This window comes from Plecotus auritus (assembly GCF_963455305.1).
Source record: "Plecotus auritus genome assembly, chromosome: 2".
In the NCBI taxonomy this organism is placed as follows: Eukaryota; Metazoa; Chordata; class Mammalia; order Chiroptera; family Vespertilionidae; genus Plecotus; species Plecotus auritus.
The window spans coordinates 14,824,018-14,892,449 of NC_137771.1; the positions used below are offsets into that span (position 1 = coordinate 14,824,018).

General features: G+C 47.9%; 6 protein-coding genes across 9 annotated transcripts; 2 read left to right on the top strand and 4 right to left on the bottom strand.

Annotated features, from left to right (window-relative positions):
* The first annotated feature begins 545 nt into the window (after positions 1–545).
* Positions 546–6,681, top strand: PITHD1 (PITH domain containing 1). Its single transcript, XM_080655690.1, has 6 exons — positions 546–1,118; positions 1,726–1,769; positions 2,129–2,206; positions 4,125–4,229; positions 5,012–5,120; positions 5,711–6,681. The coding sequence occupies exons 1-6, from the start codon at positions 798–800 to the stop codon at positions 5,810–5,812; spliced, it is 759 nt and encodes a 252-aa protein (XP_080511816.1). The 5' UTR covers positions 546–797; the 3' UTR covers positions 5,813–6,681.
* Positions 6,682–9,159: 2,478 nt separating this feature from the next.
* LYPLA2 (lysophospholipase 2) lies at positions 9,160–13,546 on the top strand. Its single transcript, XM_080655692.1, has 10 exons — positions 9,160–9,303; positions 10,675–10,777; positions 11,034–11,065; positions 11,193–11,258; positions 11,736–11,783; positions 11,874–11,944; positions 12,087–12,160; positions 12,236–12,337; positions 12,439–12,612; positions 12,695–13,546. Exons 2-10 carry the CDS (start codon positions 10,700–10,702, stop codon positions 12,743–12,745), a joined length of 696 nt encoding a protein of 231 aa, XP_080511818.1. The 5' UTR covers positions 9,160–9,303; positions 10,675–10,699; the 3' UTR covers positions 12,746–13,546.
* Positions 13,547–13,586: 40 nt separating this feature from the next.
* GALE (UDP-galactose-4-epimerase) lies at positions 13,587–18,195 on the bottom strand. Of its 2 annotated transcripts, none has more exons than XM_080655371.1 (11): positions 17,712–18,195; positions 16,276–16,401; positions 16,026–16,141; positions 15,815–15,928; positions 15,391–15,567; positions 15,002–15,115; positions 14,842–14,908; positions 14,656–14,741; positions 14,468–14,545; positions 14,126–14,240; positions 13,587–13,980 (listed from the first exon to the last, which is right to left on the bottom strand). In XM_080655371.1, exons 2-11 carry the CDS (start codon positions 16,394–16,396, stop codon positions 13,922–13,924), a joined length of 1,047 nt encoding a protein of 348 aa, XP_080511497.1. In that variant the 5' UTR covers positions 16,397–16,401; positions 17,712–18,195; the 3' UTR covers positions 13,587–13,921. The 2 variants fall into 2 exon arrangements, with proteins under 2 accessions (XP_080511497.1, XP_080511498.1); XM_080655372.1 differs by having other exon boundaries at positions 17,408–17,733.
* Positions 18,196–18,727: 532 nt separating this feature from the next.
* Positions 18,728–32,049, bottom strand: HMGCL (3-hydroxy-3-methylglutaryl-CoA lyase). 2 transcript variants are annotated; one of them, XM_080655373.1, is made up of 9 exons: positions 31,913–32,049; positions 30,572–30,655; positions 28,860–28,967; positions 28,115–28,210; positions 26,553–26,701; positions 23,553–23,616; positions 22,031–22,219; positions 20,604–20,729; positions 18,728–19,391 (listed from the first exon to the last, which is right to left on the bottom strand). In XM_080655373.1, exons 1-9 carry the CDS (start codon positions 31,973–31,975, stop codon positions 19,290–19,292), a joined length of 981 nt encoding a protein of 326 aa, XP_080511499.1. In that variant the 5' UTR covers positions 31,976–32,049; the 3' UTR covers positions 18,728–19,289. The 2 variants fall into 2 exon arrangements, with proteins under 2 accessions (XP_080511499.1, XP_080511500.1); XM_080655374.1 differs by having other exon boundaries at positions 18,735–19,391; positions 31,414–32,000.
* A 2,394-nt stretch (positions 32,050–34,443) lies between these two features.
* FUCA1 (alpha-L-fucosidase 1) lies at positions 34,444–49,292 on the bottom strand. 2 transcript variants are annotated; one of them, XR_013959949.1, is made up of 9 exons: positions 48,856–49,287; positions 45,309–45,443; positions 42,520–42,657; positions 40,018–40,123; positions 38,968–39,168; positions 36,997–37,184; positions 35,836–35,935; positions 35,129–35,534; positions 34,444–34,944 (listed from the first exon to the last, which is right to left on the bottom strand). XR_013959949.1 is itself a non-coding variant. In XM_080656604.1 (8 exons), the coding sequence occupies exons 1-8, from the start codon at positions 49,227–49,229 to the stop codon at positions 35,394–35,396; spliced, it is 1,383 nt and encodes a 460-aa protein (XP_080512730.1). In that variant the 5' UTR covers positions 49,230–49,292; the 3' UTR covers positions 34,444–35,393. The 2 variants fall into 2 exon arrangements, 1 of the variants encoding a protein (XP_080512730.1); XM_080656604.1 differs by having other exon boundaries at positions 34,444–35,534; positions 48,856–49,292.
* A 5,553-nt stretch (positions 49,293–54,845) lies between these two features.
* On the bottom strand, positions 54,846–56,126 carry CNR2 (cannabinoid receptor 2; the record flags this gene model as incomplete). The annotated part of the gene is given in 3 exon segments (XM_080655560.1): positions 54,846–55,967; positions 55,971–56,042; positions 56,046–56,126. Coding segments are annotated over 3 exon segments (1,275 nt in total).
* Positions 56,127–68,432: the final 12,306 nt, after the last annotated feature.

Here is a 68,432-nt window from a genome sequence, read left to right on the forward strand (position 1 = left end):
TGAATTATCACACGGAGGGAACTTCAAGGTCTAGCTCTAGTCCAGTCCTCGCACTGCACTGCACTGCACTGCACTGCACTGCACTGCACAGGGGGTAAAGTGAGACCCTGAACCCAAGGCCACACAGCTGGTAAGTGGCAGTACTTGGATTTGAATGAAGATTTGGCTCAGCTATTGAATTCTTACCATGTGTCAGCCACCGTGCCGAGTTCTTTGAAGTGCGTTATTTCGTTTAATACTCACTGCGATCCTATGAAACAGATATTATCATTCCCACTTTACAGATGAGGAAACCAAGTCTCAGGATGGGGAAAACGACTTGTTCAGAGTGTCACACCGTCAGGAGCAGACTCAGGCCTTGTCCTCAGGTCCGGCCATCCATCAAGCCCATGCTCTCGACCGCCGAGCCCACTGTGAAGAAAGTGGTGGTGAGATGGGAGTGTAACGTCTAAGCGCCCAAACGTGCACCTGTGAGGCGGCGATAACGTCGTCTCCCTGCTCTCCCGGGCCTTATCACTGCGCACGCTCTCCTCCGCCAGCTCCCCGACACGTTGGCGGTAAAAGAAAAGCTCAGACTTTAGCCTAAGCGGGAGGAGGACTCGAAACCCAGGACCGCCATGTACTCGGAACGCCGGCTTCACGTCTCTGCCCTTCAGTTTCACGTCGGTGAAACGGGGCTAGCAATAGCATTCGTCTCCAGGATTTAAAAAAAAAAAAGGCAACAGGAATTCCCAGGCACCTGGAAGCGCTGGTCAAACGTCAATCCTCTCCGAGCCCGCCCCCTGCTCCCTGGACGCATGCGCCGCATAGGGGCGCCTTTTACGACGCGACGGCCGCGGTGCGCTTGGCGGCCGGTGCGGAGGAACGCGGTGCGAACGGCGGCGGCGGGGCTGAGAGGACGCGCGGGCTGCGGCGTCGCCATGTCGCACGGCCACAGTCACGGCGGAGGCGGCTGCAGCTGCGCCGCGGAGCGCGAGGAACCGCCGGAGCAGCGCGGCCTGGCCTACGGCCTGTACCTGCGCATCGACCTGGAGCGGCTGCAGTGCCTCAACGAGAGCCGCGAGGGCAGCGGCCGCGGCGTCTTCAAGCCGTGGGAGGAGCGGACCGACCGCTCCAAGGTGGGCCTTCCAGGGCCTGGGGCAGCCAGGCGGGGACGCGCCCGATTGCTAAGCGCTTTCCCGTGCCCATCTTTTGCTAGCCCTTCGGGAGCCGAACAGGATCGAGTCTCCCCATTTTGCAGATAGAGAAACTGAGGCCCAGAGAGGGAAAGGGGCACAGCCAACGTTCTGTTCCAGGGCTTCGGTGGGTAGTGAGGGAGGGTGGCCATGAGGTTTTTTCCCTGCCATATGACCACTAGTTCCAGTGGCTGCTGATTATATCACCTGGAGACCAATCTAGGGAGATGAAGCTTGTTACCCATTCTAGAGCATTTCCCATTGTGGGGTCACGGAGCCATTTGAAAGTCGTGGGCCGCATAGGCTCAGATCTTTGCGCACAATTTCGGGGGCTAGTCGGCCCTGGAAGTTCATTCATGGGCTCCCCATTAAGAACCCTTTGATTGGATGGTCTGTGGCTATCAACTTTTTAATACTAAGTGCTGAAAAACCAAAGGAGGTGAACTATTTTGCATTGCACGCTGGTTGTAGAACAGGGTTAGATACCTGAAATTGTAGGCTCTCAGCAAATATTTGTTGCTTTCTCCTCCCTCCTCCCCATCCCCTCCAGTTTGTTGAAAGTGATGCAGATGAAGAGCTTCTGTTTAATATTCCGTAAGTATCTCCTTGGTGCTTGCCTCAGGCTAAATACCCAGTTGCTTTATCAGGACTCATTCATTGGTTTTGTCAAGAACCATCTGTGTCTAGAAATGGGGTAAATGACCGTGGTGGGTTTGAGGAGGAAAAGCGTCATGGATTTCTTGGTGCAGACGAAGAAGATGTATTCGTTGAAAGATAACTGAAAAGTCAAGGTGAATTTCTTAGAGCTGCAAATGCCAGAGGCAGACAGGATCTTAGAAATGACCTAGTACAAGTTGACACTTGAACTGAAGCCCAGAAAGGGGAAGGGTCTTGCCTGGCGTCAGCCAAGATTGAAACCCAGGTTGACAACCATCTCTTTTGCGTTCTGGCAGATTTACAGGCAATGTCAAGCTCAAAGGCATCATTATAATGGGAGAGGATGATGACTCACACCCCTCTGAGATGAGACTGTAAGTGTTAAGGGCTTATGCCCCCAAGAAGCTGCTAGCTCTCTCTTTTCTCTGGTATTACTTTATTCCAGAATAATATAATTCTTTCTTTTATTGGCTAAAATATCTCCTCCCCCCCCTTGAAATAATGTTAGTCTTGTTCTGCATCAGAATATACTTATCTCTTCCTGAATTAACGACTTTTAGTTAAGCATCTTTTAAGACCAACAGCTTGTCTCTTTTTCAAAGTGCTTTCGTGGCACCACTTATTCAGAGAGATCCTATTAAACGCCAATTGTTGATGACTTAGCAGTTTTCTTAATGACCCAGCTGCAGATCTCAATGATTCTACTCATGCGGTTGGCTTCAAAATTTCCCCTTGCTATTTCATACAGTTATATATAATCTTTCCATGTGTTTCGCTGACATGGAATTACTCCCTTTGAGTTTGTGTGGCCTTTTGTTAGTAAAATTATATATACCTCTTGGAACACTGGATCTGTTGCCACCAGAGCTGGCAATTCCCCCTTCCTCCCATTTTTGTTTTGTGTTTTTGTATGTGTCCCCCCCTTTTCTTTAAATATGTTTTTATTGATTTTTAGAGAGAGAGAGAAACGTCAATGTGAGAACATAACATCGAGATAGGCCACACATCCCAACAGGGGATTGAACCCTGACAGAGAATCAAACCCTGACTGGGAATCCAGCTGGCTTCCTTTCAGTTCACAGGACAACACTCAACCAACTGAGCCACACCGGCCAGGGCTAGTGCTCCCTTTTTAACAACTTGCCTAAAAGAAGAGAAAATTGCTTTTGGAGTATTCAAGAATATCAGAAGAATTTTACAAAAAATTTCTTCTGGCCCAGCAGGTGTGGGTCAGTGGTTGAGCATTGACCCATGAACCACGGGTCAGGGCACTTGCCTGGGTTGCATGCTCGATCCCCAGTAGGGGGCAGCAGGAGGCAGCCTATCGATGTTTCTCTCTCATCGATATTTATATCTGTCTCCCTTCCTCTAAAAATCAATAAAAACATTTTTTAAAGAGAAATATATTTTTAAATAAAATTGATCAATATAAAACATATTTAAGAAATTAACACTATTTTTTAATGTTAGGAACATGAATTTGAAAGAAACTTCACATATTTAATCATTTTAGGAAAACAGTATGTTTGAGTTAATGCTTATGGATTGGATTGAGAAGACTAGACATTCATGTACTGTGGTTAGGAGTGGGCTCTGGAGTAAACGGCTTGGGTTCAAATCCTGTTTGTACCACTTGCTAGTGGCATGACTTTGGTACTTTTCTCTAAACTTCAATTTCCTCATATGTTAAATGGCAGTAGTAATAGTATAAATCTCATAAGATTGTGGAGAGAATTAAATGGTATAAAACATGTAGAGCTTAGAATGAGTCATTCATCGGTGTGTGTCATGCACCGTGACCAGGAATCGAACCTGCAACCTAGGTGTGTGCCAGGTTGGTGTGTGGGACAATGCTCCAATTAACTGAATCCTGTAGTGGAATTTGGACACAAAAAATGCTTGAGCAGTGGGTTGCCTGATCTTATCTCTTAACTGTTCAATATGTTTCTGCCAAAGTATTTCCCCTCATGAGTAAGCTGTTTTATTGAATCATCCTCGACATGGTCTGGATGTGCTGAGTCGCTTACTTTCTCCATGCTTTTGCTGCATGTGACCTAGTTTGAGCTATCTCTTTGTGTATGCTTCTCATGTGATCCTAACCTACTCAAAGATGCCATTGGCATATGTTGCAATTTTCAGCTCTTGTCGGATTAAGGTATTTGTGAAAAAATGCCATTTCCAAAATATGATCTCTTTTTGGTAGAACCGAAGGCAGTTGTCAGTAGTAAGTTTTGAAAAACTTAAAAATACGGTGATGCACATTGCTTTATTTTCCTTCCTTTCCTTTCTCAGGTATAAGAACATTCCACAGATGTCCTTTGATGACACGGACAGGGAGCCAGATCAGACCTTTAGTTTGAACCGGGATCTTACAGGAGAATTAGAATATGCTACAAAGTAAGCACTGGGCCTATCTTCCATTCTCTGTGGCTTCTTTTCTTTTTGAATTTTAAGGTTTATTTATTTTTAAAATTGAACTTATTAGAGCGACATTGGTTAATAAAATTATATAGGTTTCAGGTGTTCTGTGGCTTCTGAGGCCCAGCAGGCACTCCCTCATTTACAACGAGCCTATGTGCATGACTGCTTGCTGGGCTTGCAGTTTAGTTTTGGCCCATCTCCTGCTCGCTTAGCATCAGAAACAGGTTAAAACAGTGGAGGAGATTTGATCCTTGGCTTGGTCAATTTTTGGCAGAGATTCGATGCAAGCCACAGATTTGTTAACTTGTAAGCAGTTGGCAGATCTGAATGAGCTCCTAGGATGACCTTAGGAAAGATGTTTTCAGAATTCCTCTGTGCACAGTTGGCTTATAACAGGTTAAGTTACATGTGACCACCTTATTTCTTATTTCCTAAGGGGAGGTCAACGCTGAACTCGCATTATCATCTCTGCTTGGTCATACAGCATTTCTTAATCCTGCCCTTTGAGGACAGTGGCAGTGTTGGTTCACTTTTCTATCCCTATTGCCTTAGACAGGATCTGGCAAATTCGAGGTAAATGTTCACGGAATTAATTGCTTGTCCAAAGGAGAAGAATGAGACATAAGACCCCAAGAATGTTCTGACATTTGCCTAGGTTTTACCACAAGTTAGAGCTAGGATTGTTGTTTTTAACATTGTAGTGAGATGCTAATTGAACTCTAACCTATGTCTTCTCTCCCCACTCCTTCATCCTCTAGAATATCTCGTTTTTCAAGTGTCTATCATCTCTCAATTCATATTTCAAAAAACTTTGGGGCAGATACCACAAAGGTCTTGTATATTGGCCTGAGAGGAGAATGGACTGAGGTAAGATGGGACAGGAAACGTTACCCTCTCCAGTATGTGTATATACGTATATATATCTTCATGATGTGGTAGAGCTTTAAGAAAAGGAAAAAGAGCAAATTGAGACTTTGATTGCTCTCAGTCTGTTTATAGTTTTTGTTGGTTTCATCACTTAAACTGCCTTTGTCATTTGAGAGGCTATATAGATAGGTATTTTTAAGAGGGTTGAAATAATACAGTTGATATCAGTTCAGTTTTTCAGTTTAAAATTGTTTCAATATTATTTTTGTTCAACATTTTTAGTATATTATGTGCTGAAGCAAGCATTCATTCAACATTTCTGAGAGTCTTTCTTGTTCCAGGCAGCAGAGATAAGATGATAAAATAGAGAAGGTCCTTTTCTCAGGGTGCCTCCAATATAGTGGGGGAATGAATCTTCTTAGTTATGGGGTGAATTATTGATAGTGATCTTTGCAACCTTCTCAAGATAAAAAGTATCAGAACGGGGAAGAGATTAGATGATGACTTCTAGAAATGGACCTAAATAAGGACTACTGCACTGTGTGATCTGGAAAGTAGCCAGCTGACCTAGCATCTCAATTTTCTTGCAGTTTCGCCGACATGAGGTAACCATCTGCAATTATGAAGCATCGGCCAACCCAGCAGACCACAAGGTCCATCAGGTTACCCCACAGACACACTTCATTTCCTAGGGGCTGGCCAAGGCTCCCACAGAGGCTCTGTGTCAGTGAAGATGTATGACAGCCTATTGGGAAGGACAGAGAGATGGGGCTCCGGAGAGATGACTGCCACAGCCTCTGCCAAGCTTTGTCTTTGGGGCTTACTGCAGAAACCTGGCCTGTGGAAGACACCACACCACCGGGAGGGTTGTGTGGGTGCCAGGGGACAATCATGGTTCTCTAGGGCCCTGTAGAAATTGGGTCTTGGTTTGGTCAGTATCTGGCAGTCATGGATAATGCCTGCCTTTCCAGTCAGTGTGGCCATGGGATTTCAAGTGTCTTACTTTGTGGCAGGATTTTTGTGTGACTTTTTTTTTTTTAATGGCAACTATTCCTAGGTTGCAGTAAACTTTCTGAAGCCTCAGCATTGTGTTCGTATTAGCCATCAGGAAGGTCTCCAACTAGAAATACTTGTCCCTGCTTGCTCCTTCTCCCTGTCATCATTTAGCATTCTTGTCAAGTTGCTCAGCTTGGAGTTGTCTGTCACGCACTAGTGTGCCATGGTTATAGCTGGAAGAGCAGGACTCTCCTGATGATGCTTAATTAATAGCTTGAGGAGATGGTCTTCTTCCCTGCTGCCTAGGTCAGCAATCTGGGGAGAGCATGGGCATCTCATTTCTATGTTCGTGGGTGTCTGGCCCAGGTAAGGTTGGGCCTTAGGTAAGATTCCGCTCGGGACATCCTCAATGTTTATTAGCTTCTAGCTAGTGTTGTAAGGCAAGTGCCAGAATTTGGAGATCTCAGTTCTTGTCATGGCTTTTTATTCACTGTGACTAATAAGCTTCCTAATAAATCCTTGCCAAACTTCTTGTTTGTGTATTCTTTTGAGTTTTTTTTTTTTTTAATATATTTCTTTATTGATTTCAGAGAGGAAGGTAGAGGGAGAGAGAGAAACATCAATGATGAGAGAGAATCATTGATCGGCTGCCTCCTGCACGCCCCCTATTGGGGATCGAGCCCACAACCCGGGTATGTGCCCTTGGCCGGAATCGAACCTGGGACCTTTCAGTCCGCAGGCCAACGCTCTATCCACTGAGCCAAAGTGGCTAGGGCTTGAGTTCTTGGTAATACTGATGAAACTTTTACTTTACTGGGAACTGTATATAACTTTGAAGTTCGTTGTTTTGGACCAAGTAGATAAAAATGCTACAGTTATATCAAGACTAGATTAGTTTTTCCAGGAAAGGTCGAGCTTAATTTTGTACAGTAGACTAAAAACACTCCTGTACCCACCGACCCACTCAACATTTTGTAAAGAGGAAGATGAGGTTAACCTATATTCCATTTCTCATGAGAGAAAATTGTGTAAACAGCCTCTGGAGTTCAGAAGAAATGAGGGCGAGGAAAGTAAGTGAGCAGCACCTATAGTTCCAAGGTGGACCCAAGACTTTGGACTTAAATTTTGAAACTCAGGAGAGAATTGCAATTGGAGAGAATTGAAGTTATCTACAAAGAGGATTTCAAATGGTCAGTATTCTCTCACTTGCAGAATATAGAAACAATTGCTCATGGGAATTAGTATTGAATCTGATCCATTCCTCTAGGGCAGGGTTAGAGAACCTTTTTTCTGCCAAGGGCTATTTGTTTTTGTTTTGTTTTTTTGCCAAGGGCTATTTGGATATTGCCATCATTCATGGGCCATACAAAGTTATCAACTTAAAAATTAGCCTGCTATATTTGGTCAAACAATTAACTCGCCCCTAATGCCTTGGCAGGACCAGATTAAATGATTTCTCAGGCCTTATATGGCCCGCAGGCCAGACATTCCCCACCCCCGCTCTAGGGCTTTGGCCCACACTATTAGGATATACCCACTGTCTACCCAGGCTATCCTATGTAAAGCCTGCCACCACTAAACTTTGTCAAGCCTCAACATTTCTAAAATACCGCCTGAAACCAACCAGAAGCAAATGCAATTATTGATGAACTAAGGGTCCTACTCCTCAGTTGTATCATTTTGTAGATAAAGGACTGCTTTACTTTGGAGTAGGGAGAAACAACATGAGAAGTCTTAGGACAGAATAGCCCTTCATTAATCCACTAATTAAAGCACAATCACAGGCAGCCTCTGGGACTTGGCCTCTGAATTTGAGATTTCACTCTGAAGAATTTGCTCGAAGTGCCACAGTGTCTCAGGTGATTAGGAGTGCAGAAGGAATTGTTCATTCTTTCATAACATCCAGTAGGGATCTGTTGAGTGGGAGTAGCTGTGTAGTCTTCATCCACTCATCCCCTTTCTGGTCCTGGGTCCTTGGCTTGCTGTGGTCCTCTGGACCTGAAGCTTTCCTGTTACAGGGAATCCTGGTATTTAGGTTGTCTCTGTGACCTGTTGAGCACTGAAGACCAAACTGCCTCTTACCCTGGGAGAAAATGCTTGGTTGAGCTTCCAAGTTGACTGTTTTTTTTCAGTTCAAAGAAAAAAACAGTGTAGGTTTTGCTGAAAGAAGGAGTCCTAAGCTGCTGAGGGATGAGCACCAGTCATTTCTTGTTTACAGGTGGCCACATGTTCTCTCAGGGACATCCTTCAACTCAGTCTGCGTCCCCTTCCAGCTTTTCCGTGGACCCTGATCCCCATTTCCACTTCACCAGTGTGGCAAAGAGCAAAGGGTGACTCATTGGTACCCAAAGGAAGCCCTTTTTGTCCTTAATAACTGGAGCTCAATGATGGTGGTATTTTGTGCACTCTGCATGGCATTGCTTGCCCAGGGCAGAGCTAAGACGACACTGCCCCGGCCTGTCCAGCTGTCCTGCTGTGACCTGTGTTATTTTCCCACGGTCGTTTTTAGAGTCATTAAGGCCTCACACTGATTTTATGTTGTATTAAGCATTTCTCATTTGAGCCTACCAGCAAAGCTGTGAAGTAGGCGGGGTGGTTATTATCACCATTTTATAGCCCAGAACCCAGTGCAGAGTATAATCCTGAGATTGCTGTTTACTTCCGCTCCCTGGGCCTCAGTTTCCTCATTTTAAAAATAAGACTGGAGAACTAGAAGATCTCTCAGGATCTTTAAGGATTCCACCCATGATCCTGGGCCAGGGCAGGAAAGCTTGTGGTGGACAGCCAAGACCATCCCGAAGGGTGGACCGTGGGCGCGGGGCTGCGGGGAAACTTCCTGCTCTGGTGCGGAACGCCTCTCCTTCCGGACAGCTTTCCTCTGGGGGGCGCCTGGGTGGCGGCAGCAAAGGGTGCCTCGGATACACAGTCTGAATTCTTCAGGTGACTGCGGGCTGAGTTACGGGGAGTGGCCCCAGGTAACCTGCAGGGCAGCTCCAGTCTGGTGAAGGCCCGCCGCCCACTTCCGGGTTCCGTACCCCTGGCCAGGCTACTTCCGGTACCGCGATGGCCGGGTTCCCGGGACGCCAACGGAAGTTCCGGCGGGGGCGGTGGAGGGGGAAGAGTGTGTGTCTGTGCCGGAGAAAGAGGAGAACCGCCCGAGAGGTCTCCTAACCCCCAGGGAGTGAAGGTACCCGGTCCCGGACCAGCGGGCGGAGGAAGGGCGCTGGGGCGGGGGGGAGGGAGTCGAACCACACGGGGGTCCCAGTGAGTGGGGAGGAGGCGCCGCGGTTGTGAGATGGGGGTGGGGAGTAAGGTGCGGAGAGGCGCTGGCCAGGCTTGGGGACTTTGGGGATAAAGAGGCATAAGAAGTGGGATCCGAGTGTGATGAGAGGGACTTAAGGTCGGAAGTGGAAGATCCCATTGTGAGGCGGGGGCTCCCCACGGTCAACGGTAAAGCGACCCTTTGTGGGCAGGAGCGGGTCCTGGGTCAGGGTAGAAAATGTCCCTGTAGGGAGGGGGCGACCCTCGTTCAGAAAGGAAGTTCTCATTGTGGGGAGTGGGAAACCCTGCGTCGGAGTGGAAGTTTTTAGGGGAGGGAGGGAGACCCCAGGCCGGGGGTGGGGCACCATTCTGAGACGGGAGGACTCTGGGGTGAGAGGTGGAAGGGAACCCCATTTTAGGATGAAAGGTGTATTCCCTAGTGTGACGAGGTGAGGGATCCCACTGTGCAGAGGGCACTGAGTGGAGGGAGAGCTGGGCACCGCAGGGAAGGGCAGGCACTTGGGGGCAGGTAGCAGAAGCTTCTGGGGAGTTGGGGGGATGCTAAGGGTGATGAGGAACCAGCCTGACATTCTTTTGTGTGTCTGGGAGTCTCAGAGCGTGGTCAAGCTGGGGGACCCTTTTGGAGTCGGTGGCAGCAGCCCCATTCAGGGGAGTGTGGGGCACCAGTCAGAGATGGGTGGTGGGCTGGAGTCTGTGTGCCTTGGGGGACATGGGCAGCCCCCAGGGGCTCTGGAAATGGCTAAGCCAGAAACTGCTGTGAAGGCTGGGTGGGGGCTGGATGGGAGGGAGGTTGGAGAGAATATGGGGGGTCCTGGGGAGTAGGCGCTGGAAGCTTATTTCCCTGGCATCTCCCCGCTTTGTTTCCCGGTAGGGCTAGGAGTTGGGGAGGAAGGGACTCAGGGGCACTAGAGGAGGGGACGATTGGAGAGCCCTAAGAAGTCCGAGGACTGTTAGTGGGGGAAGGCTGCAGGGGAAATCCCTCCCCCCACAGCCCCCAAGCTCAGCCTGTGCCCATCTCTAGCAAGCTCAGGCTGTGTGGTGGCCAAAACCAGGGGCACTAGAGGGGGCACCTCTGCTTCTCATCCCTAGAATGGAGGCAAACTTCCTACCTGCTCTAGCCCCGGACTTCCCTGCCTTTCTTTGTGCTCAGGACAGAACTTTGGGTGCTGTGTGGGGCCGAAGGCCTGAGTGGGCCCTGGGTTTGAGGCTCTGCCCTGTGTCAGGAGTCTGTCCACTGCCTGAGCTTGCTCTTGACCGCTCCCCTGAATTTGCACAGGCCCCAGCCTGGAGCCCTGCAGTGTATGTGTGGTAACACCATGTCTGTGCCCCTGCTCACCGATGCTGCCACTGTGTCTGGAGCTGAGCGGGAAACGGCTGCGGTAAGGGTCCTTGCGCACCCACAGCAGCTCCCAGGCCAGCTGGGGAACTGGCTGGAGGGGGCGTGGGAAAAATGGAGGTGGCAGTGATGAGAAGGGAGAAGCTTGGAGGTGGGGGGCTGGATAATAACCTGTTTGGCTGCTACCTCGGTTCCCCCAAGGGGGAGGGGGAGGAGTGGCCAGAAGTTGGACAGTAAGGAATGATAGCAAGATGATGACTACCCTCTTCCCCATCTGTCCACCTCTGATCCTTTCCCAGGTTATTTTTTTACATGGACTTGGAGACACCGGGTGAGTGAGCTGGGGAGTGGGTGTGCCCAGGGGAGGTGGGGGCGGTCCAGTTGGCAGGGCCAGAGAGGCCTGTGCCTTCCCTTTCTCCGTCTCCACATCAGGGCCTTTTCTCCCCTCCCTCCTACAGGCACAGTTGGGCTGACGCCCTCTCCACCATCCGGCTCCCTCACGTCAAGTACATCTGTCCCCATGCGTGAGTGTCACCCTAGCAAGGGAGGGGCTGAGGGGGGAATCAGCTAGGGGGGTGGTCCTGTGGTCCTAGGTCTGTTCTCTCCTGCCCGCTGCATCCTGGGGCCTGGGCAGGAAGTGCCATTTTCAGCCTTTACTCCTGTGGAGCCCCCAGGAACGGAGTCCAGCCCCAGCCCTCAGCCCAAGGCCTCTTAGACCTGAGATCTCCTAGAACCAGGACCCCCTGCTCCCCTTCCCCAAGTACTCACCAGCTGAGCTGGAACCCCGGCAAGCTGAGCGCTGGGCTCTGCTTCTCCATCTCTACTGCTGATGCTTTAACCACAGCTTCCAGCCCCACGTGGTGGCAGGTTGCCTGGCAACACCTTAAACACAGGCCCTGCCTGCTGGGAGGGGCCCCGGGCTGCTCTGCCCTCTCCTGGGATCACTGCTATGGCTTCCGCATCCCTCTGGGGCATTTCGGCCCTCCTTGTGTTTTCCCCAGGCCTCGGATCCCCGTGACACTCAACATGAAGATGGTGATGCCCTCCTGGTGAGTTTGGAGACGGGCAGTGGGAGCTGAGGGAGTTGTAGGGGGCTGGCTGGGGTCTTCCTGTAGCTGCCAATGCCTCTGCTTTCCCAGGTTTGACCTGATGGGGCTGAGTCCAGATGCCCCTGAGGACGAGGCTGGCATCAAGAAGGCAGCAGAGAACAGTAAGGCCCAGCCCCTCAGCATGCTCACTCTCCCCCACCCACCCCACCCCTCCAGGAAAGCGTTGGGCAGTGCCTCTTTCTGGTTCTTTTCCTGGGGGCCCCTTCAGCAGCTTTCCTCACCCAGTCATGCCCCCTCCCCCAGTAAAGGCCTTGATTGAGCACGAGATGAAGAATGGGATCCCTGCCAATCGGATTGTCCTGGGAGGCTTTTCACAGGTGAGGGGAGAGGGAGGGTGGTGGGTAGTGGGTAGGTGAGTTGTGCCCTCATGACTTACTCTCTCCTTCCTTCAGGGTGGGGCCCTGTCCCTCTACACGGCCCTCACCTGCCCTCACCCTCTGGCTGGCATTGTGGCGTTGAGCTGTTGGCTGCCTCTGCACCGGGCCTTCCCCCAGGTGAGTGTCTCCATGACCCCTCTGCTGCCCTTTGCGTCTCCTGGTGGCATGGGAATTGTGCTGAAGCACTGGTTTTGCCCCGAGTCCTGTCTGGCCCACAGGCAGCCAATGGCAATGCCAAGGACCTGGCCATCCTTCAGTGCCATGGGGAGCTGGACCCCATGGTTCCCGTACGGTTTGGGGCCCTGACGGCCGAGAAGCTCCGGTCCGTTGTCACACCTGCCAGGGTCCAGTTCAAGACTTACCCAGGTGTCATGCACGGCTCCTGTCCTCAGGTCAGTGGTAACGGGCCGCTTCCTGCTCCTACCCCTCCTCCCTTCTTCCATCCGGAGCCTCTGACAGTCCCTCTCCCCCCAGGAGATGGCGGCTGTGAAGGAGTTCCTGGAGAAGCTGTTGCCTCCTGTCTAACCAGAGTGGCTGGCCCCCAGCGCAGCCCCCAGCTCACAGGGGACCCAGCACGTGTGGCACCATCTTGGATCTGAGCCGGTCGAGCCCCGTTCCCCACCCTCCCTGACCCATCCTCTTCCCACGGGCCTCTGAGGCAGGCGGGCCCCGGGCTAGCCAGGCCTTCCTTCCTGGCGTTAGCCACCTGGCTTCTGCAGCAGGGGTTGGGCTGCTTTCTCCCATTTTCCTGGAGCTGGGCCCCCTGGCAGTATTGGAGGGGCTGTAGGCAGCGGGAGAAGGGGCCCAGCCGCTGACCCACTCACTCAGGACCTCACTCACTAGCCCCGCTTTGGGCCCCCTCCTGTGACCTCAGGGTTTGGCCCAAGGGGCCCTCCCAGGCCCCATCTACCCCCTCCCAACTGATTTTGCCCAGATAATCGTGCGTCTCTCCTGCCTCCACTCCAGCTGCTTCTCAATCATGAATGTGTCCATGACCCCAAGCCCCTTGCTGCTGTGGGCTACTGGCCCAGGCAGAAATGGTGGTGAGGGGCAGAGTCCTTGGAGGGGGCCTTTCTTCAGCCCTTTCTGATTTGGGGGCTGGGCCCTGCCTCCCCATTACCTTCCTCCCCCACAGGCCTGGAGCCTGCAGGGCTGGACTGAGGCTCACGGTCTCCCCCAGCTGTGTCACCCCATGTTGTCCCCACTCTAGGGCCAGGGGAGGTAGGGAGAAGTTGTGTCTCGTCTTCTGTCTCCATGTGGTTTCAGGTGTTTTTCTTGTTGTGTCCTGGATTCCGATAAAATTAAAGAAATTGCTTCAACTCTCAGGCCTGTCTGATTCTATTCAAGTGACAGGAAGAGACCGTGTGTGAGAAAATGCTCCAGTGTAAGAAAACTTTATTTTAAATACTTTGGAGAGTGCCTTCACAGCAGTATAAATTAGTGCCTGGGAGTAGGGTGTTAGTCTCAGGACCCTGCCTCCCCCACTCGCTTTTGGTGATCCTGATGGGTTCCCAGCCCCTGGGGAAGAGAAGAGTTAGAGACCACTGACTCCTGATCACTGGAGCCCTTGGCCTCATGCCTGTGGGCTGGGCGGGCCTGGCTGGGGTTTGAGGTAGGGCAGGCTCTGAGGCCCCTGGGGCCTGCCAGATGCTGGAGAGCAGCAGTTGTGTCTCTTCCTTTTCTGTCCGTGGTAGGAGGGCCTCAGGCCTGTGCACCAAAGCCGGAAGGATTCTGCTTCTGCCAGCGCCATAGGTCTTCACCTGTGATAGGGCGAGGTGTATGGTTAGGGTCCACACTGGAATGCAGGGCCCCCACCACCTCGGGTAGCCCAGTATAGGCATTACCCAGGCCCAGTCAGCCCCTCCTAGCCCCAAGCTCGCTCCCACGGGGCGGGCTAGCACTCACACATCCTGTCTAGCCCTAAGGCTGCTGTCCAGCCCAGCTCCTGGAGGGCCAGGCTCGGGTTGGCATAACAGGCAGCCACGTCACCTTCCCGCCGTGCCACCACCTTGTACGGGATCTGCAAGACAGGGGACAGTTGTAGCTTGGCTGAGCTAGCCCTGGCCTCACCCAGCCAGCTGCTGACCTCAAGAAATGGAGGTGCGGGGTGCAGGGCAGGATCTCTCTCGAAGGCACATAGCGCTAAAGCAGGTGAGTAGATGTGGCAGTGCCCCTCGGGTAGGCTAGTGGGAGGGGCCAGGCCTACCGCTGAGAGTCAGGTGGGACGGGGCAGGGCAGGTGGTCTACCTTCCTCCCGGAGGCCTTCTCCATGGCCTGGACCATCTGCAGCACCGAATAGCCTGTGCCCGTTCCCAGGTTGTAGATCTGCCCAGGAGAGAATAGGTATGTGGAGGGGGCGGGACTAACCACCGCTCTTGTCCCCATTGCCCAGGACTCCACCTCTCTCCCCTCCCTCATGTCTTCTTTCTCCCTACCCGGCAGCCACACTGATCCTTCAGTTTCCTCAGGGCTGCGATGTGGCCCTTGGCCAGATCCACTACGTGGATATAGTCCCGGACGCCTGCAGAGGAGTTGGGTGGGTGGGAGGGTTCAGTACAGTCTATCCCACTTCAGTCTCCCTCTTGGCTCTCACTCCTGAATCCTCCTGATCCTGGGCTCACCTGTGCCATCCTCTGTGTCATAGTCGTTGCCAAAGACATTCAGTGCCTCCCGTCGCCCAATGGCCACCTGGGGTGGAGGTCAGGTCAGCTCTTCCGTCAACACCAGCTGCACCCCTCAACTCTAGGGGTTGAGGAAATGCTCCCTCCCCTTCTCCCTTACCTGGGAGACATAGGGCATGAGGTTGTTGGGGATGCCCTGGGGATCTTCACCAATGCAGCCCGAGGCGTGGGCGCCTGTGGGGTTGAAATATCGCAGCAGCACTGCATTCCAGGTCTGCGGGACACAGGTCAGATGATGGGGAGTGAGGGTACAGGCTGTGTCCCAGCTCAATGCAGAGGCCTTTGCCTCTGATGTCCCACTGTGCCTATTCTCAGCCCCTGGAAAGGAGCAGGGGGATCGGCCCTCCCCAGGTGCTGTGATCTTGCGCAGTCACTGCCGCTTCCGGAGCTCTAGCGTCCTCCTTGGTGGGCGTTGCTTAGAATCCCATCTGTAGGCTCACAGTAGGCTCATGGGGGCAGAGCCAGGGCTGGGTCAAGGGGATCCCTCACCTTGTCTGCCTGGCACAGGTCCCGGATCATTTCCTCGATGAAGAACTTGGACTTGCCGTAGGGGTTAGTACAGCCACCCGTGGGGTGGGCCTCGTCCAGGGGCAGGTACTGGGGGTTCCCATACACGGTAGCCGAGCTGCTGAATACCAGGTTCTTCACCCCGTGCGCTCTCATAATCTGGCCGTGGGGGGGAGGGGAGGTATCAATTATTCCCAGCCCCCTTACTCCTTCACAGGTGGGTGGGGCTGAGGTATGGGCACTCCCATGTACAGATGGGGAGACTGAGACAGAGAGGTAAAGAAAGACATGTGTCCAAGAGGGTACAGGTTTGGGCCCTGCCTGACTCTACCCCCCTTACCCACTGTTTGGCACTGCCCACCAGGCTAGGGGCCCTCCCAGTGTCTGTCCTTGCCCCGTGTCTCACCTCCAAAAGTTGGATGGTTCCTGTCAAGTTAACTCTGTAATAATCCAGAGGCTTCTGCACGGACTCACCCACGGCCTTGAGCCCCGCAAAGTGGATGACCGCCGTAAAGCTGTGCTGCAGGGACAAGCAGGGTCAGAGCTTGCTTTAAAAGGCCCGGCCCTCGGCAGTGCCCCCTGCCTAACTTCCAAGCCCCCCCCCCCCCCACACACACCTTTTTGAAGAGACGCTCCAGGGCTGCCTGGTCCAAGATGTCCATCTCCTCAAACTCCAAAGAGCGGCCTGTCAGCTCCTGAACCCGCCGCAGGCTCTCAGGCATGGACCCGCCTCCTGGTTGGGCACACAGAGGCCATCAAAATCAGAGATGGCATCCTGGAGACTAGCCAGACACACACCCCTTGGAGGTGGTACCCAGGGTTTTCCTTCCGTCCCCTCCAGAAGCCCAGCCCCCATCCCACACTTACCGCGGATGGCATTATGGAAGTTGTCAATGACCACAGGTGAGTAGCCCGCCTCCAGCAGCTCCAGCACCGTGTGGCTGCCGATGTAGCCAGCCCCGCCGGTTACCAGCACCTTTTCTGCCATTGCACCTGGACCAGAACACAGAGCCTCAGAGGTGGCTGAGGCTGGGCACTCAGCGCCTTCCAACTGGAGTCTGGCCTCAGAGGGAGGCAGTAGTGTGTCCTAGTTAATAGGGTGGCTCTGGTGTCTGCCCTGGTCCAAGTCTGGGTACCATCATGTTCTGGCCTTAGGCCTTGGAGATCACTTATGTGTAATCTGGCTCCTGGGCCCTCGCTGTACACAGCCCCTGACTTACTCCCTCAGGGGTCAGCTGGGAGGAAGCAGGAAATTACCAGGTGGTTTCAGGGTGGGGTCCTCTGCCAGGCTGGCTGAGCCCAGCTCTGGGGCTGCAGCACTGCTGTCCTAGCATTGGCCCCACCCCACCCCAGGCCAGCCAGGGCCAGCTAGATCACTGCGGTTTGGAGCTAAGGATTCCGCCCAACTCTAATCCTCACTGAGCTGGCCGGTGTAGACGTGGCCTTGGCATCCACTCCACTGCAAGGTGTGCACCCCGCCCTGAACAAACTCAGCACAGAGCGGATGGAGGGAGAAGGAAGCTCCAGACACTGAGGCCTTTCATTGGGGAGGCCTGGCCCGCAGCCGCCTCCTGCCAGGCTGCCTCCAATGCCTCCTGGGCTCATCCAGCTCCAATCAACTTGGCTGAGCGACCTCGCTGTACCAGGCGCACTTTTGCATTATTTTCCTGAATTCTCCCAGCATCCTGATGAGGCAGATGTTATCACTGGCACTTTACAGACAGGGATAGTAAACTCAGGGAGATGAAGTAATTTGCCTGCGGTGACACAGCTTGTGGTAGCTGAGCTAGAATCCAGATCTCCAGGCGCCCAAGCCAGCCCCTACCCCAAGCATTTAGCCCTTTACTCCACTGCTTCCCGCTGGACGCTGCCCCGGATGCCGAAACCTCCCCCACCCCCACTCCACCGAGGTCCATGCACTGTGCGGATCCCCAGAAAGTGGTCGCGGAGGGTGCCCTGGGAGGTAGACAGAAAGGTTGGTGAAGCGGTCAACCCGTACCGGCCGGCGGGGCGACTCAGCTCAGCTATCGCATCCTTGGTTTCCCCAGTCTGCATCAGGGATGGGAGGGGCGCTGGGTCTCCGGCAGGAATTTGGGTCCCGGCTAGGAGCCGGCCGCGCCAGGAGTCCCCAGGCTGGGAATGAATGACCCCTGGCCACCCCAGCCACGGCAGCGGGAGCTGGGCGCCACGGGAGCGAGCCCTGGCGGTACAGCCTGGCCCCCGAAACTCTCCCTCGCTCCCCGCGGACCACCGGCCCCTCGCGAGTCCGCCCATCTGGCCCCACACTCCCTTCCCGAACCTGCCTTGGACCGCGCGTCCCGCGCTGCCTCCAGCGGTGCCACCTCTCACCTCGGTCCCTTTAAGGGCCCACAGCCCACCTAGCCCCACCTCCTCCACGCCCTCAGCGAACGTGTCAATCGGAAAAACAAACTACGGGGCGCCGGTAGGACAAAGGAGCTGCGGTTGAAGGCGCTTGCGCCGCGCGCTCGCCTGGAGGCCAGCAGTGGGCGGCGCAGCCCGCGCGGGAGCGGCTGGTGGAGGGGAGGTGCGGCCGGACCCGGGGCCCGGGAGACGAGCGGCGGAGGTCCGCCCCGTGGTGGGCGCCCGGGTCCCGCGCCGGGCGCGAGCGCTCGTCCCGACCCCTGGAAGCAGGCGAGGGCAGCGCGCCGGGAGATGGGGCTAGTCGGGGGCGCCTGCGGATGAACCACGGCGGGAGCCACAGGCCGGAGCGGGGCCGACGAGCCCGTCTCCTGGCTCCCCCGCAGGTGCTCCAACCCTTTTGTATCTGCCAAGCCCTTTCTTCAGTTGTGTGAAGACACAACTGCGTAGAAAAAAAGCGAGAAGGGGCGGCGCTGATCGAAGGGAATGGTGCAAGTCTAGTTCGAAAACCACTAAACTGGAGGGACCTCTGAAACTGAAGTAGGGCTTACGCGCCGAAAGCGCTCAGCCTTCACACAAAATGTAGTCTCCCAGCTGTTTGGAATGGTTCCTCTGCACCTGCCTCCCACAGTGGGTTAAAAAGTGGTTGTTTCTGTTTAAGATAAAGGTAGGGCTAGGGAATGATGTGTATAAAGGCATGACATACTGAGTGATGAAACCTGAGCAAAGAAATAAATGCACAAGTGTTTCCCAAAACCTGGAATGCTCTGGGCCTGCCAAGGACGGCAGCCCAGACCCAGAGGAGCACCTGGCCACTGCTGCCTCGGGGAGCTTGTGCAACAGCCCTGGTCAGAGCCAAGAGTAAGCCCAAACCACCAATTTCTAGTCACTGCTTTTGAGGCTCAGGTGGAGAAATGGAGAAAAATCCAAAGATTAGTCTGCGTTTTCCTCTCCTTGTGAATAAAGATGTTTTATTCCTCTGCTCTCATATATACACACATCTGCAGAGTACTGGAATGGTTCCATGTCATTAAACCTTTAATTACATAGCTGTTTTCAAAAATCATGTTCAGAGTGGAGATTTTTTCAGAGGTGCTAAGTTGGCAGGTGGCCAATGCAGAAGCTCAGCCCTCATCCCTCCAGCAAATGCCCTCTGCCAGCTCAGGGAAAAACCGTCCATGCCTTTTGCCCTACAAAGTCAGAGAGCAATGGCGCCAAGGCCATGGCAGGGTTGCGCTGTGTACCCACCTGGCAGATGTCACCCAGAGGTAAGACTTGGGGATCAAACCAAGCCAGGGAATTGGATTCCCAAGTGCCCTCAACTCCTGGGTCCATGGTGAAGGGAGGCCTCTAGCCCCCAAAGCCTCTCAGTCATACTTAGGTGTCCTGGTGGTGCGGTGCCTGTTCCTGTTCATGTCATTCCCATTTCCGTGTGTCCATCAGTGAATCATCAGACGTGCCCCCATTCCCACAGTCCCTAGAGCTTCAGGTGGGCAAGAGGCTCACAGTTTACAAGTAGCCTGAGCCACTTTGGAGCTGGTTTTTCTGTTAAGGGCTTGACAGATAAAGGTCCCAGCTTCCAGGAGCTTCTGGAAGTTCACACCCTTTGAGAAACAAGTTGGAAGATGCAGTAAGTCATGACATGCCCTCAACACCCAGGGAAACATCAGATTGGACAGACAACTGTGATACTAAAAAAGTAAAGGTGGCCCTGGCCGGTGTGGCTTGGTTGGGTGGAGCATCCTCTGTACACCAAAAGGTGGTGGGTTTCATTCCCGGTCAGGGCGTATACCCGGGTTGCAGGTTCCATCCCCGGTTGGGGCGCGTGTGGGAGGCAACCGATCAATGTTTCTCACATTGGTGTTTCTCTCTCTCCCTTCCTCCCTAAAAAAAAAATTTTTTTAATGAAAAGAAAAAGTGAAGGTGAAGACAGGCTCTTGTTCCTCTGATGATGGACACCAGCAAGCTGCCTGAGGTCATGTCCTGGCATCGGCCCCCCCGCCCCTGACTCCCCTTGTATAGGACGCCTCAACCTGTCATGCCACCACCAGAATAGGAATCTCTGTCGTCAGTCTTCCATCTCCAGGGCCTGGCCCACAGTGGTCAAGAAGTACATACTGAAGCAATGTACTGTGAGGCAGAGAGAGTAAAAACACCTGCTGAAGGGGCCACTCCAGAAAACCTGTTCGTAGCAATAGCTCCTATTTACTGATGTGTACGATGTGCTCGGTTCTGGGCTAAGCATTCTACGTTTTCTTAGTTAATCTTCATTACGGCCCTACAGGATAGGTGCTATTATCATTCCCATTTCTTAGGCCCAGAGAGGTGAAGTAATTTGTCAGGTCACACAGCCTGTGTGAGAGGCAGGACAAGGTTTTAAATCCAGGTCCGTCTGATCCAAAGCACGGCTGCTGTGCTTCCAATCCACACTGGCTGCCCTTACTGACCCTGACAGAGCCCTGGGGGGCTGTCTAATTCTACTGCCTCATTCTACAGAGAACAAAACAAAGGTCTAGAGATAACTGACTCAGTTCAGGTCACACACCTGACCCCTTTGGGGGGCTCTTCCCTTACACCCTGGTGCCTCCTTAAACTGAACTGTCAAACTCACACTGAGAGCCTGGCCTTCTCCGGACCTGGATCACCCACACTCGGCTATCTCAAAAGTACACAATAATCCCCTGGCACCCTTCCCTTCTTAACTACTCCTCCTTGCCTCCTCCACTGACCCCCCAAAAAACAGTAACTAAACAAGCCCATCAGCTTCTGTCCTCTGGTTGGTTCAGGGCTGTGGCCACAGGGGCAGACAAGCTTACCGTGTGAATGCCCAAGCCCTCCAGCATGTAGACCAGGTCCTCGGTGGCCAAGTTTCCCGATGCCCCCTGTGCATAGGGACAGCCTCCAAGTCCTGCCACAGAAGAGTCCACGACACTCACTCCCATCTGGAAACAAAAGGATGGTGACACAGGGCTGTCACTGTGGGGGCCAAAGCCGACAATGCTGGTCCTTATAAACCTCCCAACTGCTGCTGCCTGCAATTCCATTGCAAGTTATTCATTCCTTTGGTTTATGATTCTGTTAAGGCGAAAATCCCACTGAAAGAGGGAGTTTCTCTTTTTAGCTCCGGGCCAGTGTGAGTCTTTTTGGTGTACACTGTTTCCTCTGCCAGGAACATCCCCACTCAGTCCTTCAATGGTTTCAAGTTCCGTCTTAACCCTTAAGGTCTCAGCCTACAAGTCACTTCCTCAGAGAGGCCCTTCCTGATCACGGACCTAAAGTCACCGCCTCCCACTGAAGGGATTTCGGATCCCTGTGGTTTACTGTGATTCACTTATGCACCCTCCCTCACAAGGCTGCTCTCTAACCCTAGGGGCCCAGGCCATTTCCCCAGGTCCGTCATTTCCTACTCTCTTAGATGACTGTTCCTTTTCTCCTCCTTAGGCTTCTAACAGACCTTAACAACCTTGACAACCACAACTCTGAGAAAATAGACCAGGAAGTAATAGAATCACCTGAGACATGAGCCTCTCCTAAAGACAACAGGGTGGAATGAGACGAATGCTACAGCAAGGTGGTCAGATACTGAGAACGTTCCTTCTAACGGGCAGCCAGGCCATGGGCTCCTCATACAGGACCAGCCCACAAGAAGCAAGCCTCAAGGGAAAGCCAATCTGAAGTTTCAGTCCAGTCTCGGGAAAGCAGCATTAAGGCTCTCCCTCTGACCTCTGCCTACCTCTCTACTGCCTGGCTCCTTGCCTGCTGCTCCCACAGAGGCTTCACACTCAAACCCACATGCCATCCAGGACCAGAGCACAGTAGTCCTCCCCGAACCCTCCCTCAGTCTTACAACGCAGTGCTGCCAAGCCACCTCTGCTCCCCTTGTTCAGCTGCTGAACTTCTTCAGGTCCTTCAAGCCTCACTTAGGCCTCTTCCGGCAAATCCTCTCTGACCTCCCAGCTGGGGTGGGGACCTTCCTCAGCCTGTGCTTCCTTCGAGCATTTGTCATAATGCATTAGGATTAGCCCCCAACTCCCGCACTGTCGCCCCTCACACACAGACATAAGAATTTCTGGCGCAGGGTCACATGTCTATGCCCATCATGGTGAGCCCAGGGCCTGTCACGCAGGTACCAGCATTCAGCACAGTGAAGGCTTGCTGAAAGCATAGATGAAACACAGCTGTCCTGCCGCCATGTCCTTTGAGAATGGACACATGCCTTTCTCCTGGGACATGCCTGGATTACCTGCAGGGCCATCAAGGTGTTGGCCAGGGCCTGGCCATAGGTGTCATGACAATGGACAGCCAGGGCAGCCACGGGCACCTCGTGCATGACAGCAGACAGCATATCCTTCATGATCCCAGGGGTGCCCACACCGATGGTGTCCCCCAGGGAGATCTCATAGCAGCCCATTGAGTACATCTTCTTGCTGACCTGGGAAAACAAACAGGCAGTTAAAGGACATCAGATTCCCCAAGCCAAGGGTCCCAAGCTCCGAAACGGGTCCTTGGCCTGTCCAGAACACCTCCATGTCTGAGCACTAAACCAACCGGTGACAGGCTCCTTACCACTTTGAGTGGAAGGATATTCCTCATTCTTCTCGTCAGGACACCGGGACGTCGGGGGCAGGCTCTGGGCTCCGACCCCTGTGCTTTCCCCCCACCCGGGTCTCAAACTCCAGTCCTTCCCTTACCATCTTCATACACTGTGGCAGACCCAGCCACTGGAATCAGTAAACTGACCCCTTTCTTGTAGTCTTATCCTTGGTGGGAAGATCTGTGAAATCATGGGTCAGAGGTGCCAGCTTTATATTTTTAACAGAAGCACATAACTATTTAAATGTTTAGAAGCCCGTTTATAAAGCCCTAAAATCACTGCAAAACCAGAGCAGTGTAAGCCCGGCCCAAGGAGATGCTTCCCTACACGGTGCTGCTGAGAAGGTGGAGGAAGGATGTGGCGGGCCAACACTCAACAATGGTCTGCGGCATAAAGGAAATGGTGAGAGGAGTGACAGCAGCCCGCAGCCTGTGGGGCCAGAGGGACAGCGGAAGGAGCGGCTCTGGAGTGATATGGCGCTGGATTAAAATCCCAGTTCTGTGGGATCTTGGCCAGGGGCTTAACTTTCCCAAGCTTCACTTTCTGCTTCTGAAAACAGTGTCAAGCCTTTGAAGGGCTATGGTGACAACAGGAGGCTGAGCCATGGAGCACAGCAGGCACTCTCAATCCCAGATGCCGCTGCTACCATCCCTCATTTTTGGGCGCTACATGGTTTTGGGGAAGAGCAAGCGGGCTTTGGAGGTAAACAAGATGGGGGTGAAGACCTGGTGGCACCACGGGCAACCTGCATGCAAGTTAGTTAGTCTCAACAATAATAGCGAGTTTGCAGGGTGGGTTAGAGGACTAAATACCATGAGCTCTTGTGTCGCTCACGCTCAAACTCAGTTTCCACACTGTGTCCTCGGGGCTGACTTGGTTGTTGCTCAGTGGATATGAAGTGGCCTCTCTGACCAAGACAAGGCACCGCAAGAACCCTGGGGCGGGGTGGGAGCGGGAAGGAGCCTCTCCAAAAGGGATTATCACCTCCATTATCACCTGTCCACTAACCAGACTGGAAACTCAATTGGAGGCATTTACTCCGCGGGGAGGGCAGGGGTGTTAATGAAGGAAGTCAGTGACCCATCAGGAAAGGGTGGCGAGAGGAACCTATGCACTCAGCGGCAGGCAAGGAGGCCAACCCCCACAACCCCCACCTGACACTCACACACACCTCAGCTACTTTGGCTGGGGAGATCTTCCCTTCATAGGGACATCCAAGCACACAGGAGACGTATCTGTGAAGACAGGGGGAATGGTGTCAATGCCCCTGGGTTCTTTAGTCAGCAGGGCTGAGGCAGGGGGCTGTCTGACACACATTCCTGGTTAGCCTGAAATCAAAACCTGAACCTGGCCCTGGCCGGTTTGGCTCAGTGGATAGAGCGTCAGCCTGAGGACTCAAGGGTCCCAGGTTCGATTCTGGTCAAGGGCATGTACCTTGGTTGCGGGCACATCCCCAGTGGGGGGTGTGCAGGAGGCAGCTGATCAATGTTTCTCTCTCATCGATGTTTCTAACTCTCTACCCCTCCTCCCTTCCTCTCTGTAAAAAATCAATAAAATATATTTTAAAAAAACACACAAAAAACCTGAACCTGGGCAGGAGGCCAAGCGCCTGGAAAGGCTAATTCAACGATGTGGAGCCAGAATGAAGGTCGTGCTGCTTAGTGCCGGGAGGGGGCGCAGTGGAGAGCCACCGCAGGGAAGGGAGGGGACTAACAGGCCTGTAGTTCAGGGGTGGCATAGGTTCTGGAGAGGCAGCCAGAGACCAGCAGGGAGAAGGAGCTGGAGAGGGCACTATGAGCAGGCATCTGAGCCGTACAGAGGTGGGGTAAAGCAGAGCATGGGCCAGAGTGGCTGGGGCCCATATGCACAGGAGGGGACCAGGGACCCATGAAACCAAAGGCAGTGATAGGAGCTGGGCTGGCCTGCTCTTGTGAGCTGCCAGACAATTCACTCACTCATTTATTCAACTGGTATTTACCGAGTTGCTCACTATGGGCCAGGCACTAGAGTAGCTCAGTGAGTAAGACTGACAAGGACCCCACCCTCACAGTGCTTATTTCAAATCCGGGAGATAGCTGATTAAAGGACAATCAAATGAGTCAATGAGATAATCTCAGAAAGTGACGTGCTATGAAGGAAAGGACAGGAAAGGCGCCAGGAACAAACAGAAGAGGTCAACAGTGGCTGGGTGACTCGGGAAGACCTCTGTGAAGACAGGACGCTGCAGCTGGGAGACGGGGACGGCCACAGGGAGAGCATTCCCGGCAGAGAGGACCCAGTGCAGATGCCCGAGTTGGGAGAGCAGGCGTGTTCAAGACACAGAACAAAGGAAGGAACAGCTGAGGCACGGAGAGCAAGAGGCAAAGAAGTAGGACATGGAGAGCTGGGCATGGGCTTCATTACAGGGTCATGTTAACTGCGGTAAGAAGTTTGGGTCTTGGATGGAGGCGGCTCCTGTTCCCACCCACACCATTGGGCCTGGGGCTCCACTAAAACCTTTTCGAGTCTAGAAAACTATGCTGCACATTCAGAGGCATAACAAATATTTCCTGGTTAAATAACTTCAGCCTCAAAGATCTCAGTATATTTTTCTTTTCTGTTTTTTAAAATTCTCACCAGAGGATACGTTTTTTACTGATTTGGGGGGAGAGAGAGAAAAACATCGATGTGAAAGAGAAACATTGATCAGTTGCCTCCCCTACACATCCTGATCCGGGATCGAACCCACGACCTGGGTATATGGCCTGACCGGAATTGAACCCATAATCTTTTGGTGTATGGGACGACACTTCAACCAACTGAGCCACTTGGCCAGGGCTCAGTATATTTTTCCATTTAAATTCTCCCCCTTACTTTCTAATCGTTGCTGAGCAGGGACAAGTTAAGAGAGATACTGAGAAAAGAGAACAGGCTTGGGTGCAGGCAGACCTGACAAGCCGCTGCTTCCCCATCCATCCATCTGCCCATTGGTTCCTGAGCACCTACTGTGTGCTGGGCCTTGTGCTGGGAGAGGGGGCACACCTGGACGGAGAGAAATGTGGGTTCGGGGTCTAGTGGAATGGGAGGCAGGAGACGATTTAACAAGTAACCAAGTGCGATGTTAGAGGATGTCTAAGGGACTATGGGAGCTCAGAGGAGGAGCACTAACTCCGGCTGGGGGACAGAGAAAGCTTCTTGGAGAAATTGGCATCCATGAGGGGTCCCGAAGGGTGAACAGGAGTTAGTCCTGACAATTAGGATACAGGAGGAAGAGAGTGCTGAGTCTATGGAAAGTGTGCGTAAAGGCCCAGAGGCAAGGAACAGGTGACAAATGGAAAGAAGTTCCAGCTGGGCTGGAAGGGAACAGTGAACAAGGAGGCTGCACGGAGAGCAGAGGCTGACTCACACAGGGTCTTGTGAGCCAAGTGGAAAAGTCTGGAGTTGGGGAGTCACTGTAAGGTATCTAACCAGGAAGTGATGTGGTCAGATGTGCTTTTTTTTTTAAATCGAGGATGTATTTTTATTGATTTTTAGAGAGAGGGGGAAAGAGGAGGGAAAGGAGGGGAGAGATGTGAGAAACACTGATCAGTTGCCTCCCATATTCACCCAACTGGCCATCGAACCCAGTGCATGGGACAATGCTCCAGCCAACTGAGCCACCCGACCAGGGCCACATGTACACTTCTGAAAGCACTCTGGCTGCCACTGGACAGCTGTGTGACCTTACAGCAGACTCTTCACCCTTCCTGAGCCTGTCTTGTCACCTGTAAGTGGGGCCAGTCCCCTCCTTGCTGGGTATGTGGCCTGACCAGTTGTGAAGTTACATATGACGATTCCTGGCACTGCTGCTATTAAAGATGTGTCTTGGAGACTTAAGAGGCCTAGGGGATTCTTTGGGAACGTGTGAAGAGTTGGTGGTGTAGCCAGGAGTAAACTGACCTCCACAAATCATGTCATGTCCTGTCCTAGAAGGTTTCCTCTGGTGAACTGACCCAAAGATCAGGTTTGGAAAAAGCGCTTGCTAGGATTTCTTCTGACCACATCTACTTGGGGAAGGATGTCACGTGTGGAGCTTAGGCTGTCTGCCCACAGGATGAGTTGTTGTGGGGGAGGGTCACTTTTGGTCAGAGGCTGGTACTGGCCAGAATGGTACTGAGGAAAAGACAGGCAGCACCGATGTGCTATGACTCACCCCCGCACAGGGATACCGGCTGCCTGAGCTGCCTTCAAGATTTGGTCAAACCGCTGCAAACTTTCATCTATGGAGCAGTTGATGTTCTTCTTGGTGAAAAGCTCAGAGGCAGCTCCGAAGATGCTCACTTCCTTGGCTCCAGCAGCCACCTGCCAACAGCCAGGGGAATTCCTTTTAGCATTTCCTCTTCAAGGAACCCCAGAGTGACAAAACCCTTGTCTTACCATGAATTTTATGATATATGAATGTTATGGATTGAATTTTGTCTCCCCAGAAAAGGTACATTGAAGTCCTAACCCCCAGTACCTCGACATGTGTTCTTATTTGGAAACAGGGTCATTGTAGAAATAATTTATTAAGATGAGGCCACATTGGTTCCTCTCTAATATGACTGGTGTCCTTATAAGACAGCGGCCATGTGAAGACAGAGAGACACGAGGGGAAGGCCAGTGAAGATGGAGGCAGAGATTGAAGCGATGTACCTACAAGCCAAGGATGTCAACGATTGCTGGCAGTCACCAGAGACTAGAAGAGAGCATGGAACAGATTCACCCCAGAGCCCCCAGAAGAAACCAACCCTGACACCTTGATTTCAGACTTCTAGCCTCCAGAACTGTGAGAGGATACATTTTCGTGGTTTTCAGCCACCTAGATTTTGGTATTTTGTTATGGCAAGCCTGGAGAATTAATACAGTGAATTATCCTACATAATAAAAGGCTAATATGCTAAATGCCCGGTCATCCGTTCAACCATTATCAAAGCGTAATATGCTAATGATACGCTAAGGCTGCTCAACCGCTCGCTATGATGTGCACTGATCACTGGGGGCAGATGCTCCAACTGGTAGGTTAGTTTGCTGCTGGGGTCCGACTGAGCGAGAAGGGCCGGACACACCCTGGAGCCCTCCTACGGTCCCTCCCCAGCTGGCCAGCCTCCCGCGTCGATCCCCGGCCCCAATCATGCACCCATGGGTCCCACCCCCCGCCGGGTGCATGAATTTCATACACCAGGCCTCTAGTATCTCAGTAAGAAAGAAACCTTGGCCTTCCCTCAGGGACCAACACTGTCCCTGCCATCACCACTCTGAAAGTCAGTCACTCCTAAAAGAAGCTTTTTGCCTCCATTTGGAATCAATATCTCCAATGATGTTCTCATCTGAAGTTATAAGAAAGTTGGCAGATTCTAGCAATTACTGTTGAAGCTCTGTGGAGCGCCTACTTTCCTTTCTCGAAAGAGAAAATGGGTAAGAGCAACAAAACTACCATTGATTAAGCACTTATCTTCTACCAGGCTCTTGCTAAGAAATTCGTGTGCATTTTCTCTTCTGAAATCTTCAGTGTTACCCTATCACGAAGCCTATTTTATAGGCGGGACCTGAGGCCTGTCAAGACCAGAGAACTGGGAGTGGCAAGGCCAGGACTGCCTCGGTCTGTCTGACTATGCTCATCACCACTGGAGACAGCCCTCAGACAGATGTCCCAGGATAGGGACTGAGGCCCAGGGACAAGGCGGGGACCAATGCCATCAATCTCATTTCAGGGGCCCCCACCAACAAGCTTACCGCCGCCTGATAGCCTTTGAAATTTGGGGTCAGGACTGGGTAGTTGATGCCAGGAAACTTCTGGATGCCCTTCAAGACTTCGATGTGGTCAGCCATCTGGAACCAAAGGAGACAAGGCAGAGTCATCACCAAGGGCAGGCAGAGAGCTCAGGTACACAAAAACCGTTTTAGCACAAGACCTCTGTTCTCCAGGCCCTTGGAGAATGAGTCCTTCTGCAGAGCTGAGTCTCCCCAAGGCTTTTATTATTTGTGTGACTGCTGATGGGCCAGGAGGCCCTGGGGTGTGGGCAATAGCCCCAATTCCTCCATATGGCCAATACTGTCAGCTTTACATAGCAGTGACCACAGTAACAACACTGCCAGCCATTACTGAGAACACACCCCAAGCTGGGTACAGGGCTCAGCTCCTCTGTGTTATCAAACTCAGCTGGAACAGGATCTTTCTTCCCCACAGACTGTCTCTGTGAAGCAGGCAGAATCCACAGGCCAGGCCTAGAAACTCTAGCTGTCCAGGGCCAGAAGAGGTCACCTTCAACCTGTAGAGGGGATGGCCTTAGCAAGGTCACCAAGCAATTCGGGGGCAGAGTCCAGACTGAATCCAAGCCTCCTGCCTCCCAGGTTACAGACCTCTGAAAGCCAGAGACCAGGAAACCTATGTTCCTGACTTCTCCTTCCTCTTCCAGGGCAAATGCAAACCTTTCCATCCCTCACATCTGTAAACCTCTCACTGAGGGCGGGGGCTCACCTGAGGAACCCACTTGGGAGATACAAAGCTGGTGGCTTCTATCACAGGGAGTCCCGCTTCAGAAAGCATGTCTATCATCCTGATTTTCACTGGAGTAGGGACGATATTCTGTAATGGAAAGACAAACACTAGAAGAGACAGCTCAGCAAAGTTGGGAAGCAAATGGCCTCAGAAAGCAGTGCCTGTTAGTTCAAAATGTTTGCTACAGCAAACACTTCACTATCTCCACTTTCAAAGAGTAATATGAATTCACATGTAATCCTCACCAATAGATAGGGTACAAAGTGTCTTCAAATTCTACAGATAGCATTTTGCAGTGGAGGCAGCTTATCATCTGAAAGGGAGTTAATATTTACATGGAAACCATATTTTTCTGCCATACAGGCTTTTTCTTAACTAAAAGTTTGTTAATTTATTACCCCATCCTAAACAACCTAAGAGCAATGTACCCTGGCCTGAAAGGCAGAAATGACTAACCTTCTGGTTCTTAGGAGATGGCCCCCCCAAGTATTACATCCTCTTTTTCCATCTCCCAAGTGGCACAGGATCTCATCCTCACATGGTCAGCCTACTGTTTTTCTCCCTCCCCCACTGTGTCTAGTTGCTAAGCAGCTTCTATAGATCCTTCTTTCCAAATCTAATACCATTGTTCCATTATCCCATGTATATTATGGCCTGGTCTCACTCCACCAGTTCATCCCACAGGAATCATCCTAGAACACTTTCCACTGTCTCACTCTACCACTCAAAAGCCTTCCGTGGCTCCCTAGTACCTACAGGACCAGGTAAAAAATCCTAAGGATTTCAAGTCCCTTCCTACCCTCCCCTACGATTTCTCTTGCACTGCTTTAATGTAATCTCTTCCACAGATAATTTTGCTTCATATTCTAGGGATTGTGCTAGGTGCTAGGTGGTGCTGCAATGAGCAGACAGACATGATTCTGCTCTCATGGAACTTATAGTTTTTGTTTTTAGCACGTGCACAACATTAAAATTAGGCTGGTCATACTTAAAAAAAAAAGCTTTCTTAATGCAAAAATAATTAATACATGATTGTTTCAAAAACACATGCCAAAAAAAGAAAAAAGAAAGAAAACCACCCTTAACACCTCCCAGATATGTAACTTTATAGAGCTGTGAAGTCCAGTATGTTAGATACTAGCCATACATGGTTATATAAATTTAAATGACATGAAAATAAAAATTCATGCTAGTCACATTTCAAGTGCTCAATAGCCACATGTGTTTGTCTAGTGGCTACCACATGGGACAGCTCAAGTCTGGAACATTTCTATCTTACGGGAAGTTCTACTGGACAGCACTACTCCAATTTTCTTCAGGTGGTAAGGAACATCCCCAAGGTTAAATCTTTGCATGTGGCCTTCATGACTTCCTTTGGATAAATCCTCCTACACGGAATTGCTGGATCTAAGGCATGCCCTCCCCTTCACACTACACACCCCCAGCACTCATCATCCACCCCACCTCCCTGGGCCTTGAAATGGACCTGGGCCTATCACACCTGTTGCATCACCATCGTAGATTGCTTAGCAGTCACAGGAGCCTGCCTGTTCTCCCCACCAAGCCCTAGGTTGGGCAGAGTGATCATGTCTTGCATAGATAGCTCTGTGAGTCCATCCCTGCTGCACCTACCCTACCACACAAACTCCCAACGCTCAAAAACAACTTTTGTGGTTGATTTCCAACTTTACCTTTTCATTTTGTAGTCCATCTCGGGGACCAACTTCCACAATTTTCACCCGCTTTGGGAACGTACTCACAGATGAAGTGCTGACCTTTGGTTTAAAAGAATAAACAAAAAGTAAAACAGTAACAGATTGTCACAATTCCCCAGGGCGTGCACACACACTCACACACACAAGAGGAAGAGGCGATGTGACCACCCTCCCCCCCGCAGTTGGGAAGGAATGAAAGCACTTGGGCTTTTCCCACGGGGACTAATGGGGCTTGCTGTGCAATATATTAGAGTGGTGTTTTGCCATACTTTTTTGGGTAAATTTGTGAAGTCATTATTTATTTATTAAAAAATATTTTAACTAGCTTTTAGAAAGAGACAGAGCGACATCGACTTGTTGCTCCAACTCGTTCATGCATTGATTGATTCCTGTATGTGCCTGGACCCGCTCAGACGCCTCTAACCAACTGAGCCACCCCACCAGGGCTTCGAACTCATCTATAATAATAAAAGCGTAATATGCTAATTAGACTGGACTTCCTTTCTACGACCTTCCAGACGAATCTGGGGCTGCAAGGGAAGCCGGTGTTGGCAGCCAGGGAAAGGAAGGCCTACTTTTGCTCAAATTTCGTGCATTGGGCCTCTAGTTATTGTAATACTTCAACAGATGTAAACACCTAACTTACACTCCTCTTCATTCCTTTCTCCCTGTGTGACTGACTGTGGATGTTGCATAATGAAACCAAATAAACACATGAAGTGTGGGGGAAAAATTCCCCAGTGGGGCAAATGTGAAGGAATGGATCCATCTTCACGAATACTGGGACCAGAAGCAACATTTCTCACCATTTAACTCACCTTTGGTCTGTCCTAGAATTAAGAGCAGAAGGAATATTTCACTTAGAAACAGGAATAAACAAGAGCCGGGCTCCCCGTGCAGGCCCATCCCCAACTTCCTGCGGTCCAGACATTCCCCACTGCTTAATAGGTGAGCACGGGGGCGACGGGCGGGCCGACCTTGCTTCTCCCACTCGGAGGACTATTGGTGACACTTCACTAAGCAAGACTTCGAGAGGTCCGCAGCGCAATTAGAGGGAGAAAGGTGCCAGGGTCACGGGAAAGAGCCCTGAACAGGGAATTAGGACACCGGGCAAGTCGCTCCCCCTCTGGGCCTCAGTTTCCCTCATGACCCGCAAGGGATTTGGGGTACATAGAGGGTGTTAAAACTTCAAGGTCCACCTGACTCTGGCCTGAGGAGCTCTCTGGCTTCACTTCTCAGAATAGCCGACAGGAACCACGCCCCCGACCCGAGCGTCACGGTGCAGTACGGCCGCCCGTCCCCGGGCGGGGCACTTACAGCCCTGACGGACGCCAAGCCCACCAGTCTCTGCCGCACGGACCCCCTCATTGTCGCCATCATGGCTCAGCTGACCCGGCGGAGTCCCGGCGGAGGCCCACGTGACCACCCACCTCCAGGTGGGCGTGGCCTAGCCTGTGGGGCGGGCCTCGGAGCGACGCAGTGACGCCCTACCCTGGCTCCGCCCCCAGCCCCTCCGCCTTTATTCCTCCTGGCCGGCTCTTCCTAACGGAAGGACCTAACCCGTTTGGGGTGTTTTTAAGCTCCGTTTCATTGCCAGGTGAAGAGAGACGATAGGACTGTAAAGATGAACAAAAATTAGCCAAACTTTCTGTCTTCATAGGTTTAGAGTCTGGAAAGTGTGGGAAGACAGATATTAATAATGTTGATGAAAGAATGGGCAGTCTATAGAAAACGCTTATCGTTTATTTGAGCCAAATTTTGAGGACATGTCAGGAAGCAAAATCTCAATGGATTAAGTAAATGCTCTAAAGAATGGCAGTTTTTGAACTTTATACATTAGAATCAAAGAAGGATCCCTAAGGAGGGTTATATGAAATTTATTGGTGGTAGATTACGAAGGCACAAGAAACAAAACAAAAAAAATAACAAAAAGAAGGCAGAAGGAAGCAGAACAGGAGGAAATCCCTAGGATTGGATTAAAGGCAAAACAGAGACACTTCCTTTACATCGGTGGGTACAGGATAGTTAATAATTAACATGCACAGTACACAGGGATGGTATGTGCTCTCCTGCTCTGTAGTCTTGTGATTTGGTGCCAGAAGTTGTGCCTCTGACATTTCAAAGTTACGTTATACTAGACACACAAAGACAATAAATATATAGGCTCAACATACAAACTGACCTTTGTCAAGTAAGCTACAGGCCTGTGATGCGACTAACCACCATGACCCACTTTAGTTAGGAATTTTTATGTTCAGACCATCCTGTATGGTTACTTGCAGTCACCAGTTTATAAGGCCTGCCATGCGCCTCCTCCCTCCCCGAGGTGTCAGGTTTAGTACATGGCCCTTTTTTTATTATATAATACTTGTATAATTACTTCCTTTCTTAATAAGATGAAGCTTTGCTATTTGCCACACACTGTTTGAGTTCTTTGCATGTATTAACTTGTCACTATCTTCAGAATTCAAATGCTGGTAGTTGACTAGAGAGAAGCATACTTTGCTTTCATACCTCTAGAATGAGTTAAACATCCAGGTAAAAAGATTACAAGAAGAACTTTCCAGCCCTAGCTGGTTTGGCTCAGCGGTTAGAGTGTTGGCCTGCGGACTAAGGGGTCCTGGGTTCCATTCCAGTCAAGGGCACATGCCCAGGTTGCTGGCTCCATCCCCAGTATGGGGTGTGCAGGAGGCAGCCAATTAATGATTCTCTCTCATCATTGATGTTTCCCCCTCCCTTCCTCTCTGAAATCAATTTTAAAAAAAAAAAGCTTTCCAGACAGAGAGCATAGCATATACAAAGACTCTGAGGCAAAGACATTGAATGCTTAGAGCGGTGTTTTTCAACATACATGTTATGGTCATAATATCTATGTAGTGGATATCAACTTAAAAAAAAAGTTGTGCATTGTATAAGTACTAAGTACTGCTTTGCAAAACTTTTGTTTGTTATTACATATGTCAAATAGGTTGCAATGTAAAATAAATTTCTTAATGTAGACAGTAATTAGAAGTGTTTGAAAATATGTTTTGGAAATATGAAAATAAGACCAGAATGATTGGAGAGCAGAGAGGGAGTAGGAAGGGGACTTCCTACTAAAATGAGAGAGATAAGCAGGCACCATACCACAAAGCTTTGGAGATTTATATCAGTAACAGCTATCCTGACCTGGCCGGATGACTCGGTGGTTGGATCATCTTCTTGTACACCAAAAGGTTGCAGGTTTGATTCCTGGTCAGGGCACATCCCTAGGTTTTGGGTTTGATTTCCACATACAGGAAGCAATAGATCAATGTTTCTCTCCATATGGATGTTTCTCTCTCCCTTCCTCTCAAAAACAAATTTTAAAAAATGCTCAGGTGAGGATTAAAAAAAAAAATAACAGCTATCCTAATAGCGATGCATTTGGAGGGTTTTAAGCAGGAGATATAATCACATTTGCATTTTGTAAATAGTCACTGTGGCTACTGAGTGAGTAGATCTCCAATGATGGGTGAGTGCACTACATGGCATTCTCAGGGGAGGCAGAGACGGCACTGTCCCTGCCTTCAAGGGGCTCAGATTTTAGGTAGGGAGAGAATAGAGATAAGTGTTCTGTATGATTCCGCAGCACTGACAATTTCCTTCATCATAACCGTTAAAGCACTACCCATAGAATTTGCAAACCTGTAGCTTGAAACCAAAAAATACTAGCATGGTATTAAAGTAAATGACTTTCAAGACTCATACACTGAAAACTACAAACCGCTCTCACACCCATGTTTCTCTCTCCCTCTCCCTTCCTTTCTAAAAATCATTTTCAAAAGAATGGTACCAGAAGTGAAGAAGAGAAAACCAAAGAAATTACATTTTTTAAAGAATATATCTTTATTGCTTTCAGAGAGGAAGGGAGAGGGGAAGAAAGATAGAAACATCAATGGTGAGAGAGGATCATTGATTGGCTGCCTTCTGCATGCCCCCACTGGGGATTGAGCTCGCAACCTGGGCATGTGCCCTTGACTGAAATCGAACCCAGGACCCTTCAGTCCACCGCTCTATCCGCTGAGCCATACCAGCTAGGGCAGAAATTATATTTTTTGTTCTGCACTAAAGAGGCATGACTGGTCCTTTTAAAACACAGAAACATAAAGCTATAAGTAGTCCATATAGAAACTGAGGGGAGAAAACGATAACGTGTTTTGGTAGAAATCATTTGACATTAAAATTTATTTATTTGATTGTATTTTAAAAAGCAGCACAGAATCACGTCCATTTTCTTCATAGTATCACTGTACAGACTGAATTTCAGAGCCCTTAGCTGGCTTTGGAAACTTCCGAAGAGCTATTGGTCTAGCATGCCTTTCTTTTCCCTCCAGGCTCTCCTGCTCTTTCAGGGGGTGCTGATGGCAGTGGATGCTAAATAAACAGCATGTGGTTGAGCTTGCCAAACTCTTTAAACCTTCTCCTATAGGCAAAAAGGTGAATTGGCTTATTCTTTATCCGAAGTAATTAAGCAAGCCGGTTATCAAACAGAGAATGGAGGGAAGATTCCACTGTAGACAATGTCCAAAGTTAGGGAAGAATGAACTCAGAGAGCTTTAACTGTTTAGTTCCTTCTTCTGCTGGTGAGAGATATGCCAGCAAGGTGGCTCAGATCTTTGATCCACTGACAGAGTAGTGCACTCAGTTCCTTTGATTAAAATATGTAGGAAAAGCCATCTCTGGGTAGAGAAGAGTAGGTTATTTCAATGATGGAACTGTAAGAAGAAAGTCAAAACTGAGCAGCAGGCAGTATTGCTTTCCTCTTGAGCTCCAATGATCACTCCACTCCCATCATCTTTATGGTCCAAGCAAACTCAACTGGAAGAGCAGAGGGTGGTACCTGGGGCAGATAAATGAGGAGACCTCCAGGTGGATTTGTGGACCACTTCAGATCTTTCTGGATTCCCAGCATCGTTACCTGAAGAAAGCAAAAGGCAATGGGAAAAACATTAATGCATTAATGAGTACAGAATACGGCCTGAACATGGTGGAAAACAACCAAGCTGGGCCCGGGAAGGGAAGATCGTCCAAAACAGCGGTCGCCAACCTTTCGGACCTCACGGACCAGTGAGTGGTCTGCGGACCACCGGCTGGCGACGGTTGGTCTAAAAGGAGAATAAATATGGGAGAAACCTGGGGAAGGAAGGAGGAAGTAGAGAAGACCTGCCGATTCCTTTAAAAAGGTTACATCTCTGCAAGGACTAACTGAGGCCCCTTACCTGTGTAGCAGAGGTAGTTTTGGGGGATTTAAGGCTTAAGACTCCATTTTCTGGCCAGTTCAGGAAAATGGCATAAACAGCTGATTCTTTTGAGGTATACCTGGGAAAAAAGAAACATCATTATCAAAGACACCTGGCTTGTTACCCTGACACCTAAGGTTATTACACGTAACCTTGGACATTCCCCTTCCTATGATCTACTAATCCCAAGGTCTGTGGGAAGAAAGCAGCCTCTTCCTGGTGATATCTTCTATTTTCATTCTCCATTGGGTTACAGGTTTTCTTGAAAAATTTTAAACTCTTATACCAGTTATTTCACACTGAGGCCTTCTGCCTTATCATTCAAATATTTTTTTCTTTTTTCTTTTTTTTCAACTCTAAATCCATGTGAAAACCAGAGGATATAACAAGGGCAAGATGTGCAATGAAGACAAATTTGTAATTCTGAGATTTCATGCTTAGAGAAGAGGATGAAAATCACTAGACGGAAGCTCATCTGAAACAGGGATGGCCATGTTTCCCCTGATCCAAGGACCTACGCTCTATAGTGTAACACTAGCAGATTTACGAACACATTGTATATGCCTGGCACTCTGCTGGGAGCTTTACATACATTATCGCATTTAATCCTCACAGTAGCTCTAGGAAGAATCATCGCCCCATTTTGCAATTGATCAAATAACTAGATTCACAGTTCCAAGCATGACTCATGACTTCCGCATTTACCAGCTCTGTGATCCTAGGCAAGTTATATTACTGCTCTGGGCCCTCTTTCTCACTTGTAATATCGAGAGAATAACAGTGTCTATCTGGTGGGCTTGTTGAGGGGATTAAATGGGTGGAAAGAATTTAGAATGGAGCCTTACACATTGTAGTTGCTACACAACTTTAGCTAGTACTATTTTTAATTAGACCAGGTAAAGTATCGAGTAAATGGATTAATGTTTTTTGATGCTTTTTGCACTAAACCTATCCCCACCCCAACTAGTCAAAGATACCCTGGTGGCTTAAGCCATAAACTGGGGTACAAATGAACAGCAAAGAACAGCTTGTGGGTTTCAAGACGCCGTCCAGTGCGGCTTCGAACCTTGTGGACCAAGGAGATGCCAGGTCAGGATGGGCACCGTCCCGCTGCCACACACAACCGAAGACAGGACTCACCATACAGATTCGTTCTTTTCCAGTTGTACCCTCCATGGTGCAGAGGCATAGATAGCCTCCCCACTGATGCTCAGCCACTTCCCAACAGCAAGCAGCCTTTCTTGGAAGACGGGAACAATCAGTCCATCTTTAGTTGGCCCAATGTTGAGCAGATAGTTTCCTCCCAAACTTACTGTCTGGACCAGTTCCTGGAAAGAGTGGAAACAATGAAACCCTACTTATGAATTCCAAGCCTGGCACAGTGCCTAGAACACACAGATATTAAGAGAAGAAAAAGAATCCAGGGCACCTCCGCTCCCTGCTTTGTGAGTGTCCTTTACCCTTTTGAAAATACTATATATTTTTGTCACTGTAAAAGCAAGACAGGATTCTATAAGAAAACGGAAAAACCCTGCTGCAAGATGGAGGAACATATTAACTTGAACTCCAGGGAGTGAACACGGGCACTGCCCCGGAGGCTGCCCTTCCACGGTGCCACAGGCAGTGGGAAGGGTCCTGTGTCGGAAGCACAGAGGACGAGCAGGAGCGGAGAACAAAGCGCTTGGCCATGAAGGGATCACATGGAGCCAGACAGAGAGAATATGGGGGTCAGAGGGAAGAGGTTCTGAGGGGGTGCTGTGGAGACTTTGGGGAGACTGAAGGGATCTGAAGAATTTCAGGACACTCCGTACATGATGGCCTATATAAATGTATATGCTGCCCTGTCGGGAAAACATGCTGTGAAGAGATATCATAGTCCTGCCTTACCCACCGTTTCGTGTTCCACGGTTTCAGTTACCCATGGTCAACCGCAGTCTGGACATATTAAACGGGAAAACTCCAGAAATAAACAATTCATAAGATTTAAGTTGCACTCCGTTCTGAGCACCTCACTCCATCTCATCCAGTAAGCATCGAGCCATCTCACATCATCACAAGAAGAGTACAATATAGTCAGATATTTGGGAAATCAAATTCTTTGGATATAACTTTCATTACAGGGTATTGTTCTATTTTCTCATTAGTTATTGTTAATCTCTTACTGTGCCTAATTTATAAATTAAACTTTATCATAGGTATGTATAGTATAGGAAAAACAGGGTTCGGTACTATCCTGGGTTTCAGGCATCCACTGGGGGTCTTAGAATATGCCCCCAAGAATAAAGCATTAGTCAAAACCGGTTTGGCTCAGTGGATAGAGCGTCAGCCTGCGGACTGAAGGGTCCCAGGTTCGATTCCGGTCAAGGGCATGTAACTTGGTTGCGGGCACATCCCCAGTGGGAGGTATGCAAGAGGCAACTGATCGATGTTTCTCTCTCATCGATGTTTCTGACTATCTACCCCTCTTCCTTCCTCTCTGTAAAAAAAAAATCAATAAAAATATATTAAAAAAAAAAGAATAAAGCATTAACCCATATAAAATTGATAAACATTTTAATGGTTAAGGACAACCCCAAATCTACTTAACTATCCCGTTATGGTTGCAAGAAATTGAAACAACCATATGTCCAGCTGAAGATAACCCTGGGAAGAACATGTCTGTACATAAAACTCTCTTCTGTAATTACAATGATTCCCTCAGGACAGACTGCTCTGAGTATGTCCAATAACCCAAAGGGCCTATCCACCTGCACGTTCATCCACAGTGCTGCCACCATCCTCGGTTAGAAGGCTGGTTTGAGAGGGCCGTTAAGAAATAACTAACACATGCCCCGCTGGCGTGGCTCAGTGGTTGAGTGTCAATCTATGAACTGGAAGGTCATGGTTCGAATTTTGGTCAGGGCACATGCCTGGGTTGTGGGCTTGATCCCCAGTAGGGGGTGTGCAGGAGGCAGCCAATAAGTGATTCTCTCTCATCACTGATGTTTCTATCCCTCTCTCCCTTCTTCTCTGAAAAGAAAGGAAGGAAGGAAGGAAGGAAGGAAGGAAGGGAGGGAGGGAGGGAGGGAGGGAGGGAGGGAGGAAGAAAGAGCTAACTCACAGGTGTCTTACCGAAATGATTTCCGATTCACTTGCCACGTCAGAGATTGACATGGTGCGACGGTAGCCCCAGGACCGCTTGTCTATGGAGGTGCACATCTCCCACTTGTGATTTGGCAAACTTGACGGCTGAAATTTATCTTCACAGTTGTAGTATCCTCCATGGTGACAGGAACAGTTAAAACCCCATCGGTCATTTACCACTACCTCATCCTAAAGGAGGAAAGAGCACTGGATCATCAAGGGTGAACCCCTCATCTTCCTTATATAACGCAGTGCGATAAATTAAGAATCTATCTGGAAGCCAAGAACAGACTTAGTCTAGAGCAGTTGTTCTCAACTGGGGCCATATTGCCCCAAGAGGATTTTGGCAAAGCCTAGAGACATTTTGGGTGGTCACAACTGGGCTGGTACTACTGCCATCTAGAGGCCAGGATGGTGGTAAACTTTTTACAATATAGAGGACAGCCTCATCGCTACAAAGAAATATTCAGCCCAGAAAGTCAACAGTGCAGAGGCTGAGAAGCCCTGGTCAAGCGATCTGTAACGTTAGAGCTGGAAGAGCCGTTTTAAAGATCATCTTGAAAAACATTTATGTGTTTCTCTCACATCAATCTCTCTCTGTCTTTCCCTCTCTCTCCCACTTTCTCTAAAAATCAATGGAAAAATATCCTCGGGTCAAGATTAAAAAAAGAAAAGAATTAAAGAAGAAAAATAAAGTTTATGCTTCAAGGAAGGGGGAAAATAATTAAAGGAGAAATCCTTTTTTAAAAATATATTTTTATTGATTTCAGAGAGGAAGGAAGAGGGAAAGGGAGACAGAAACATCAATGATGAGAGAGAATCATCGATCAGCTGCTTTAAAGGAGAAACCTTTAACATCCATTACGTCCCTGGGTCCCTAGCACCCTCCTGGAGATGTTGTTATTACTCCAGATCATCCATTACGTCCCTGGGTCCCTAGCACCCTCCTGGAGATGTTGTCATTACTCCAGATCCTCTCTCCTTACACTGTCTTGTATCACCACAGATAAATAGGACAGAAGTCATACAATCACACACCTTAACTGGGCTGTCACTGTACAGCCAAGAAAGAAAATCTGTAGAGTTCCAGTAAGTATCGGGACTTTCCCAGTCTCCATCAGACCAGATCAAGTCAGGTTTATACCTGAAAGACATGCAATGAGAACGAAGTTTATTAGCTGAATCCATTCACAAAAGTCTTACCAATCATTTTTTGCAACACATACTTATAAATCTTCTTTCACCTTTTTTTCTTTAAATCCTCACCCAGGGATATATTTTTATTGATTTCAGAGAGAGGAAGGGAGGAGATAGATAGATAGATAGATAGATAGAGAGAGAGAGAGAAACACTAGTTGGTTGTCTTTCAGATGCACCCCAATTGGGGATGAAATCCACAATCTGGGTATGTGCCCTGACTGGGAATTGAACCTGTAACTTTTTGGTGTACGGGACAACGCTCCAACCAACTGAGCCACACCAGCCAGGGCTCACCAATTTTGAAAGTGTCATAAAATTACCATAGTGCAGAGAATGTGGAAAACTAAAGAGACAAAAACAACCACACAAAATGCCTCTGTTATCATAACCATGTTTAATACACAGCATTTTGGTATATTTTCCCCTAATCTTTTTTTTTTAATGTCTTTTTAAAAAGTAGAGCTGTAATCAGTATTATACAATTTGGTCTCCTTCCAGCAACTAATTCCAACTAAAAGAATAGTACTTCAGAACTACAGGATTAAGGTTTCTGCTTTTAAGATGCAATAAGAGCCCTGGCTGGTGTTGCTAAGTGGTTAGAGTGTCAGCCCGTGCACCACACCATCACAGGTTTGATTCCCAATCAAGGGCATGTACCTAGGTTTGCAGGTTTCAATCCCCCCGGCCCAGTTGGGGTGCATAAAGGAGGCAACCGGTCTCACATCAATCTTCCTTCCTCCCTCCCTCCCTCCCTCTCTTCCTTCCTTCCTTACATTCACTCTAAAAATCAATAGGAAAAATACCCTCAGGTGAGGAATAACAACAACAACAACAAGATGTATTAAGAGCCTGAACTATTCTGCCCAATCCATTATTTTGGACAACTACCTAAAGCTTCGACCATAAAGGATTTATAGAACCCCCTGGCCACAGCTGCTCCTTTCACATATCATTACTCTGAGCCTTCTGAGGTGTGAGTGTGCGTATATACCTATAAGATAAGCATTATTAGTCCCACCTTAGAGAGCAGGAATCTGACGCTCAGCAGGGCAATTTGTTTTAGGTGAAAACGCTTGTAAGCAAACAAGAACTGGAACTCAAATGTAAATCTCCTATACTGTACTCCGTAGTTAGGACAGCAAATAGACTCCAGGAAAAAGACTGCCTGTGTAAGAGGCAAAATATAGCAGAATCTGTGTTTTACTGTGTACAAGAAACTGTACTAGGCATTTTATGTTCATTACCTCATTAGTTCTTACAATGATCCTACGGTGTATATTATCCCCATTTCTCAGATAAATAAACAGATCTAGAAAATTAAGCAGCTTGCTCCAGGCCACACAGCCAGTAGGAAAAAAGAACTGGATTTCAGATCCAGTTCTGGCTCTAAGCCTCTGCTGGTCTCTTACGACTGTACTATTTCCTTAGAGAAGTCATCTTGCCCTAGCTGGTTTGGTTCATTGGATAGAGTGTCTGCGGACTGAAGGGTCCTGGGTTTGATTTGGTCAAGGGCACATGCCCGGGTTGCAGGCTTGATCCCCAGTAGGGCATGCAGGAGGCAGCCGATCAATGATTCTCTCTCATCCCTGATGCTTCTATGTCTCTCCCTCTCCCACCCTCTCTGAAATCAATACAAATATTTTTTTAAAAAAAGTAACAAATAGAAGTCATCTGGATGCAAGGAGGGTCTGAGTCCCCACCCCCTAAGTCCCCCTAAATCCCCCTAAAATGCGTGTCCAGGCAGAGATAGCTGCCTCTCAAGCAATCAAGTGCAAGAAGGGCAAATAGGAATGAAACAAGATGAAGACAAATCCCAAAGTGAAAGTGGTCATTTGAAGAACAATAACATTTATTCTGTACAACACGGTGACAGGTACTGTTCACATATTCCTCTGAGCCCCATAAGAAGGCATCCTTAGCCTCACCTTATGGTGAGAATCTGAGGCTCAGAAGGGTGATCTGGTTAAGGCTTTGTAAGTAAGGAGAGCCAGGATTCAAAGGCAAATCTGCCAGATGCCAAGTCCCAGGCAGGTCTAGGGCCCATTAGACCCTGTTGCCTCTCCAAGGTCAGACAAAGAAAATGGCACGCAAGGAGGGAACTGAAGTTCTGACTTCCTACCATCTGGGGTCTGTGTGCTTCAATTTATAAAGGTAATATGACCACATTATGGGAGTTCTGAAGAGTAGGAGGAAAAATATACTTTGTCTCAATACAGCCACCACTTTTATTATTCTGATGTCCTCTAGATTTTTTTCATATTCCACCTTTTCTCCTTTCCCCCCAACTTCTCTGATTTCACTGAGAAAAGTAATAAGGCCAAAAACATTTCTGTGTTTTACCTGTTCACAAGTTCGTATAGCTCTGGCATTGTTTTCCCAAAGACAAAATACTGTGTTTTGAAGCCATTTTTCTTATCAAGTAGGTAGAGTGGATGGAACCATTCGAAGAGTGAGTGATACAGTCCGTAGCGTATGTTCCTTAAACAGAAAAACAGGCCAACAACTGTCATTAAGTAAAGAAAAAAAGTTTATTTAAAAACAATCAGTGGCAGCATTTTTATATCTCAGTGAAATGCACCCCTGAGGGTATGGGGGGTGGGGATCCAAAACCATTAACTTAAAAATGATCTCTTATCATTCACAACCAATTACAATGATTGGGTTTACTATGTTTTTGATAGTACACATAACTACTTTTTATACATACATAACTTGACATCAAATGTCATTTAAACCTCCTTTTAACTTTTTAAAAAATATATTTTTATTGATTTTAGAGAGGGAGAGGGAGAGACAGAAACATCAATGATGAGAGAGAATCATTGATTGGCTGCCTCCCACACTCCCCCCCGCACTGGGGATCAACCCGGGCATGTGCCCTTGACTGGAATCAAACCCAGAACCCTTCAGTCCACAGGCTGACACTCTATCCACTGAGCCAAATCAGCTAGGGCATCTTTTAACTTTTAAGTCAATTATCACAATAATAACATATAGTCCATTTAAAAAAATGTTTTATCTGTCCATCATAAGACTATGTATTGAAGAAATATTGGAAAGCCTTCCAACCCAGGTCCTTTTCCAGTGTCTGATGGACGGCAGGGACCAGGTTTCTCATCTTTGAGTCCCCCTTCATTGTCAACACAGATCTTTGCCGGCATTCAGGGAAGGTTTGGGTAAATGACAGATCAAGAGGGAACTGAAAAGGGCAGTTAAAGCAGCAAAAAGTTAAGGAGCCACTGGGTTGATTCTAACTAATGGGGGCTGGGGTGGGGAGAGATTGACCAAAGAACTTACATCCGTATATGCATGATCCATGGACACAGACAATAGTGTGGTGAAGGCCTGGCGCGGGGAGACGGGGGTATGGGTGGAGGTGGGTCAATGGTTTCTTGTTTTATTTTTCTAAGATTGACTAATAGTTTTTATTGATTTCAGAGAGAGGAAGGGAGAGGGAGCGATAGAAACATCAATGCTGAGAGAAAATTATTGATTGGCTGCTTCCTGCATGCCCCCTATTGGGGATTGAGCCGGCAACCCGGGCATGTGCCCTGACTTGGAATGGAACTGTGACCTCCTGGTTCATGGGTCAATGCTCAACCACTGAGCCACACCGGCTGGGCTTGACTAATAGTTTTTAACATATGCAAAGGGAAACACGGTTAAAGTGACCTATTTTCATACGCAAGAAAGCTTGTTTTGAGTTAAGATTGATGAGTGTTACAGAAACGCTATGATGCAAGTAAGAAGTAAGGTACATTGTAATGGCACAGGTAAGACAGAAAGAACTGAAGTTGTTTCATCTGACTCAGGAACTAAACAGATTCACAGAAGATAAAAATCAAGTATCCTGAAGTCTGAATCTAATCAACACCTCAGAGTTTTACAGCAGGACTGTTATCTAAGCACATCAGGGAAACTGAATCTCGAACAGGTGACAAGAGTCAGCACTCTTTCTTAAGGGGCCAGGTAGTATTTTAGGCTTTGCAGGCCTTGTGGTCTCTATCCTAACTCACAACACAGAAATGAATGGGCATAGCTATGTTCCAATCAAACTTCCTTGACACAAACAGGCAGCTGGCCCACCCCTTAAATAGCGTATCAAGTTTGCCAAATCACAACAGAGCTGAGAGTGGGCATGGCACAAATACCACTTTCCTCCTTACAGGCAAATGTACCCAGAACTGTGGGGTCCAAAACCAGAATACCTGAGTTCAAATCCCACCTCTGCCACTTCCTAGCTCAGGGGTGGGCAAACTTTTTGACTCAAGGGCCACAATGGGTTCTTAAACTGGACCGGAGGGCCGGAACAAAAGCATGGATGGAGTGTTTGTGTGAACTAATATAAATTCAAAGTAAAGGAGTGGAGGGGAGAGCAAGAGAACCCTCCGCTCTTTCGGCTCCGCAGGCCGGATAAAACAGCCGAACGGGCCGTAGTTTGTCCACGGCTGTCCTAGCTCGTTGATCTTGGGAAGCTACTTTAAAAAAAAAAAAAAAAATATATATATATATATATATATATATATATATATATATATATATATATCTATCTTTATTGTGGAAAGTATTACACCTCCACCCCCCAGGCCTTCACCACACTATTGTCTGTGTCCATGGATTATGCATATATGCATGTAAGTTCTTTGGTCAATCTCTCCCCACCCCCATTCCCCCATTAGTTAGAATCAACCCAGTGGCTCTAACTTTTTTGTTGCTTTAACTGCCCTTTTCAGTTCCCTCTTGATCTGTCATTTACCCAAACCTTCCCTGAATGCCGGCAAAGATCTGTGTTGACAATGAAGGGGGACTCAAAGATGAGAAACCTGGTCCCTGCCGTCCATCAGACACTAAAAAGGACCTGGGTTGGAAGCCTTTCCAGAAAGAATCCTTCTCAGAGTACAAATGGGCCATTGTGGTCTTTGCTAGGTATCCTTCACCCAATCAGACAGAGCCATGAATTTCTCATGGTGTCACCTTTGGTCACATAAAAACAGACAAGCATCAAACACTGCCAATTCAGGTACTCGCTAAATGCAAACTTTGAAAACACGTGAGAGTGTAGAAGGTATGGTACACTGGATGACTGTCAGATCAAAAGCAATGATGGACTAACTGCAGTACACACACACCTCTTCCGGATGGCTGTTCCCAACTCACCAACCAAATCACGATGGGGCCCCACATCCTTAGAATTCCAGTTCCAAGACACCGAACTTGGCCAGTTTGTGAAGCCTTCGTGATGCTTTGTTGTCAGGACTACATACCTGTGGACATCAAAACCATATGAGCAAAGAAAGGGGGCAGTGGTCCACGAGCATGACCTTACCCAGCATGACTGCGGCTCTGGAAATGGTAGAACTGGCTGTTTGAATGTGGAGTGAAGATATAGTGACCACCAACTGTACATGTGTCTCAAGACCAAAAAAACAAAGCAGGCAACTCCATAGAATATAACAATATTATTATAGGGTAATTAGTTACAGGGATGGAGGGTCAGGGTGGATAGACAACCCTGGTAGTTCTTTTTTTTAATATATTTTATTGATGTTTTACAGAGAGGAAGGGAGAGGGATAGAGAGTTAGAAACATTGATGAGAGAGAAACATCGATCAGCTGCCTCCTGCACACTCCACTCCCTACTGGGGATGTGCCTGCAACCAAGGTACATGCCCTTGACCGGAATCGAACCCGGGACCCTTGAGTCCGCAGGCTGACTATCTACCCACTGAGCCAAACCGTTAAGGCAACCCTGGTAGTTCTGTGCAGCTCATTCTCCACTGCTTTACAGTTATTACAGTGAATATTTTATAGTACAGCTGAACTACTAAGATTGACAAGACACAGGGTCTAAGAATGCATTATGAGCCAGGAACCCTACCTCCTAGTGGTCTTATGATGGGAAATTGCTTAGAACTGACACCGACACCTAGTTTGATATGTCTCTGCTGCTGTACCATTCTGCCCACTTACTGACAAGAATCTTTGTGATTACATTGCATAGGCTTACAGAACAGTAGTCATCTATATATATAAAAGCCGCCGAAACCGGTTTGGCTCAGTGGATGGAGCGTCGGCCTGCGGACTGAAGGGTCCCGGGTTCGATTCCGGTCAGGGGCATGTACCTTGGTTGCGGGCACATCCCCGGTGGGGGGTGTGCAGGAGGCGGCTGATCGATGTTTCTCTCTCATCGATGTTTCTAACTCTCTATCCCTCTCCCTTCTTCTCTGTAAAGAATCAATGGAATATGTTTTAAAAAAATAAATAAATAAATAAAATAAAATAAAAGCCTACACGACAACCGAACTATGACACACACTGACCACCAGGGGGCAGACGCTCAACACAGGAGCTGCCCCCTGGTGGACAGTGCACTCCCACAGCCAACCTCTCTCAGCTGGCTGGCCCCCACTGGCCCCGAATTAGTGCACCGGGCCTCTAGTTAACTATAAGACAGTGAATGCTGGCCAGGAACAGTTAGCTTGGTCTAAGTTAAAGCTTGAATAGAGAGAGTGGAGGGCTTACAAAGATGGAGTCGGTTTGTTCACATCAACATTAGACACTCGCCTACAGGAGACATACTTGTGAGTTGCTGCAGCCACAACTCCCCAGGGGTATTGCTCCAGGAATGGAAGCAAACTTGAGGAAACCACAGTCCTTAGTCTCCTGCTAAGGAGGAGGCCCAGAGGGAAAAGATGTGCACCTCAGCTCTCCTTCTTCAACCCTTCTAGGAATTAATGATTAGCTTTTCTTAAGCTTTGCTCTAAAGGAAGAAATCTCGACTATAAATAACATGACAGAAAAGTAAGCTATTTGTTTTACCAAGCCCACATGAACGGCCTCTGATTTATAGAGGTGACAAAAGTCCAAAAGAGCTGGGGAGAAAAGACAAGTGTTGAAATAACCACCAAATCACTCAACATTTCATTTGCTTTCATGATGGAAAAAAACGAGATAATTTAACCACTGGCTGGTGGGGGGAACTCCAAGACTTTAAGGGCCAGATAGTATTTCAGGCTTTGAGGGCAATAACCTTTTTAAAATGTGAAAATCAGCCCTAGCCGGTTTGGCTCAGTGGATAGAGCATTGGCATGCGGACTGAAGGGTCCCAGGTTTGATTCCGGCCAATGGCACATGCCTGGGTAGCAGGCTCGATCCCCAGTAGGGGGCGTGCAGGAGGCTGCTGATTGGTGATTCTCTCTCATCATTGATGTTTCTACCTCTTTATCCCTCTCTCTTCCTCTCTAAAATCAATAAAAATTTATAAGTAAAATAAAATGTAAAAATCATTCTCATCTCATGCTACTTACAAAAACAGGCAGAGGACCAATCCATCTGGCCACGGTAAACAGACCTTGGCGTCGTGAGATTTGGAGTCTAGGACATCAGTTCCCTTCCTCTATCTGGGCTAGTCACCTGGTCCATGACAAAGGGGTCTGGACAAAGGATGTTTCCCAGATTTTAATTAATTTTTTTCATTTTTAACTTATGGATCTCTATGGCTCCTAGAAGATAGAGAACACCTCCTCTGTTTATTCCAGCCTTATATTCCCGTACATTTAATGGCAAACACTAAATGTCAGTTTAATTTATTAGTATAAGATACTATTTTTTATTGATTTGAAAGAGAGAGAGAAACATCGATTTGTTGTTCCACCCATTCATGCATTCATTGGTAGGTTCTTGAATGTGCCCTGATCGGAAATCCACCCCCCCACCTTGGCATACCAAGACGACACTCTTACCAATGAGCTACCCGACCAGGGCAGCACAAGAGATCTTAAAGTCTGAGAGAAACTGAAACCTGGACGATGACTGAGGAGACAACGGTAGAAGACTGCTCTAAGCCAGGAGCCAGGAAACCTCCCTGTCTCCATTCTTAGTTTCCTCCAACCCACGTCACGCCCAGCAGTTAAACTAGTCCTGAGGGTAACCACTCCCTGACTTGACACCTGGCCAAAGGGTTACTTCTTCAGGACTGGCCCCAGCCTTCAACAACCCCCGGGTCCTTGCCTCTCTCTTCCCCATCCCAGCACGCTACACTTTCGGTTCTCTGCACCATCCACACGCAAGCTCCAACAGTTCTCAAGACAATTCAAACATTTCTTGAGCACTTTAATGTGCAAAGCATTGAGAAGAGCAGGTGAATGAGAATCTATACTGTTTCCCAAATACAATGCACACCAGAACTCCCCTCCCTTTCCCTCTCGGAGATATTAAAGGTGAACGGAACCAACACAATCCCTTTCCATAGCCCTGGACGGAGGCGGCAGGGAAGTGAAATTGCCTTGGTCAAGTTCACAGTTGAACTAGGACCAGACTCCATACCACTGGCTTAAAATCCTGGAGTCCCGATTTTCTTGTCAACCTGGAATGGACAATGAGATATCACGCAACTCCATCCATTGAGGCTTTCCCACCCACCACCTCCTTGAAACTTGTATTTTCTCCTAATTCCCAACCGGACGCACCTTCCCCTTATGATCCAGCATGCCACATTCAATTCTGCATCCTTCCGGGGACAAAACACATGACCTGGGGTATCCTAAGTCAGACAGATGGCTGTGTGACCCTGGGCGAGTCGCATAACCTCCCCCCGCTCGGTTCCCATCAGCCTAACCCCCGCTCATGGCTCCGACCGCGGGAGGAGGTGCGCCGCCCGCACCCGCGGCCACTCACTTGGCCCCGGAGGCCTGGAAGAGGTCGGCCCAGTCCTCCGGGTCGAAGAAGCGCGCCGTGAACAGCGGCCCGAAGTCGGCGTAGCTGAAGCCGGGCGGGTAGTTGTCGCTCATGAAGCGCCGGTACTGCGGCAACCCCTCGCCCTTCCAGTGCCACCAGAACCACTCGCTGCCCCAGGCCGGCACCGAGAACACGCCCCAGTGCACGAACACCCCGAATTTGGCCTTGTCGAACCAGTCCGGCAGGGGCCGGGAGTCCAGACTCGGCCAGTCCGGAGTGTAGCGGCGCTGAGCCCCGAGCGCCCACTCGACCGCTCCAAGAACCAGCAGCAGCAGCAGCAGCCGCAGGAGGGTTCCCACCGCCCACGACTTCATCTCGGGAGCCCACACTCCGACTCTCCGCCTCCGCCGCCACCATTCCCTCTCACCGCGCAGCTGCGGCGCGAGGCCCCGCCCACTCTAACTAATGATTGGTTCGGTAGGAAAAAGGGGCGGGTCAGCCCTGGCTGCTTTACTACCGAGTCTCTTCCCCTCTTAGTCCGCCAGCCCTGTTGCGCCCTCTAGCGCTTAAAAGGAGAAAGACGCAAGGAGGGGTTGACAGCGATCGGCTGGTAGTCTAATGAAAACTTCTGAAGACTTTATGGCGGGGTTCAGTCGTGGGATTGATTCAATCGTGGGGTTGTAGAAGGCCAGGTGTGTACAGAGAACTGGGGTGTAATGCATTTGGCCGTTGGGAGTCATAGCGGACTTTCTGAGCTGTAATACAGAAGAGCAAGCTGGAGGCGGGAACACCAGATGCAAGGGCATTGTTACCGTCCTGGTAGAAATAACAAAGTAGAATAATGCTGGTAGAAGCATTATGAAGAGGGAGAACAGTGGATGCTGAAAGGGGAAGAGCAGGTGTGACCGTTTTGCCTATCTAATACTTGCTTTGGGAATTCTGAAACCATTCAAAGAGCTTAACATCCAATTGGGAAAACAAGACCCATGGACATACAAGCACCACAAAGGAACTTTTTTAGAGCAGTAGGGTAAGAAAATTAAGAGCCCCAAGTCCTCTAGCATAGGAAATATAGTAAAAAATATTGTAATAACTATGTATGGTCCCAGGTGGGTACTAGAATTATCGGGTGGAATCACTTCATAGATGATATAACTGTCTAACCACTATACTATTCTCCTGAAACTAATATAAAATTATATTGAATGCCAACTGTAATTTAAAAATAAAATAAAAAGAGTCCCAGGCCCTAGGAGTACCTGTGTGAATGTTGTCTGGCAGGGAGGTCACCAAGTCCTCTACAACCTGCATATGCTGTGCATGCTCAGACAGGAGGTGAGGCCTTCAGGTGTGGGAAGTACAATGACCCTAAGTGGCACCGCCAGTCCCTACATATCAGTGAGAGAACTGCAGCAGGGAATTTGGGGATCGTCTACACAATCCCCTTTCCTACTCATTCCATTTGAGGGAGGAGAAAACGGAGACCCAGAGAGAGGATAGAAGTTGCTCAAGATGATGCAGCTAGTTGAGCTCAGAGGTGGGACCAGAACCCAGGTTTTCAGATGTGGAATTTGTGCCTCTCCACGTGCTGCTTCTCTCTTGCACCCCGGAAGGAGACAGCGCCTGTGTTGACAGAACCAAGCACTTCCTCATTCTAGGAGTTATAAGGAAATACAAAGGTAATTGCTGGATAAACAGCTATTCTAATCTGTGTTTCTTCCTCTGCAAGGTTAGGTTAAAATATTGTCCAAAAGAGTAAGCACAGCCGAAACCGGTTTGGCTCAGTGGATAGAGCGTCGGCCTGCGGACTAAAGGGTCCCGGGTTCGATTCCGGTCAAGGGCATGTACCTTGGTTGCGGGCACATCCCCAGTGCGGGGTGTGCAGGAGGCAGCTGATTGATGTTTCTCTGTCATTGATGTTTCTAGCTCTCTATCCCTCTCCCTTCCTCTCTGTAAAAAGTCAATAAAATATATTTAAAAAAAAAAAAAAGAGTAAGCACAGATACCTTAAAAAAACAAAACCAAGCCCATCTTCACACACTTTCTAATGATCAGAGAAATGGTCTTTGATGTTATAGAAGTCATCTTGGGGAAGAGGAAATGGGACATTGTGACTTTCTTTTCTCCTTAACCTTGTGAAAATTAATAAACAGAAACCTCTTTTAAAATGGAGTCAGGAGGCTAGAAGAGAGAACTCTCGCTCACATGCCACTCAATGCATACTATTAACCCCAATAGGACAGACATACCTTGCATCTACAATAGGAAGTGATAACTGCATTACTACCTAAGCACAAAAAGAAAAGATTCCTCTTTGCCTGTAACCGCTCAGCCAATGAGAGATTGCCATAACTCAGCCAATGAAAAACCTCCATACTTCAAACTTTTAGTTTCTTCCGATGGGCTCTTCATTTACAACAGCCCCTCCGCAGTCCATCAGAGAGTTCTCTGGATTTGAGCATGGTTTAGCGTTAGACCGCAGGTCCTGAATTGCAGTTCTTTATTGTTCCTGAATAAACCCATTTTGCTGGAGAAATATCAGACTGTTTATTTGTTAAAGGTCAACATCCTCATAACCAAAATGCAAATTTGCAGGAGCAGGTGAGAGACACTGTGATAGACCGGACAATATTAGAAGCTGGGAAACTGGGTTTCTTGCACTAGACACCACCTAATGGGGTCTCCTTGGGCAAGTCTCGTCCACAGTCTGGGCCCATTTCCTCCTCTAAACCATGGGGGCAGTTCTCAGTGATATCCACGGTGCCTTATCTCCTTGCTCTCCTCCTTCATAAACTCCAGATCTTTACTTAAAGCTGAAATAGGAGATTGTGAAAAGAGAGAGGTAGAAAGTCCAGAAGTGCATTTAATTCAATGACTTTTAAGCTCTATATTTATTACAGAAATATCTACTGAGTATCAATTTATGCAAGGCCCTTGGGCATTTTCTTCGCTAACACAAGGAAAGAAAGGCATGCCCCAACTTTAAGGAATCACAAATTTATCTTTAAAAAATTATGCCATTTCAACTGGGTTCAGCCCTAACTGGTTTGGCTCAGTGGATAGAGCGTCAGCCTGCGGACTGAAAGGTCCCAGGTTCGATTCTGGTCAAGGGCATGTACCTGGGTTGCGGGCACATCCCCAGTAGGAAGTGTGCAGAAGGCAGCTGATCGATGTTTCTCTCTCATCGATGTTTCTAACTCTCTATTTCTCTCCCTTCCTCTCTGTAAAAAAATCACTGGGTTCAATAGTGTCCCCCAGAACTTCCTATCTACCCAGAACCTGTGCGTGTTGCTTGACTTAGAAATAGAGTCTTTGTAGTTGTAACTTGTTAAATTTTGGTGAAATCATACTGGATTAAGAGTGTGCCTTAATCCAATGATTGCTGTCCTTAAAAGAAGACACCAAGAGACAGAGGGGTTGGGGAGGCTACATGAATATACAGGCAGGAATCGGAGTTATGTTGCCACAAACCAAGGAACACCAGAAGCTGCCAGAAGTCAGACGAGGCAAGAAAGAATCTTCTGCTTGAACCTCTGAAGGGAGCATGACCCTGTGAACACCTTGATTTTGGACTTCCAGCCTCCAGAATAAATTTCTGTTATTTTAAGGCACTTAATATGGGAAAATGTTATAGGAAACTAACACAGGGCATAAAAAGAAGTACACTGAGAAATAACGATGATTTAAGGTTGTGGCAATCTGTACTTCGAATGAAGCTGAGTTTGACTGAACTAGGTCAAGAGATTAGTGGTCAAGAGGGTAGGCTTAGGAGTCAAACAGAACTGGTTTGGAAACCCCAGCTCTGAGTACGGATTAGCGGTATGGCCTCAGGCAAGTGATTTTGCCTCTTAGAAGTTTCCTCATGTGTAAAATGAGGATACCAAATCCTCATCAGGTTATGGTGAAGACCAAATGTAATACCTCATTTAAAAGACTTAGCCCCCCAAAAAAAGAAAAAAAGAGAAAAGTACTTAACCCAGCCCTGGCCTGTGTTTCACAGTGGTTAGAGCACCAGCCTGTGCACCAAAGGGTCGAGGGTTCGATTCCCAGTCAAGGGCACGTACCTGGGTTGCAGGTTTGATGCCTGGCCCCAGTTGGGGCACGTGCAGGAGGCAACCTATTGATGTGTCTCTCTCACATAGATGTTTCTTTCTCTCTCCCTCCCTCCTTTCCACTCTCTCTAAAAAATCAAAGGAAAACCAATGGACAGAGACAGCAGGGGGGTGAGGGCATGTACAGGAGTGGGGTTGGGGGCAATGGGGGATATGGATACATATGTAATACCTTAATCAATAAAAAAAATCAAAGGTGAGGATTAACTAACTAACTAACTAACTAATAAACAAACAAACAAATAAATAAATTTTTTTAAAAAGTACTTAGCCCAGTGCCTGGCACATAGTAAAGACTCACTACAGGTCAGCTGGCACTTATAACCAGAGCACCTAGTAGGTCTACCCTACCTAAAGTTGCCTCAATTAATCCTTATCACATGACCCTGACAATCCTTGATTTCTTTTATTGTACCACCCATACTGGTCTTATTTATTTATTTATTTATTTATTTATTTACTCTCTCCCCACCAGAATGGAGAATGTAAGCCCCATTAGACAGGGGCAGAGTCTCATTTATGGCTGGACATCCAGCACCTAGCACAGACCCTGGTATGTATTATGAGATGGGTGAATGAGTGAATGAATAGTGGACACCTTGTCTTATAAATTATTCAATGAAGACATGTTTAATCACCTTCTTCCATTTTTTCTGTCTTTGATCCTAAAGACCTGCATTAGAATTCCTTGCAATCCTCCTGCCACCAACATTTCTCTTCCCTTCTATTTTAAGCCCCTCTGCTAGGAACCCAGACTGCCTGAGATGTAAAATAATGGTGTCCTGGGATCTTCAAAAGCTTGGGCTGTATTCTTGCTGGAGATAATGGACTGTGGGATGTCCACCCTGTGTCTAACATGTAGTAAAGAAATTTCCCCTTCCTACTACTTACTCTGTTTATTATTTGTCATAGGGGTATGGAGGAGATAAAAAGGCCTGAACTAAGAATGAGTGAGAACAATTTGGGGATTTATAAAATCTTTGTGACTAACTTCCTTTTTCTTGGAGTTGGATTAGACTGGGACACTGCCTGCTTCCAGTGGTGCCACCAAGTAGGACTTCACAGGGTCAATAAAATTCTCTGGGGGACTCTTCCACCTCCCCACTTGGTAGTCAGTTTTGTGGGACTCTTTCCTCTCCCCACGTGGGAGTCTGTACTTGTTCTTCAATAAATCTCCACCTATGCTATAAAAAAAAAATTCTCTGAAGATTCTGTGTCTCAAGTGACTCCAGTCTCCGTATTCCCCAGAGACCTAAGAGGTCACAGTGGCTGTGAGTGGGGATAATCAGGAGTCAAAGAGGACCATTGCCTTAATAACAAGATGCCCTCAACTGGAGGGCTGTCAGCTGTCTCTGAAAGAGGGGGATCCACACCCACAATCCTCATTGAATCATAGTTCTTGGTCTTTAGTGGGAAAGGGTAACCTAAAAAGGTCCTCAATGGGAAGGGGTGACTTAGAACCAAGAAGGCCCCAACAATTAAGCAGGAACAAGGGCTGGCCAAACAGCCACCCATACCCTGAGATCCCAGGAGAAGAATCTGTTCTTCTCACATTTCCTCTGAGCCCCGTGGTCTCTGGAGAATGCAGGCACTAAGCCATCTTGTTGAGGAGGTTTTCCTGACCTGACATGCGCTGAGCCTGTCCCAGACGTCTTGCCTCCTGCCCACGTTACCACTCCCAACAGGGGCCCAGCTGTGCAGATAAGCATGACCAGGCACTCTCCAGGGATGCCAACTCTCATCAGCAAAAAAGGGTAGCTGTCAAGGCCTCTGGGGCTGGTTCAAGTGAGATGAGAGGGTCAAGACTGCTCTCTCTCCTCCAGGAAGTGAAATGATTTCTGACTTGGCTTGTTCAAAACTCTGAAAGAGGCTGCATCCTCAGTCAGAGCAGTATACACCTCTGGAATCTGCCCATTGGGTGACTTTCCCATCAGCCTCTGTCTCAGTGACGGAGGACTTCTGGACCTCTTCTTTTCCTTCAGGCCCAAGGCCTCTCAGGTGCTTCTTCCAGCAGGCCAGGCAGTGGTGGGCAGAGGCACGGATCTCCCCACTCCGCAGGGCGTAGATGATGGGGTTGACCATGGAGTTGACAAGGCAGAGCAAGGAGCAAAAGGCAAAGACCTTCTTGACCTGGTCACTCAGAGGCGTGGCCAGGCTATAGACCATGAGGACTAGTGCCGGGAACCAGCATATGAATAGAACAGCCAGCACCACCCCCAGGGTCTTGGCCAACCTCACATCCAGCCTCATCCGGGTCATTCCTGGCACCTGCCCATCCTGGTGCTCAGCCAGGCTGGCTACATGCTGATGGGCCTTCCAGAGGACGTGCCCGTAGGTGTAGATGATGCCAGAGAAGAGGAAGGCGATGAACAGGAGCCAGCCCAGCAGATAGTTATTGGGGATCAGAGGGAAAAGCTCAGAGCAGGGACTGGGACAGCAAGTCCATCCCATGAGGGGCAGGTAGGAGACGAATGCTGAGAGGACCCACATGATGCCCAGGGTCACCAGTGCCTTCCTACAGGTGAGTATGGCTTTGTATGTAGGTGGGTAGCGCAGACAGAGGTAGCGGTCGATGGCAGTCAGCAGCAGGCTGCCTACAGAGGCTGTGAAGGTCATGGTCACACTGCCAATCTTCAGCAGAAAGACAGCTTTGGAATCCACGCCATGAAAGACGTGGAAATTTACAAAGTTGCAAGCAAAGACTACACTGGCCAGGAAGTCGGCTGCAGCCAGGCTGCTAATGAACAGGTATGAGGGCTTCCTGCGGAGCCGGCGGGAGGACAGGATCAGGTAGAGCACAGCCAGGTTCTCCAGGGCGCTTAGCAGGCCCAGGATGGTGCACAACACCGCAACAGCTACCTTTTGCTGAGTGCTCAGAATCATGTAATCCTTCATGGGGTTGAAATCCAAGCCATCCTTGGAGCCATTGGCTGCCGTCACCACCGAGCATCTCTCCATGGAGTGAGTCCTTTGGATTCTGCTGGGCTTGCCAAGAAGTCTTTACTGTAGAACACTGAGAAGAAGAAATGAGTCTCTTTCAGTCAGCACAGTAATGGCCTCACACAGACTCTGACTCTAGCCAAACCTCTTATCTGTGCAGATGGATATGTTGAAATAGAAATTTGTATTTTGTTCCTCTCTACTTTGCCTCTTCTCCATTCTAGTGGGGCACAGGTCTGTCCCAATTGCCTTAGGAGAGGTATGTGGAAATTCAAGAAGCAGAAGTGGCCTGCAGGCTTTTTGGCCTTTTGTTTTCAAAAAGACTAATCCTAAGACTTCCCTTTGAAAGTAAGGCAAACCTCCCATCCTCAAAAATCAAGAGGAGATCAAAACCAAGAAAAATGGAATCCAGAGTGATCAGGTGGGGTTTTTTTTTTTGCCTTAGTGTTTTGGGTTTGTTTGTTTGGGTTTTTTTTGGCAAGTTTTGGTAAGTAAGATGCTGACATTTAAATAACTATTTAGGAATGGGAGGCAAGACTATGGCTTCATACCAGTAGGTTGTCAGATGAAATACAGGAGTCCAGATAAATTTGAATGTCAGGCAATAAATCATTTTTTAGTATAAGTATATCCTAAATATTCAGAAAAAAACCCCACCCAAATATCATATGGGACATTATTGGATATTATTAGAAAGCAAACTCAAAATTTCTCTAGATGGATATGCTTTCTATCTAGGTCACACAAGATTCCCACATATAAAGGCCCATGGAATTTGAGCTCATAATGCAAAATTACAAAGTGCATAAGGAAACACGAATACAAGTTAGCAGAAATGTCAGACAGTAGAATCAGACTTCCAGGCACTTCATATAATTCCTGGGTATATGTTATAATTAATATTATTAAAAAACACAAAATCAAAAACATGAGTACATAATGAGTGACTGGGCAGATTTGAAAAAGAATCAAGCAGAATTTTGGAAGTGAAAAATAAAGCATTGAAAAAAGAAACTCTAGGTTAAAGAGTACAAATGACTCGTTGAACAGCATGGATCTAGAAGGTAGATCTGAAGAAATTTCTCAGAATGCAGCACAAGGAAATAAAGAGATGGGAAACATGAAAGAGAGCTTAAGAGACATGGAGGATTGAATGAAAAGGTTTAAATATATCTAGTCAAAGTTTCAAAAGGGAAGAATAGAATTGATAGTGGGCATTGGGGAGACAGTATTCAAAGATGATAGTAGAGAGTTGTCCAGAATTCTCCTGGACATGACTTCTCAGATTCAGCAATCACAGGGAACTCCAAACAGAATTTAAAAAACAAACTAATTCCACATTCACATATCTATATATATATAAAAGCCTAAGCAACTGTTCAACTGTTCGACTGGTAGCTATGACATGCACTGACCACCAGGGGGCAGGAGCTCAACACACAGGCATGGAAACATGGAACAGACTGATGAAACTCAGAGGGAAAGGGAGAAGGGCGAGGGCAGGAAGAGATTAACCGAAAATCTTATATGCATGTGCACCGGTGGGGTCCCTTGGCCTGGCCTGTGGGGATCTGGCTGAAACCAGCAGTCTGACATCCCCCAAGGGGTTCCGGATTGTCAGAGGGTGCAGGCCAGGCTGAGGGACCCCACCAGTGCATGAATCCATGCACCAGGCCTCTAGTATCATAATAAAACTCCAGAACATCAAAGACAAAGAGAAAAAATTAAAAGCAACAAGAAAGAAAAGATATGACTCCTGCAAAGGAATCATAATTCAATTTAAAAGCAGATCCCCCAAGGGCAACTATAGTATCCAGAAGATAAAGGGAAAGAAGCTAAACTATCACTCAAAATAAAGAAATACAAATAGAATTGTCCACTAACAGACCTTTGCTGAAGGAACATCTAAAGGATATACCATCAGAAGAAAGAAATTCTTCATAGAGAGAAGAACATAAAGGCAAGAAGTTGCAAGTAAGTTGATAAATGTATAAGTAAATTAAAAATGTCTGTATAAAGCCATAGTAATAATAATAATGACTGATTTGGAGGGTATAAAACAAAGTGGAAGTAAAATTGTGAATGACAATAACACAAGACAAGAGAGATGAGTAGAGTGGAAACTTTATTTAGGAAATGAATCAAGGCATTGATCTAATTTAGGCTTTTCAAAATCAGGCATTATCTCTTGTCTGGTTTACTGCAATATTAACTGGGCTCCCTGCTTTTACCAAGACCCATCTTTAGTCTAATTTCAACACAACATCCCAAGCGATCCTTTAAAAATATGTCAGATCAGCTGAAACCGGTTTGGCTCAGTGGAAAGAGCATCGGCCTGCGGACTGAAGGGTCCCGGGTTCGATTCCGGTCAAGGGCATGTACCTTGGTTGCGGGCACATCCCCAGTGGGGGGTGTGCAGGAGGCAGCTGATCGATGTTTCTCTCTCATCGATGTTTCTAGCTCTCTATCCCTCTCCCTTCCTCTCTGTAAAATATCAATAAAATATATTTAAAAAAAAAAATGTCAGATCATCCCACTGCCCCAACCCTGCATAGGTCCCATTCCATTCCGTGTAAAATCCAGACTACTTACAATGGCTTTTTATGTGTTCTGGACTCATTTCCTCTCTGACCTTCCTACTACCATGCTTCCCTTGGTCCACCAGCTTTAGCCACACTGGCTTCCTGATGGGTCCAGCCTCCTACCACAGAGCTTCGCACTGGCTGTCCCTCTGCCTGAACACTTTCCCTGGACATATGCTTGGCTCAATCTTCCACCTTCTTCAAGTTTTGGCTCAAATTTTATCTTTTCTATCTACCCTACCACACCATTTAATACTGTAATTCATCTACCCTACCACGCTCCTGCTCTTCTGGTCCCCCTCACTCTACTCTCTGTCCCTCTCTCTCCCTCTCTCTCTTTTTTGCATACCACTTATCAACTTCTAACATATAATTTACTCTACATAACTTACCTATTTATTATGTTTTATTGCTCATTGTCTGTTCCACTAGACTTTAAGTTCCATAAAAAAATCTGACTATTTTGTTCACTGATATACGGATAGTATCTGGCACACAACAGCTACTCCATAACTACTTGTGAAATTGAATTAAAGTGAAATTGAATTGTGAGTGATTTTAGCATTCTTTTCTCAGAAGTTGACAGATTAAGCAGACGATATACTAATTAATAGGATGTGTAAGATTTGAACATGTAGTCAACAAGCTTGATCTAATAGTCATATGTGGAACTCAGCACCCAATAATTGGAGGATACACATTGTTTCCAAGCAAATGTGAACATTTACTAAATGTTTAAGATAACCTTATTTACCCAAGGCTTAGGTGAAGAGTAAATTTCAACAATTTTAAAATAATCTGTAACATATGAACTATGTTCCCTGACCACAGTACAATTTACTTAAAAATCAAGAACTTACAAAATATAACTAACACTTTAAACAATAAAGAATTTAAATTAAAAACACAAACAAAAAAAGTAACTATCAAATTTCCTGGGTGTGAAACTTTAAAAACACACTTCTGAATAACTTCTGGGTCAGAAAGATCATGAAGGAAATTAGAAAATACTTAGAATTGTAACATATTAAAATTTGTGGAATGCATCTGCGTGGTACTGAGAAGAAAATTTATAGCATCACATGCTCATATTAGGAAAGAAAAGAAGACTAAATATGCAACTCATAAAATTAGAAAATGAACAGCAGCATAAATGCAAAAAAAAAAAAAGAAAAAGAAAAAGCAGCCCTGGTCGGTTGCTCAGTGGTTAGAGCGTTGGCCCAAGGACCAGAGGGTCTTGGGTTCGATTCCCAGTGAAGGGCACGTACCTTGGTTGCAGGTTCGATTCCCAGCCCCAGTTGGGGTGAGTTTGGGAGACAACTGGTCAATGTGAAGTCCATGTTTCTTTCTCTTTCTCTCCCCCTCCTCCCTCCCTTCCATTCTCTAAAGATCAATGGAAAACACACACACACACACACACACACACACACACACACACACACACACAAGCAGGAGACAAATAATACGAGCAGAAATTAATGACATGGGAAAACAATGAAGAACAGAAAATATGACAGAGACCGAAGCTCGCTATTTTATATTTTTATTGATTTTTAGAGAAAAAGAGGGAGAGAGAGAGAAAGCTTTGTTGTTCCACTTTTTTATGCATTCATTGGTTGATTCTTATATGTGCCCTGATTCAGGGACTGAACCCACAACCTTGGCGTATCGACCCCGGTTCTTTTGCGGAGCTCTCAGGCTCCAAGAAACAGATTGAAAACCTCCGATTTAATCCAACTCCATCACTTTACCATCGAGGAAACAGTCCAAGGATGGGGATGTCATCGGCCAAAGGCCATCCAGTGAATTAGCGGCAGAGCTGGAACTAGACTCCACACCCCAAGTCACAAGACAGAACTCCTGTGCTGTGAGCACAAAGACACCCTACCTAGACCCGCTGCAAGGGGCTTCCCCTGAGACAGGCCCTTTGCTGAATGCTGCCTGGATCGCTCCTGAGCTGAGCCAGGAAATGGTGCCAGCTGAGTTCTCAGCCCCGGTCACGACTGAGTGGCAGAGTGCAAGCCTTTCTCAGCTCCCACCTCTTCACCCTGACACTTCTGGAAGCTTCCTCCTGCACCCCTGCCCCAACTCTCTTCTCATACTAGTATTTCCCTTAGAAAACAGTCCCATCCAGCATCAGAGAAAGGCTTACCCCATGCAGAGTCCAGCCTAGAAGAGGGGTGCCTGGGGAGAGGGCGTCCACATTTGTGCCTCACCCAGGCCTGGCATGGCCCCCCAACCTGTGATTATTGTCCAAATTAGGTCAGGGCACAAAATCCAGACATTTGGATGGAAGTCCTAAAAAGACAACCACAGAATGCGCAGACCAGCAGGAAACCAGCACTTGCCTGGCTTCCCTCTGGCAGACAAATCCCTCTGCATCAGAGCCTCTGGCTTCTAGATGGGCCTTCCTCCGGGCAAAGCCTTCTGGGTGTTTGCTGCGCTGCACAGTGGCTCTCTTCCACCTTTGCCATGGCTTGTCATGTGACTCTGGGCAAGTCCCTTCAACTTGCTGGGTCCCTTTTCTCCTTTGTGAAATGACAATGACAATTCCTGTCCCGTTCCCTTTGGGAAAACCAAATGGACTGCTGATCTCCCCCAGGCTAGGCCTTTTTTAAACACACACACACACACACACACACACACACACACACACACACACACACATTTCTTTATTGATTTCAGAGAGGAAGGGAGAAAGAGAGATAGAAACATCAATGATGAGAGAGGATCATTGATTGGCTGCCTCCTGCACGCCCCCTACGGGGGATCAAGCCTGCAACCCAGACATGTGCCCTTGGCCAGAATTGAACCTGGGACCCTTCAGTCTGCAGGCTAATGCTCTATCCACTGAGCCAAGCTGGCTAGGGCTCTCCCTAGGCCCATGGTAGGCAAACTGCGGCTCGCGAGCCACATGTGGATCTTTGGCCCCTTGAGTGTGGCTTTTTAACAAAATACCACGGCCTGGGCGAGTCTATTTTGAAGAAGTGGCGTTAGAAGAAGTTTAAGTTTAAAACATTTGGCTCTCAAAAGAAATTTCAATTGTTGTACTGTTTTTTTTTGTTGTTGTTGTTTTTTTTTAAATATATCCTATTGATATCTTACAGAGAGGAAGGGAGAGGGATAGAGAGCCAGAAACATGGATGAGAGAGAAACATCCATCAGCTGCCTCCTGCACACCTCCCACTGGGGATGTGCCCGCAACCAAGGCACACGCCCTTGACCGGAATCGAACCCGGGACCCTTCAGTCCGCAGGCCGACGCTCTATCCACTGAGCCAAATCGGTTTCGGCTCAATTGTTGTCCTGTTGATATTTGGCTCTGTTGACTAATGAGTTTGCAGACCACTGCCCTAGGCCTTTTTAACTCGGTTCATGGGTGAGCTGCAATGGGAGAGCATCCTTTCATAGTGTATTTTTAAAAATATATATTTTATTGATTTTCTTACAGAGAGGAAGGAAGAGAGATAGAGAGTTTGAAACATCGATGAGAGAGAAACATCAATCAGCAGCCTCCTGCACACCCCCTCCTGAGGATGTGCCCGCAACCAAGTCACATGCCCTTGCCCGGAATCAAACCTGGGACCCTTGAGTCCGCAGGCCGACGCTCTATCTACTGAGCCAAACCAGTTAGGGCCATAGTGTATGTTTTATTTCTGTGCATTTGTTAGGGTTCTTTTTGTTTTGTTTTGTTTTGTTAATCCTCACCTGAGGATATTTTTTCCATTGCTTTTCAGAAAGAGTGGAAGGGAGGGAGGAGAGAGACAGAGAGAGAAATATCGTCGTGAGAGAGACATATAGTAAAAGAGACACATCGCCTGGCTGCCTCCTGCATGTGCCCCAACCAGGATGAGGAGCGAACCCGAAACCCAGGAATGCACCCTTGACTGGAATCGTACTTGCGACCCTTCTGTGCATGGGCCGATGCTCTTACCACTGAGCAACACCGGCCAGGGCAAGTTTTCGTATTTTTTATCCGTGAGTCACTGCAGCTCCAAATACGAAGAGCCACTGGGGCATGCAAAAACATTTTGTGACCCTGACACCATAAAAATGTAAGATTCAAAGAAACCAACCAACCAACCAACCAACCAACCAACCAACCAACCAACAAGTGCTTTCCCCCCCTAAGAAAGATGCCTTTCCCCAGAGAGGGTGTCCACGCTGCTGTGGGTGTGCAGGGCTTGCCTCCCGGGGCCCTGGCTCAGGCTCAGCGCCTGGGAAGGGAACTTCGAGGGCTGTGGGAACCGCTCAGGAAAAGGTGCTCCCGGGGGTTTTTCTGACCCGAAGTGAAAGTGTGAAGTAAAACAATGCCACACTCACAGGTGGCCGCACCATTACTATCAGGTTTAAAGCTGAAGGCACGGGGACAACATGTGAGGTGAGAAGGAACATGACTTCCCCCTGTGGCTACTACACTTGTCATAGGAAGCTGAGGTTGGAGGCCCAGAGCCGTGGTGTTTATCTGCCTGGGGAAGTGGAGGCCTGTTTTTCAGTCCCTATTCTGCTACTGAGTGATGTTGGGCAGGTCCCTTCTCCTTTCTGGGTCTTTCTTTTCTCACCTTTAAAGCAGGTGGTTGATGGAGTGATTTTTTTTTTTTTTTTTGGCATGTTGGATCCCAGTGGTACAGGCTTTGCAACCAGACCTCCCTGGATTCAAATCAGGTCTGGACCTGATGGGCAATGTGACATGGGGCAAGTTACTTCACCTCTCTGAGCATCTGTTTCATTCATCTGTAAACTTGGAGAAATGCTACCCATATCCCATTGTTGTGCAGATGAAGTGACAGACGTTTACGAAATTCATGGCAATGTGGCTGGCATACAGTACATGTCTATGAAAGGCAGGAAATCCTCAATAGTTAGCTTATAGGATTCTTTATAGGATTCTGTGCCTAAGTCTGGCCTTTGACTGAGAGCTCAGCAGAGAGAAAGATCTCCCCTCATCCTCAGCTGACACTTTACCACCGCGAAGTGTCCGAGCCAACAACACACTTTTAAAAACCTGTTTGACCTGCATGAACAATTAATTCATCAGTAATAGAGCAAGGTGACCCTCTTGACCTACTTCCTAGGCTGCTCTTGGTACTATGTCCAGCCCTGGGAACTTCATTCTACGTTTCTTTTCCTAGGCCCCCTCGGTGCTTGATAGCACTTGGTTGCAGTTGCAAGGAAGTTTTCTGGAGTTTGGCGTTGTAGGCTATGCTCCTTTCCCAAATCTCACCTATTTTTTCAAGGCCTATATGAAAAGCCATCTCCTCCAGGAAGCATTCTCTGGTTTCTTCTTATCATTCCACGTAGATGAGTCATTGAGCCTGCATGGATCACTGTTTACCTTCTATTATTTGTGTCCATGTCTCATCTAGCTTCTGGACTGTGAGTTTCTCATTTTGAGAGTAGAATCCGGGCCAGGGAGTGGACACATCTTTGTATTCTTCTGCCCTTCATACCCAGAACAGCCCACAGTGGATTTTTGGTGGAGATCTTTTCATGAGGGGCCCAAGCTAAGCAAAGCAGCCCTTATGGAAATGCAACTCAGCCCAGAAAAGTGATGCACTTACTAGTAGATACCCCCCAAGCCACCATCCCTCATTCCCAAGTCCATGGCAGACATCACTCATCCGTCCTGGTCCTCATTCACCCTGAGCCTCACCACGACCTTCTCACCATCGTGCTCCTGACCCAGGCACCCAGACTTGTGGGAAAAGATGGGAACCACAAGCAGCAGGACTAAAGCAGAAAGTGAACTTGAAGGTTGGCACTGTCCAGGCTCTTTGACCTTGTTAACAAACCACAGGATAGTGCTTCTGACATGGAGTCATCGGAGAGGTGGGACAGCACGTGGGAGAAGGAACTTAAAATCTCTCTGGTGATACAAATCGCAGGAGAAGTTTATTGATGCCAGGCAGACTATGAGGAGAGATGCAAAGGGCTGCAAAGGGTTTTTGGTTTTTTTTTCCAAACCGCTTTCTTTAATACACTCCTCCTGGGATTTCCAGCACTTGAGCACAGGGCCTGGCGCAAGTAGGCACTTAAATATTTTTAAATTGACTTATTGAATGAATGAATGAACATCTGTTAGGAAAAAAGGAAGATTCTTCAGACAGACTTCCGTGTTTCCTTTTTCCTCAGCTGCTAGGAAGCTCAGAGCTAAATGCAATGCAGGCCTATAGGCCTGGGTCATTCAAGGTTGGTTCCTGATTCATTTATTGCTTCGTTTAGTGGTTTCTAGTGCTTTGCTTTTAGTTAAACTGCCCTAATTCATAATATAGGCCACCTCCAGTCCTTTAGGAAAGAATTAGTAATTTACAGAATTGGGGCAAAAGATTATCATTAAGGTCTCCTCTATAATTCCTCTCTCAAATGTCTACTGGTTGTCAATGAAACCCAATCCCCATGAGTCTGCCCGGTGGGGCTGAAGGATTCCATCCCAAGCTTGCTGTCCCTTCACTATTCATCACCCCCACCCCAGGGTCTGTGGGGTCACATGATATATGGGCACATGTTTTCCTTGGACCTTCAGTCCTCATCTGTCTGCATCACGTCTAGACTCCTTCCCGGGAGGTATGGGGCTACAAGGTTTCTGAGGCCTCTTTCCCCTATAGGAAGGTTACGTGCCAAGGCTTAGGAATGAAATGTCGTTGGGTTCAAATCCCAGCTCTGCCACTGGCGGGCTATGTGACCTTGGGGCAAGTTACTCAAAGTCTCTGAGCCTCAGTTTCCGCCTCTGTGACTAGGGAAGCTGCTAGTCCCTGCATTCTTGATATGCAGATTAAATAATTACTTATTTTTACTGTTTTAATTATTGCACTTATTTTAATTGCCAAAGAATTTGACATCCATTGGAGAAAAAAAAGACATATTACAAAAATCAACCATAGTCGATCCCTGGTCAGGGCACATACAAGGATCACTTAATGAATGCACAAATAAGTGGAAGAGCAAATTGATGTCTCTCTCTTTCTTCTTTTTCTCTCTCTCTAAAATAAATCAATCAATAAAAATGTTTTTAATCGTAATCAAAAAATAAAAGGGGAAAATCAATCATGTGCATGGTTGCAAAGAAAACCTCAAGAAAATATGAAAAGCAGAAAGCTTACAGACACTCATTCTCTGATAAGAACCCAATAAAATTAGAAATAGGTGATATATAAAAGGAGTTTTAGGAGTTCAGACATTCCTTTTCCCTCCTGATGCAGCCTAGCTCTCAGAAGCACTTTCTACCTGGGGACACAATACATAACAAGCTTCATTGACAGTCAGAGCTGAGCAGTGACTTAGGTGTTCGAGCCAGTGACTCCCTGGACCTGAAGCATTGAAACTAGTTGATTAAAAGGATGGGGAGCCGCCCTGACCGGTTTGGCTCAGTGGATAGAGCGTCATTGGCCTGTGAACTGAAGGGTCCCAGGTTTGATTCCGGTCAAGGGCATGTACCTTGGTTGCAGGCACATCCCCAGTAGGGGGTGTGCAGGAGGCAACTGATCGATGTTTCTAACTCTCTATTCCTCTCCCTTCCTCTCTGTAAAAAAAAAAAAAAAAAAAAATCAATAAAATAATTTTTTTTTTTTAAAAGGATGGGGAGCCATGTGGCATCTTGACTTAAGAGGAATAAAAAATACATTAAGTAATTCCTAAAATATTATATACATTATTCATAAGTATGGTCATTAATTTAAATCCAGGGCCACAAAAATGCCAATCAACTGATGGAAGGGACCAGAATTGCCAATCTCAATGGCACCTCGATGCCCATCTTTGGTCAATTCTCTGGAAGGATTAATAAACAGTGAGGTAATAAGATTTACTGATGGATGGGATTTCAGCCAATAATTTTTTAAAAAATCATTAAAACATCTGGATAAGTACTTCTTAAAGTGGTATGCCAGTGAAAATGCATATCCTAGGCCCCACCCCAACCAACTGAATCAGCATATGTGGAGCTCAGAGATCTACATTTTCTTTCTTTCTTTTTTTGTTCTGCTTACAAATACTTTTATTTTTTATTGAATTTATTGGGGTGACACTGGCTACTAAAATTAGGTGTGCAACTCTATAATGCATCATCTGTATATTCTATTGTGTGTTCACCACTCCACATCAAGTCCCCTTCCATCACCATTTCTCTCCCCTATACCCTCTCCTATCTCTCCCCATAAATAATGTTTAAAACAAACTAAGCAATAGCTTGGCTGCCTGATTGAACTATAGGACGTGCCTGTGATGTGTGGAAAGAAAAGGGCCCCAAGTTCAGAAGCAGGTGCTCCAGGAAGGAGCCCTGGCTCTGGCACCAGTTAGTGCTGTGGAGAAGTCACTTACTCTCTCAACCAAGTATGGCCACATGAAAGCAAGATTGGAGGATCAGTGCTAGGCATTGTGCTCAAGCATGTCAAACTCGCGGCCCAGGGGCCGCATGTGGCCCACAATGAATATTTTGCAGCTCAGCCAACATAACGGTATGTAAGAAATGTTTTAATAAAAATTTCATAACTTGCCCTGACTGGTTTGGCTCAGTGGATAGAATGTCAGCCTGCGGACTCAAGGGTCCCAGGTTCGATTCCGGTCAAGGGCATGTACCTTGGTTGTGGGCACATCCCCAGTAGGGGGTGTGCAGGAGGCAACTGATTGATGTTTCTCTCTCACCGATGTTTCTAACTCTCTCTCCCTCTCCCTTCCTCTCTGTAAAAAATCAATAAAATATATTTTAAAAATTTTCGTAACTTAATTTTTACAATATCCTGTTATACATAATTATTAATAACGAACTACAACGTTCGCTAATGACTGATGACTATAATCATGTTGCATTCATTTCCCTTACGTGCTTTACGCGCAGGCGCACCATTTCTCTCCACTAATACCAGCAGCGAATATTTTAGCAGCCGATCGCCAGGTCATTAGTCTTGGACTGACTTGTCTGGTGTGCGCAACAGGAAATACTTTGCTTTCAGAGAACAAGAAAAATAGGTTTATTTGCGTTACGCTTATTAATTTGTGCAGTTATTCAGTGTCTGGTAAGTTAGTGTTCAAGAAAAAATATTAATTTTTATTAAAATGTTTTATTATTTTATGTTAACGATTACTCATTTATTTCAGCCCTTTGTATTCAGCATGTCTCTATTGAAATAAACCTATGTTTCTAGGAAAATTGAAGCCTTTGGTTTTTTGCGGCCCACCTAAACTTAAACCTTTTTATTTGGCCCGTGTTAGCCTTTGAGTTTGACATGCTTGATCTACAGGTATCTCATTTAAGCCTCAAAACAACCCTGTGAGGCTGGTATTATTATTTCCCATCTTTTATAAATGAGAGAATTGGGACCCAGGCATGTGCAGAAACTTGCTGTGGGCACTGGGAACTTCGCCTTTGTCCATTCCTCCTGTCCAGGCCCAGTCCTCTTGCTCTGAATTCTCCCTCCCACCTCCAGACAAACACTTAGCCCATTAACGGACTGATTTAAAATCTGCCCGCAGGCCAATTTTGTTGAATCTTTTCACATACCTTCTTCCTCTTTTTGACTGCCGTACGCCCCATGAAACTTCCCTTTTAGAGAATGTGCTAATAATGCCCACACTTTTTCACACTTGGGTTTGCACGATGGAGGAAGGCTCTTGGCTGTTAGCTGAGGTATTGTGTGTCCACCACCCCTTGAGCAAACAGGTTCAGAGAGGGCAGGTCACTTGCCCCAATCACCACAGCAAGTGGCGGGACTAGAGTCCTTGTGTCATGACCCAGTCAAGTTGGTAAAGGGCCGGGATCTATTTCAGGACCCTGCGCAGGGTGCAGGGGCCCTGACAACCAGCACAGGCAATCTTTTGTCTTTAGTCCCAGGGGTAAATCACACCTCTTTTCTCTCTTTTTTTGGCCAGTTTCACTCACGAATGCCTCCATGACTGCCATTAGCTGGACTAGGGTTAGTTCTGCCCCCACCAGCCTGGTGGAGTCCTAA

Excerpts from the sequence above, each read along its gene's own strand:
- PITHD1 (XM_080655690.1), top strand. The coding sequence starts at position 798 with ATGCGCCGCATAGGGGCGCCTTTTACGACGCGACGGCCGCGGTGCGCT. Across the intron at positions 1,119-1,725 it reads AGCGGACCGACCGCTCCAAG|TTTGTTGAAAGTGATGCAGA; the intron begins GTGGGCCTTCCA and ends CATCCCCTCCAG. Across the intron at positions 1,770-2,128 it reads GAGCTTCTGTTTAATATTCC|ATTTACAGGCAATGTCAAGC; the intron begins GTAAGTATCTCC and ends GCGTTCTGGCAG.
- LYPLA2 (XM_080655692.1), top strand. The coding sequence starts at position 10,700 with ATGTGTGGTAACACCATGTCTGTGCCCCTGCTCACCGATGCTGCCACT. Across the intron at positions 11,066-11,192 it reads CATGGACTTGGAGACACCGG|GCACAGTTGGGCTGACGCCC; the intron begins GTGAGTGAGCTG and ends TCCCTCCTACAG. Across the intron at positions 11,259-11,735 it reads AAGTACATCTGTCCCCATGC|GCCTCGGATCCCCGTGACAC; the intron begins GTGAGTGTCACC and ends TGTTTTCCCCAG.
- GALE (XM_080655371.1), bottom strand. The coding sequence starts at position 16,396 with ATGGCAGAAAAGGTGCTGGTAACCGGCGGGGCTGGCTACATCGGCAGC. Across the intron at positions 14,546-14,655 it reads AGGATCAGTGTGGCTGCCGG|ATCTACAACCTGGGAACGGG; the intron begins GTAGGGAGAAAG and ends TCTCCTGGGCAG. Across the intron at positions 14,241-14,467 it reads AGAAGGCCTCCGGGAGGAAG|ATCCCGTACAAGGTGGTGGC; the intron begins GTAGACCACCTG and ends CCTGTCTTGCAG.
- HMGCL (XM_080655373.1), bottom strand. The coding sequence starts at position 31,975 with ATGATGGCGACAATGAGGGGGTCCGTGCGGCAGAGACTGGTGGGCTTG. Across the intron at positions 22,220-23,552 it reads CCCCAGCCAAAGTAGCTGAG|GTCAGCAAGAAGATGTACTC; the intron begins GTGTGTGTGAGT and ends TTGTTTTCCCAG. Across the intron at positions 20,730-22,030 it reads ACACCTTGATGGCCCTGCAG|ATGGGAGTGAGTGTCGTGGA; the intron begins GTAATCCAGGCA and ends TTTTGTTTCCAG.
- FUCA1 (XM_080656604.1), bottom strand. The coding sequence starts at position 49,229 with ATGAAGTCGTGGGCGGTGGGAACCCTCCTGCGGCTGCTGCTGCTGCTG. Across the intron at positions 45,444-48,855 it reads TTCCAGGCCTCCGGGGCCAA|GTATGTAGTCCTGACAACAA; the intron begins GTGAGTGGCCGC and ends TGATGTCCACAG. Across the intron at positions 37,185-38,967 it reads GTGAATCGGAAATCATTTCG|GAACTGGTCCAGACAGTAAG; the intron begins GTAAGACACCTG and ends CACTCTTTCCAG.